Genomic DNA, 72,089 nt, shown 5'->3' with positions numbered 1-72,089 from the left:
AAAAACTAAATGATACAAATGCCTGTATACATTTTTACATATCAGTACACAATCATACAGGATATTTCAAAATTACATTTTTCTAACATTTTATCACGAAAAATTTTAAACATAGAACCAAGGCCACATACATACTACCTATTTAATATTTTATGATGCTTCCTTTGTCATATACGTACCTATTCATCAACCTACCAAGACTTCATTTTAGTAAAAATACAGAATTTTAGAGCTGAAAGAACCTAAAATAGCTCTTAATTCAGCCCCTTCCTTTTGTGGAAGCTGAAACAGAACATAGGAGAGAAGTAACCTGCAAAGTATAAGCTGCTCATGGTTGAAAACTATTTTTTGGAAGTTATTTTGTTATTTTTATTAGATGTTCAAGGTTCAGCCACATGACCAAAAATCATTTTAAGTAAAAACAAGCAGGAAGGGGTTTTGTTCATATTTGTCTATACTGTGTATTGGATTTTCTATGTAGAGAGCTGTATTGGAAAGATCAAAACTCATTTCCACGTCTCACCAAGGAATTTCTAGAAGTGCTTCTACCTTCCCGTGACAATCTAGTTCTCCTCAGCCTTCCCATCACTCAGTTAAGCATTAGCATGTGAAAAATTGCATCTGTCAGAAATGTAAAAATAATTATGCCCACCTTGGTCTTTTCTATTTAATAATTTGGGCCATGGATTGGTAACCTTTGTTTTGCCTACTGTGCAGTCATAAATTACTTTTATAGATCAAGAGAATTTGAACTTTCAAAAGTGCTGTTTTAGCTTAAAATGTTATGATTTAGATATTCTATTTATATAAGAGGAAACTACTGACAACTATGGTAAGCAATTTTTTTTTATTATTATTCCTTGTTCAAATTGTTGCCTTAGCTGGGTTTCTTAGCTCAAAATAATCATATATCTACAGGAGAGCATTTGACTACATATGTAAGCACCAGGCATTTAAATAGTCACAAAAGAAAGAATCCAGGACTTTGAAGGTAAAGTAAATGACCTACAATCTGATTAAATTACCACTTTGATCACTTAATGTACGTGCATTTCAGGAGACCCATTTGGAATCTTTAAATCACATTCAACTCATATTATGATATTTGGGAAGTTAAATGCTTAAATTGCTTTCCATTAAGTTAGAAAAGGCTAATGCATTTTTAAGTATCAATTTTAAGGTGACACAGGGATAAACATTCTAGATTACTGTTGTTTTTTCCAGGTTATTGGCCCACAAAGAAATTGAAAGTCCATATAAATGTGTATAGTTTATTTACTATTCAATAACTTTAAATATGACAGGGTTTAGATATAGTTTTTTAGCCATTGTGGGCTGTAGTATTTAATAACTGGTTCAGTACTATACAGTACAGTTTCTTTATAAACTGACTTTGTATGATAGACAGTCATTCTTACCCATGTGCTTTGGTGTTCCACATAAAATGTCTAAAGAATAAAGGGTTTATTTGAAAATGTGTTGCTTTTATTTTCTTATATGATAAGTGTAATACAGTAATTTGTCAGGACATTTTTTTTATTCTTCCAAATTACAAAAATAATCATTCTCATAAGTTCCCAAATATTCCCACAAAGTAGGTAATTGCTGTGCATTACTGGGTTCATTTTGCTATTGGGGAAATCAAGGCATTAGCATAGATCACATATTACTGGACCATAGGCCAAACATTACCCATGAAATGCATGGAAAATCATTTGAGCAAGCCAGTCTTCCAACATCTCGAGTATTGTTCTATTATGTTTCAACACATCCATCATTCATCTTTTAGAAGCACCATTCAAGAAAAGCAGCATGATCTTTGATGACAAGAGCAAATCTGGTTTTCTTCTTAGCCTATAGCATTGTGCTTATATTTAAAAAAATAAATTAATAAAGGAAGTGATAAATGATTGCTGAATCACCAAATGTGAGACAATAAATGAATAACAAAAAAGAAAAAAAAAACACATAAGCACAAAAAGGCAATCTAAGTGTGTCAATATTCAAAGCACTCAGCTATGGATTGGGCATGAATGCATTGTTTTTAATTTATAACAGTTTATTTTTTCTACTCTTTCCTATTGTATTTGCAGGAATGGTGACCATACTTGAAAGAGAAAAGATAATGCTTTCTCTCTTTTATCTCATACCCTCTGGTCCTATTTATAAGACATCCTCCACTGTGACCATAGCAAGGACTGAAAGGAAATGGGAGTTGGAAAAAGAAATCATGACATTCTGTCAGAGTAAGAACAGAACCCCATTTTTAGTACTGCTCCCTAAAAGCTAGAAAACCTGTGTTACCTGAGACACCACATCCTTCAACAGGGTGAATGATGAAAAATGACGTGGAGAAAGAAGTTTCTGAGAACAGTGCCTTGAGTTGATTATCTATCAGACCCCCCCATCACCCCAAAATAATGCAAGGAGATTTCTGAGACTGCAGCAGCACTTGAAGAAAGAAAACTCACTAGCTTCCATTGCACATCAATTTCCCTGTTTGTTGGTACAGATTGGTTTTCTTCTAACTTTGACATGGAAGATGTCTGGGCATTGGCCAATAGCCACATCCTTGACTAAGATCTTGCAACACAATTTCCTTGGGAAATAATATTTGTTCATGTAGAACTGGCTTACTCTGCTTGGTTCAGTGCAATGGAAACAAAAACATTATTGTTAATTAATCTGTTTGCAATTCTGTTCTGATCCACAGCTCCAAGAAATACATCTCAGAAACCTTTGAATCTAGTAGCTATTAATCAGTTTTAGGCTTTCATGTTTATCCTAATTCAAAGCACTCATTTCACAGAATATTTTATGCCTTCCTTCTACACACCACTGATCATCAAGCTTTCAGTTGTCATGCAAGTTTGTTTGCCTTTTCAATGTGTTGTGGAACATCACCTTTGGAAGTTTGACAGAATGCTGTTTATTTGTCTACTGGTGGGGTGCCTTGGTCTCCTGCAGGGTTCGGTGGTATATGTGACGTCATCGACAGAGAGCATGCAGGGGTGTCCTATCAGATGGAAGAGGGGAGATCTAGGCCTGGACTGAGAAAATCTGAAAGCAAAATAGATGAGTTAACCTTCCCTCACACAGCCTTTATCTGGGGCAGTCAGCATGAAATTAAGTTATGACCTATATAGCTTGACTGTACTGTATCTCGGGATGCAAACTTTGATCAAATATTTTTCTTCTGTGTAATGAAGACTAGCTTTTGCAATGAATTTTACCTACCTTTAAGAAGGTAGGGCAGTTTTTCCTAGCTTTGAAAAAATACTTCTACTAGCAATGTGACATTTATTTATGTACAACATGCAATTAGGATGTTTGAAAGGGATAAGAGAATTCTCATTTATGCCTTCTCTTCTCCCTCTTCCCTCACTAAATTCAGCTGCTAACAAACGGTTGCTTTTTATGTGATTGGTTTTAGTCTTCATGAGGAGAAAAGAGAAGACCCTTCTTTCATTAAGTGGCCATAATAATTTAGAACATTGAAAATGCTGTTTCAGTGAGATTTGCGTTGCAGGAGTAGATAGTCACGATGAAGTTAGAACTCTCCCATGAGAAAAAAAGAGGGTATCTCTTGGAGGGGTTGACTTGCTCAGTGCAGGGATGTACCCCCCCCCCAGAACCTTGCTCTCCATAAAACTGTATTTTTTTTTCTTGTTTGCTTGCTTGCTTGTTTTATAGTTTGGGAGGGATCCCAGAGTCCAACTATTCTGTTTCTCATATGGTACAGGTGGCTAAATTGAATTCTGGAAAGCAAGATTGTTTGAGATCTCACAGGTCCTGCGTGCCCCTTATTCCACGACCTCTTGATTCTTATAAAACTCTAAGTTGTACTGTGAGTGTAGGACAGATGATTTATCTGAATATTTGACCAATATAACCCTTTTCCTAATGTATACAAGTCATCTAGTAACTAAGCACAGCCAGAGAAGGGGCAACTTCCAACCAATGGAACAAAGGCTCTTTGCCTAGGAACTCCATAGTAATGGCCTCCACTGTCTCTAATATTCTTGTGGCTAATGTGCTATATCGAATAATTCTAGTGAGACTAGTTCTAAATGTCCAAGAGACACCCCGGGCCCTGAAACAGAAAAGCAACAGGAATATACAAGATACTGGTGGATTGGATGTTTATCTCATCAAGATCTCAGAAATTGGTGCACTTCCCAGAAGAGTTCTCTTATGATAGGAATGACTCTCCAAACTTTAGGCCCTGACTGCTCTCTTTTAAAATACCTAGAATTTTTTTTTTTTTACCCTTTCCTGCCTTTCTAAGCATGTATCCAACAGGACAAATAGTCTTTATATTCTCACTGCTTGGGGAAACCCCAATACATACTCCAGTGTCTATCTTCTACAGGTGGCCACTTCTGCTCAGGAAGACTTTTATAAGGATTTATTTTTATGATTGATATTCAAAACTTTACATTTTGTTTTGTATTTGTCTTAAATATAGTGATTAACATGATATTTCGAAGTGCTCTTGATTCCAATTCCTGAGGCTTGCCTTGATGGTTCAGAATCTAGGAGTGTGAATTTGCATCACCTTCTACAACCCCTATTTCTTCTTGTTAACTTGTGATTTGATGGGAAAGAAGAGACAAGTTTGCAGCTTCTAAGTGATTTTTAAAAGTCTTAAAAATAGGCTGCACTCAACTCATGCTACTGAGCTTTTCAGAGGCTGTATAAGGTGAAAACAGAAACTTTTGTTTGGGTTAAGTCAGGTGAAAGAAGCTTGCCATAGATGCTAAGTTCCCTCCTTTTGCCTCCTTCCTGCACATTTCTCTGTCAGTCCCCAAACTGTCAATCCCACACAGTAATTTTGCTAGAATAATCCAGCCCTTTCCAAAGTGTCTTGCACCAAATACATTAATACCATCCCGAAGAAAGAGGCTTCCTGGTCAACTAAGGAATAAGGAGGTCAGTGAAGGAATGAACAAGAACAAAGAGATAGCCTGAAAAACTACTGAATGTCAACAAAAATCAGCAGGCTTATTTACTTCTGGTTTCCTCTCTGGCTTTGGCCAATTTTCCTTTACTGTGACTCTTCTTAGGGTAAGTATGGGGAGACAGATAATCCATACAAATTTTTTTCAAATTTAATTGGACACAGAACTTTTTTTTTTCAAGATACATTGTACAGATGCAGTGCTGTGCTGGATATTTTTGAGAAAACTTTAACCAACCCCTGTGTCACCCAGAATCTTATTTTGATTCCTCTACTAACACCTTACAGGTGTGTATTTGATTTCCCTTTTTTTTCTTAAAGATTTCATTTATTTATTCATGAGAAACACAGAAAGAGAAGCGGAGACATCAGCAGAGGGAGAAGCAGGCACCCTGCAGGGAGCCTGATGTGGGACTTGATCCTAAGACCCCGGGATCACGCCCTGAGCCAAAAACAGATGCTCAACCACTGAGCCACCCAGGTGGTGCCCATATTTGATTTTCTTCTCTTTTTGTTCAGTAGCTTCTCTTAAGGGTAAGTGATGACTTGGCTCTCATTTTTACATACCTCTGGAAATATATATAGTGATTGCTGTCTGAGAATTCTAAATGGTATCAAAGAACAAGGTATGTCCACAGTTGACAATCTCTTAAGCCTGATTTACACAAGCACAGTATAGTGGATTACCAATATGGAGCTAAATCATTCATCCCATCCCTTTCCCTAAACCAAGATATGCAATTGATAGTGTTTCATTCTATTAAGAGACCATTACAATGTATTCACATGCATGCGCATAATTCACTTTTGTAGATCACTGGACTGCTACTCATAATACCCCACTGGATAATCGTGTTAAAATCCATGATTGAAAAGCCTGGCTTATTTGTTAAGTGTTGATAAATTCAAAAAAATGCTATGCTCCTTTTAAACGAACTAGAGAAAAATTAGAGTTGACTTTCTTTTGCTTAATACTTAAGAAAATCGATCTTACTATCAAATTTTATACTATCTTATCAAATGCAAGGTCCTTTTGATCCGGTATTTCTCACTATATGGAAATCCACTGGCCAGTGCTTACCCTGGGGGAGTAGCTGTCTCTACCATTTCTTTGCTTACATAAGCATGTATGTATAAGTACCTTATTTAAATGTATTTAAAGGAAACAAACTAACATGTTGCATTAATGGGAGGAGTTGGAGTTCTATCGCTAAGGAAGAGTGATAGGACCCAAGATGATAATGCTTATAAATCTTCACTTTATTGCAGGTTTAGGATACACTGGAGCTGCCGGGTTACACAAGGATGTGCATTAGAGCCAAAGACTGCCTCACAGCCAGGGGCAGGAAGAGTCACCCAAACCTCCCATTGTCTTCCCCCTGTGAGAGCGTTAGCAGAGGAGTGCGTTCCCTCTGGGAGCACCAACTGCTGACCTGTGCATGGGATGTCTTGGAACCAAAAGGAAATTTTGGCCAGAGATTCTAATATCCTGCTCATCACACATACATCTTTTTTTTTTTTTTTTTTTGCATAATCAGGCCCAACAGCTGAACTCTCTGGGGATCTCACCGAGCCCAGCTGCAAATCATCAATCTTACTGTTATCAATAAACACTGCTGACAAGCTCACACAAACCACCCCTTGGACCCAGGCTTCCAAAGTGACACTATGAGTTAGTACTTTTCTTTCCTGAAGGGGAAGTGCCATACCGGGACATGGGCAAAATAAGCCAAGTCTAGACCTGTTAGGATTAACCCTTGCAGAGAACACTTTTTGAAAACTTCTCATTTACAGAGATATTCTGGTGTGGTGACATATGATTTGATATTCCTGTTGTTGTTGTTTTTTCATTTGCTTAATGAATTGGTTTTTAAAAACCACCTTATTTAGCACTGGCAGTATACCAATCACTGTTCTTAGGACTTTCCAAATATTGTCTCATTTCACATTCTCAGATCACAAACCTAAATGATATGGCAGTGAAATGAAAGAATGAAGATTTTTTTTCAACATTATATTATCAATATTTCAAACATACAACCAAGTTGAAAGCTAATACACTTATATGTGCCACATGGTTTCTAACCAGTAACGGTTTACTGGAGCCATTCATCATGTACGTAACAGTCTATCTCCCCACTGAACCATCACATTTTGATGCATTTCAAACTAAATTGTGGAAAGCATCCTCTTCAATATTCAACATATATTAAGTAAGGTTCAATATTTGTATACCATTTTAATGTTTTGATATAAATCTCCCACAGTAAAATAAGGAAATCTTATAATCACTGACTTCTCACAATGTCCTGAATAAGGCTCTGTAGGCCAAATCCTATCAATAAATACATTGAATCAGCCCCTGTCCCTTCATTTCAGTTCTGTCCTCATGCCCTCAGTGGCAAGTGCCCTTCTGACTTTTGACAGCCACAGATCATTTTTGTCTACTTCATAAATTTATAGGAAAGGTATATACAACATGTGCTATTTATGTAAAGCTTCTTTTGTTCAGCATGTTTTTTGAGACTAATAAATGTTTTACAGATTAATAAATTGCTTCTTTTTGTTGATAAGTGATATTTCATTGTATGAATATACAGAGGTCTATATTCGTTATTCTGCTGATGGACACCTATCTCTGTTCTAGTTTTGTCTACAAGAAGTAAAGCTGCAATGAACATTTTTTTACAAGTTGCTTTGCAAAGAAGAATAGAATTTCTCTTGAGTCAATTAAATGGCTATGTCACACAATGGTAGATTTGTGTTTAACTTTCTAACTTCCAAACAGTTTAGCAACATAATTGTACCATTTTACATTCTCACCACCCCGTGTGTTAGAATCCTTTTTCCTTCAAATCCTCACCAACTTTGGATATTACCAATAATTTTAGTTTTAGCTCTGCTAGTGGCTTTGGAGAGGTGTCTCATTGTGCTTTTCACTCTGATTTTCCTGATAAATAAGGAGTTCTCTCTTTTTCATACACTTAATGTTCATGTATTTGTTCAAGTATCTTGGGATTTTTTTTATTGGGTCATTTGCTTTAAAAAAAAAGCTTTTATTATTTATTTTACAGAAAGAGCATAAGTAGAGGGAGCAGCAGGCAGAGGGAGAGAGAAGCAGACTGCCCAGTGAGCAGGGAGCCCAGTGATTTGGGGATCCCAGGATCAAGACCTGAGCTGAAAGCAAACGCTTAACCGACTGAGCCACCTAGGTGCCTGGGTCATTTGCTTTTATTATTGAGTTGTTCAAGTTCTTCATATATCTTAGATGCCAGGCCTTTGTTAAATATGTAATATGAAAATATTTCCTTCTGGTTGCTGATTTATCTATTTTTCAACAATATCTTTGATGAGCAGAAGTTTTAATTTTAATATAGTCTAATTTGTTAAATATTTAATCTTATGTTTTGCTTTCTGTAATTTGTCAAAGAAACATTTGGTTATCCCTAGGTCATGAAGATATTCTTCAGTGTTTTTCTTTTAAACTTTATGATTTCAGCTTTTATGTTTAAGCTGATGATCCACCTCGTTTGAATATTTATGTATTGTGTGAAGTCGGAGTTGCTAATTTTAAAATATGGATTTTAGTAATCCAGCATGGCTTTTGGAAAAGATTCTGTTTATCCATTAAATTGTTGTGATATCTTCATTGAAAATCAAATGACTGCACATATTTTGATCTATTTCTGGGCTTCTCATTCTCATTTGTCAATTTAGTTTTTGCTACATAGGCCTTTTCCACACCATCTTGTGTAGCAGTTTTATAGAAAATCTTGAAATCAGATATTATAATTCCTCTAACTTTGTTCTTCATTTTCAAGATTCTCTGGCTACTCCAGGTCTTCTGCATTTCCATATTAACTTTAAAATTAATTTATCAATTTCTAGAAAAATCTTTCTAAAAATTAAAAAAGTACATATGTATGATAAGGATTTCATTCAATCTATATAGATCAGGTAGTGTAAAATTGATATTTCAGTAATATTGATAATTTTAGTTCATGAACATAGAATGTGTCTTCATTTATTTTGGCTTTTATAATTTGATCTCTGCAATAGTTTATAGTTTTCATTAAGAATCCTTGCATGTGCCTTGTTTCAGTTATTCCTAAATATTTTATGAATTTGACTTCATTGTGAATATACTTTTTATATTTTCATTTTCTAAATATTGGCTGCTGGTATATATCAATATAGTATATTTTTACTTACTGACCTTATGGTCTATGATATATTAATTCCTTGATTAACTTTTAAAGCTAATTTATAGATTCTTTAGAATTTTTCTACATAAACAATCATGTCATCAACAAATCGACTTTTATTTCTTCTGCTATCATCTTTATGCCTTTAGCTTATTTATTTAGTTATTACAATGCCTAGGATATTTAATCAAATGTTGGATGAAAATTATGAAAGTATCTATATTTTCCTTATTCCCAAGTTTACAGGAAATTTATTTAATAATTCACTAGTAGGTTAAATATCACCAGAGGTTTTTTAATATGTTTTTTGTCAAATTAAAGAAATTACCTTTTATTTCTATTTTATGGAGAATTTCAAACACGGATGGTCATAAGTTGACATTTGTTAATTTTTTTAATTTTTTTATTTAATTATGATAGTCACACACAGAGAGAGAGAGAGAGAGGCAGAGACATAGGCAGAGGGAGAAGCAGGCTCCATGCATCGGGAGCCCGACGTGGGACTCCATCCCGGGTCTCCAGGATCACGCCCTGGGCCAAAGGCAGGCGCTAAACCCCTGCGCCACCCAGGGATCCCCAATTGTTATTTTTTGTTGTTGTTGTTAAATTTTTATACTGATAATATGATGAACCGTGTTTATTACTTTCATTTATTTATTTATTTATTTTTGGGATTACTTTTGAAGGTTAATTCTACCTAACATTTCTGAAATAAACTCCATTTTGGATCATGATGTATTATCATAGATGGATTCTTTTTTTTTTTTTCATAGATGGATTCTATTTGATGAAATTTCATTAGGGGACAAGTTTCTGAGGGTCATTGGCTACAATTTTGTTTTCTTGTAATGTCTTTTTCAAGTTTTGGTATTAGGCTTACTCTTTTTTCACAAAAGCGTTTGGGAAATAATTGATCATTTTCAGTTGTTTGAAAGGGTTTGTTTAAGACTCATACTTTTTTAATGTTTAATAGAATTCACCAGTGAGAGAATCACGGTGTGATGCATGTGGGAGTGTGTGTGTGCCTGTGTCTGTGTAGATTTCATAAAGTTTTTCAAAATATTGCTTTATAATTATTTAATATCATTTATGTCATAAATACTACTTTATTTACAATTGCTCATTTATAATTTTTTATAAAATATAATATCTTAGGATATATAATGAGAAACTCCTCTTTTAAATCTAATGTTGATCAGCTATGCCTTCTCCTTTTTATTTCTCAAACAGTTTGCTAGGGACTTATAACTTTTGCTGATTTTTTTTTTTAAAGCACCACTTTTGTCTTTCTTAGTTTCATCCTTGTTTGATTTTCTATTTTATTGACTTCTACTCTTATCTATATAACTTAGAATTTACTTTGCTCTTCTTTTTCCAGCTACTTAAAATGAAATTTAGGTCATGAATTTGTAGCTTTTTTTTTCTTATCTATTATATGAATTTCAACCTATAAATCTTCTAAACATTTCTTTAACCACATCCCATAGATGTTGATATGCCATATTTTCAGTGCTATTTAATTAAAAATGGTTCTGATTTATTTTTTTTGAACCGTGGATTATTGAGAATTTTGCCATTTAATATCCAAATATTTAGAGTTTTATAGGTGTCTTGTTATTGGCTTTTGGTATTTCACTGTTAGAAAATAAACTTTTTGTGATTTCAATTGTTTTAATTATGTCCAGGTTTGTTTTATGGTCTACCCTGTGACCTATCTCCATGAATATACTATGGGCATTTGAAAAGTCAAAGTTGTTGCTCTAGATCAGATTACTTATGTTTTATCTTTTTAGATTCTATTTTATTATATAGAAAAATACTAAAGATATTGTCCTTGTTGATTTTTCTTTGACCTGACTATTCTATCAATTGCTGAGAAAGAAGTGTTAAAAATCTTCAGCTCTGATTGTAAAATTGTTTACATCTCTTTTTAATTGAGTCTGTTTTTGCTTCATGTATTTTGAACTCAGTGTTAGGCATTTATGATTGTTATATATTCCTGAAGATTTGACAATTTTATTATTATATCTCATTTTATCTTTTATAGCACTTTTACTTCAAGTTGCTATTAACTGATAATAATACTAATAATGACAGTAACAGTTTTCTTTTTTTACCATTTGCTTGGTCTAACATTTCCATCCATACACTTTTAACGTGTCTGTTTTTATATATCAGTGCAATTTTTGTAGATGATATGTTGTTGGAACATACTTTCTACCTATTATAATAATTTCCACCTTTTAATTAAAGAATTTTTACATTAATACTTAATATATTTTGAATTTAAGGTTAGATTTTTCTGTATGTCCCCTGTTTTTGTTCTTCTGTTTCTCTTTTCTTCTGACTTCTTTTAGATTATTTGAATACTCTCTCTCTCTCTCTCTCTCTCTCTCTCTTTTTTTTTTTTTTTTTTTTTTTGAGATAGAGAGTGAGCATATGCTTGAGGGGAGGAGCAGAGGGAGAGACTGAATCACAAGAAGGCTCCATATTCAGTGCAGAGCCTATCATGGGGCTCTATCTCACGATCCTGAGATCATGACCTGAGCTGAAATCAAAAGTTGAAAGCTTAATCAACTGAGTCGCCAGATGCTCCTATTTGAATACTTTCAGAAATCCATTTTATATTATCTAATAGATATTGGGATATGACTCAGTATTATTTTTATCAAGGCTAACACAGGCATTGCAATATACAACTTAACTTCTCATGCTTTTTTTTAGAGTTAGCAGTGTGCTACTTCACACAGGCTGTAGTAAACCTGCAGCTGTACAGGTGCATCCAGCCACTCCTTGCCCCTTTATTTATGCTATAGTTGTCTTAAGTACTATACTTACAATCATTATGGACTCTGAGATACAATTATATCCACTATTTACGTAAATTGAGAAGAAAATGTGTTTTAAATTGAACCAGATACGTCATCTGACATTGGCTTTTCCTTCATGTAGATTTGAGTTTCAGGCTGGTATGATTTCTCTTCAGCATAAAGAGCTTACTTTAGCATTTCTTAGGGTGCAAGTTTCTTAGCATCTAATTATTTTAGTTTTATTTATGTGCAAATGTCTTTAACTCATTGTCACTTTTGAAGGATAATTTCACTTGGTATAAAATTCTGGTTTTATTTCTCTTTTATTCCTCATGCTTTAAGATGTTGTACTACTGTCTTTTGGCCTCTATATTTTAAATTAGTAGTTGATAATATTTTGAACTACTGTTTATTTGTACCTAATACCTTGCTATTTTCTATTTCCAAGATTTTAGTTTTAGTTTCTCAATATTTAATTTGTGATGTGCTTAGTGGTGGTTTTCAATATTTATCTTGAAATTTGCTGAGATTCTTGAATCTGTAAATCTAGGTTTTTCTTCACGTTGGGCAAATTCTCTTTCTAATTGCATTATCTGAGCATATTAGGATTTATATTCACTGATGAATCTTTCTCTTAAGAATTGGTTTTCCTTGGGGTGCCTGGGTGGCTCAGATGGTTAAGCATCTGCCTTCAGCTCAGGTCATGACCCCTGGGTCCTGGATCAAGCCCCACATCATTGGGCTTCCTGCTCAACGGAGAGTCTGCTTCTCCCTCTTTCTCCATGTATGTGTTCTCTCTCTCTCTCAACTAAATAAAATCTCTAAAAAGAGAAAGAGAGAGAGAAAAAAGGATTTCCTCTTCTTAGATAATTTTAAACTGTATCCTATCGTACCCTAGGCATTGTAATATACTGTATACATTTTAAGTTTTTTATATTTCTCCAAAGGCTGCTTGTTTGTTTTTTTTTGTTTGTTTGTTTGTTTTAAACAAGCATTTTACTTATTTGGATTCAAACTGCAAAATCTCTTTTTTTTCCCCTTTCTTTTTTGGTATGCCCTACGTTGGACTGACTGTGCCTGATAGTTCAAAGCTGTCAAAATGGAAAACTCAGCCTGTGTTTCTTCCTTCTTCCATATGTTGACTCTCATCCAGAATCTGTACCCTACCCCCCCCCACCTTTTTTCACTATCCCATGCTTTTAAGTAGTTGGTTTTTCCTTTCTTCATATTTTTTCTTGGGTTTATTATTATAATCTGCATTGAGGCTTTTCCATTAGGTGCATATTTGGATATACTGTAAAAAAAAATTCTGATCATAGATTTTGACTTCAGAAGTATCTGAATTCAAATCTCATCCCTGCATTATAGTTGAGTGCCCTGAGTAAGGAAGCTACTGAATGTTCCAGTTTTCTTATCTGCAAAATGAGAATATTCTTGTTTATTCCAACATTTGTGGTGAACATAAAATAATGTGCCTAAAGAAAGGCATGTAAACTTATGTCTGCTACATAATGGGTCCTCAACAATCAGTAGTTTTATCATTGTTACTATAGCTGATGGCTCTTTTGAAATAACTCTCCATTCTAAGTGTTGTCCTCAAAGCATTATCTCTTTTAATCAGTCCCGATCCTATTTCAGAGATGTATACTGTAAATACTGCAGACCTTACACTTTCATTGCATTGGTATCTGTCTTCAACTAGAACTTTTCTCTTAGAATTTGACAAACGATAGTTTTCCACCTGGTTGGTTTTAATGAATATTCCAATGAACATAGATATATGTCTCTCCCATCCTCCATTCTCCTTTATTTTATTACTTTTGGGAGAAGAACATTAGGAGACAAAAGGAATATCTTTGAAGTGTGGAGGATAGACACAACAGAGGTTCTGGTGTCAGGACAATTGACTATCATATCTTTAAAATGTACTCTTTTGCGATAATATTCATTTCTTCTGAAAAAACTTCAGTCCTATGTATGTAATTTATTCCCTATTTTTCCCAATAAGAGAGTCATTATATTTAGACACATAGTGGGGCACACATTTAATTCATTTTCTAAGAGCAAAAAGAATCCATTTTTGTGTTTAAAAATAGAAGTAGTTTGTCTTTCTGCACTGTATAAAATAGTATTACAGTTGAAAAGATGTTAAGAATAATGATTAACTTATTCATTTGCTCATTTAAGAAGAATATATATCAAAATATATTTTGTAAAATTCTTTATCGAGAGATACTTTGTAATATTTATTGAACACTTAGATAGACTGTTTTAGTCACTGGGGATACAATTATTTATAATCTAGTAATAAAAAGAAAAAAAAACAAAAGCTATAATTACAACCTTTCAATATGCATCTTGCATCATGTTTGGCTTGCTCTATCTACATATTTATATATCTATGCATCTATCTGCCCACGATTTTCTATGTCTATATACCCCATGTTTCTCATACTCAAAACCCTTGAGGTAAGTAATTTTTTATCCAAATTTTAATAATGAGAAAACTGACATAAAGAAGCTCATAAACTAGATGAAGCTCACACAACTAGAAGTGGCAGTATTGAGATTTAAACCTCAAAAATCTATAATTCTGATAAATTTGATAAATTGAAGTTTAGGATTTTATGTCATAAAACTGAGATATATATTTTAAATCTTTGATGTTAATTCCTCTAGAAGCCTTTTCATGTGAGTTTTTCATAGGGGTTTTCTATGTTATGCTGCTGAGAAATGAAAATTGCTTCCTAATGTAAAAAAAAAAAGAAGAAATAGTTAGACAAAGCATCCTGGAATGTTCTTAAACAAAATGGTTAGAGGCTCTCATATTCTCTTTTTATGCTTACCATACTATATGGTATTTATGTGACTATATTTCAGGAAAATGAACATCATAACACATAATAGGGTTCATAATAATGAAATCTCTTATAATAGTGTTCTGTGTGTTTGTGCGTGTGTGTGTGTGTGAGAGAGAGAGAGAGAGAGAGAGAGAGAGAGAGAGAAGTGAGGCAAGAAAGAAAGAATAAGCCTTGAAAATTCCTCTAAACATAAATAAAATTTCTAAATTTGCTTTCTGATATTCCTATGATAATATGTTATAGTAATGCATATAGGTTCTTTTGTATTTTGACCATAAGTCATATGCTGAGTATACATTAGTACCTAGCATGGATCTAGATTCCATTTTTCTAAAACTAAGAAAGTTTCTATTAAAAACAGGCACTGGGAATAAGATCTATATATTTTAAGTAGTTGATTCTTAATCTTACTTAACTATAACCAAGAAAAAGAATTGGTGTAGTGATAGATATAGGGAATGCCAGATACTTATGAAATCTCTTCTCCTACACAATATATCTGATTTTACTTTAACTAAAGGAAGATATCTAAATCTTTAAAAAATTTTCCCCACTTGACATTTCCTTTTCAATCTGAAACAGGAACATGATTGAAGCAATATTATAATTTGGAACGGATTTCTGTAACACTTTGTTCCTATGGCAAAGAACATAAAACTGGCTCAATGTTTTCCAGGGTAAATACGTTTTAAATCTAGCAAAGCTCATGGGAACACAAATTATAATTGAAATTTGTCTAGGTCTAGTTGATTTTTCCAACTATATTAAATAAAGTGATTTTAAAAACCAGTTTCCTCTCTGCTCTTTAAAATAATAATTCAAAAACAAAATGAGAACTGGTTTTAGAAACTTTAAGGGAAAGTGAGTTTCCAGTTTTCCGCAAATAATGAAAGTTAATGAAGAGTAGTCATTTAGAGCTTCTAGAGTCTGTTCCTGATCATATAAGCCTAAAAATAGGGTAGGACTTGAGTAATATGAACCAAAATCACCTTCAGTTCTAAAAGGCAATTATAATAGAAAATCAAAAACTTTTCTGACATTTTAAATTCCCTTCTCCATGAATTTATGTATCCTGTATGAAACATGTCCATGGGTGGAGGAGGTTATACTAAGTATTTCAAAGAATTGCCACAGGTATTGATGACAAGATATTGGTAGATATTGAGAGGTAGCTAAGACCTTTGACTCTGAAAGAATTCCTGAGATGGATCTAGGAAAGTGGAATATTTAATAATATGATGAATATATCTATAAGCATTATATTTTCCCTAACCATCATTACACTTTTCCACAGAGAAACCTGTGCTTTGGAAGATAGTTGGGAGCACTCAATGGGTATCTGAGCTTTGGGGTACACATTCTTTGCAATTTAGGCAATGAAGTTTGCATGTTCTTAGAGGAGCTATCAAGTTAGGTGTCTCACTTTTCCAAAAAGGCAATTTTAACTACTGGTGAAGATTTTCTCTATTGATTTTTAAATAGCTATATAACAACTCCATAAAAATAATAATTTTTTGTGGTTTGCTCCAGTTATTATATTACTTTACTGTGTGTCTCATCTGTAAGTTCACCCTTCAGTACCGGCTCTATGTTAGTATATTAGACTGTAGCATCCTACGTAAAACTTGGTCAGAAGAGGGCACAGTAGGGACATTGTACGAGGAAGAAGATTTTTTTCCCCCCTGGGAAAAGTGAGCTTTTTTCTAGTGAGCTTTGTTCTGCTGCTACAGGACATGTGGGTGTGACATCAAGTAGTGCACTGCCCCGGCTATACACCCAGAGGGGCAGTCACTCAGTGATTTCATAACCTTGGCCTGGGCTTGGAAATGGCCTTTCCTTTAATCCCTCACCCCCCAGTACAGACACCTGGTGCTCCTGGTGCTCTGCTTGCGCAGTAGGCTGACTCCCATGAGAAACCTCCCACAAACCTTGACTTGCCACACCCCTGAGAGTTGTAGCAACTTGTGCTCAGCTGCAATCCACAAATTGGTGTTTTATATCTCCTAGAATGGATGTCAAGTACTCTGGGTATCACATTCTCAACAGCACCCCAACTATGTTGGCATGCCTTCCCACAAGCTCAGCTTGCTTACATCCTGACTATTTTCTTCCAGCTTTTAAATGACTGTGGACCAGCTCTGGCCTGGGAATACCAGTAAACTTCTCTACCAGCCATCGGACAGAAATCACACTTTTCCCCAGTAAGATCTAAACCTCAGCCTAGGGAGGCAGCTCCACTTTCAACTTTGCCATCCTTGGGTACTCTTTCTCATCCCTAGAAGCCCTTTAGAGTTCTCTTCATATCTTTGTCGTAACTCTTCTTAATTCAATAATTCTTCATTTAACTTCCTCATTTCAAATTACTGAGTGATCTCTCTCTCTTGATTGGGCCCTGACTAATAATGTTCTAAAAAAGATCTCTAGCTCCTATTCCTTAGAGGGGCACCATATTGTAGTGGAAATATCTCCTACATTGCCATTCACAACTCATACATTGGATCTATCACTTACCAGGAGAACCACCACTCATGGCCTCTCATGAACCTCTAGTACCCTCATTCTTACAATCTACAAAGGAGAGAAGACCGAACAATTTCATGCATGTACATGTCAGTGCAGTAATTATTACATGGTATGTGCTAAATAAATGATAGATAATATATTAGCTAAAGTTGAAAGAAATAAAATTCTAATGAGGTCTTTATACCATAAAGTTTGCTGTTGAGTCATATCTATAAGCATTATATTTTCCCTAACCATCATAGCTACTATGGATATGGGATTTCTTTTAAATCACAAAGTCACTACAATTTTTTAAGACATTTTACAGATGCCAACAGAGACTAAATTGAAAAGCAAATGAGGGCAGCCCCAGGGGCGCAGCGGTTTAGTGTCACCTGCAGCCCAGGACATGATCCTGGAGACCCTGGATTGAGTCCCACATCAGGCTCCCTGCATGGAGCCTGCTTCTCTCCCTCTGCCTCTGTCTCTGCCTCTCTCTCTCTCTCTCTCTGCATCTCTATGAATAAATAAATAAAATCTTAAAAAAAAAAGCAAATGATTCTTAAATTTTCTTTTAACCTTGGTAAAGATACTTACAGTAAAAACAGAATAATATCAACAGATAGTATCATTTAAAAAATAGATGATTCTGGGAATTTTATGCTTTCCTTTGAATGAAGCCTGAAAATAATTTTTGGGCAATATTGAATGAAAATGACTATTACAGGGATCCCTGGGTGGCTCAGCAGTTGAGTGTCTGCCTTTGGCCCAGGGTGTGATCCTGGAGTCCTGGGATCAAGTCCCACATCGGGCTCCCTGCGTGGAGCCTGCTTCTCCCTCTGCCTATGTCTCTACCTCTCTCTTGCTCTGTCATGAATAAATAAATAAAATCTTTAAAAAAAGAAGAAAATGATGATTACAAACAAAAATATCCTACAAACATAATTGACCAAACCTTGAAGAAGTCTCACAACTATTTATTAAAATATCTGAAATAAGTTTGCTGCTTTTCTGAATCCAATTCAATTTTTTTTTAGACAGACTTGACATAAGAGTGGTTATGAAATAGTGTTCCCTATTAAGGATAATTATAATGGGGCAACCTGGATGGCTCAGCGGTTTAGCGCTGCCTTCAGCCCAGGGTGTGATCCTGGAGTCCCGGGATTGAATCCCACGTCGGGCTCCCTGCATGGAGCCTGTTTCTCCCTCTGCCTGTGTCTCTGTCTCTCTGTGTCTCTCATGAATAAATAAATAAAATCCTTTTAAAAAATGATTATAATGTAAACTTCCACTTGGATCCTCCCATTTTTAAGAAGATTTTATGTATTTATTTGAGTGAGAGAAAGAAAGCATGAGCGAGGTTAGGGACAGAGGGACAAGCCAACTCCAGATTGAGCTTGGAGCCCAATGTGGGGCTTGATTACAGGACCCTGAGATCATTACCTGAGCCAAAGTCAAACACTTAACCAACTGAGCGACCCAGTATCCCTTTAGATCCTCTTTTTGAATAAATGACATTATTGTTTTAAACAATAAGTTATAGCTGAATTCATATCTAGATAAAGATACTAAAATATCAAGGTCCAAGAAAATGAAGATTCTACTTTAAAAAAAAATGTTTTATTGGGTATAACTAAAAGTGACTTCATATAATCCAGAAAGGTGGATTATACAACATATGACCAAATTAAATTTGGATAATTAGCCAGCTAGCTAGTTGAAATATACTTGTTTATTCTGCCAACATTTCTGGCTCTAGGATCTATTGATTCTGAATATAGTGGTGGTTTTATTCAATATTATTCTATATTTTCTGATTTTCTTACCCTGTTTCCCAACCATGCTGCCCTGAATGACTATACTAAATATAAAAAGAGGTATTATAGAACTTAAACTTTTAGTGTGATAATTTTTCTATGCAAAGAAGCAGAGAAATGACATGGTAAAAATAAAAACTACTGACTAGTTAAAAAACTTCCAATTCATTAATACATGTTTAATGTGAGAACATTTTATCCAATGAAAGGTTTTAAATAAGACTGAGAAAAATACCAGGAAAAAAATTAAAGAAGTAAACCTGCATGGACAAGAAGACAGACTGGGTGATTCTCCTTTGATTGATATCCCTGAAAGTAAAATTATGTAAATAAAGGAAAACAACTTTGGGATGAAGTCCAACTACTCTTCATAGTCATTAATTCAACATAGTGAGTACTATGTGAGTGGCAGTTTGAAATAGTAAAAAGAACAGAGACTTTACAATAAGAAATGTCTGGGTTCATCCTCTTACTTGCTGAATCTTGTTGTTTTCCATCTGTGCAGTGGGGGTAATACAAGCAATGTAAGTTTTCTGAAGGTTAAATGAAATAACGTGTTCAAATTCTCTACTACTTCTTCTGCCTACAGCTCATATGCAAGACATTGTAACTACTAAATAAAAAAGAATAGTCAATAAATAGAGAGTAGAATACCAAATCTAAAACATTTTACGGGTTTCCAGATCAGAAGAAAAAAATAAAAGGCAGAATTACTATGATTAGAAACATTTGTCTCTACAACAAACATATCTGAATTTACTTTTTAAGTTGTCAAGTGCTAGAAAATGTTAGCTCTCATTATGAAGATATTTTATTGTCTTGTAGAATGTCACCGTCAGAAGTCACCTGAAAATCCAAGTAAAATGGTGAAATAACCATTACTTTCATCTATCTGTGGCTTTAAAAAATAATGGAATTGCATGAGTATGACATGAGTCACAGTTCTCTCACAGAGAGGACTAGATTTGTTTAGAAATAAGTAAATAAATATGTCATGACTATCATTTCTTTTCTTTGAGTAGTTTTGGAATCATTTGAATTTTGACAGGTACATATACGGTAGAGACAGAAGAAATCAAATGATGTTAATGACTCCTCTTCCCCAAATCCTAAAGCTCTTTCCAGCATTTGCTTGATAAGACTCCAAAATTATGCTTCAAATAGGGAATCTATGGCTTTACAAAAAAACTAGATTCATTCATTCATTCATTTCAATAAACATTTATTAACTCTCCACCTTGTACCATAGATTAGATATACATCGCTGCCAAAAGTCAAGCCCTTACCAAATAGAGCTTGCATTCCAGAGGTGGGGGTAAGGGGAGAAGATGGAGAGTGGGACAGAAAGTCCAGGATAAAACTCTCTCAAGCTTATGAACACTAATAGGAGAAGATACTGAGCAGCATTTTTCACTTGATCAGAAGCAACTGAATGAAATAAAATCTCTTTATACATCTAAGAACAGAGAAAACACGGGTGCATCTTGATTCCATCGCTTACCCTTATAAGTCCAAGGCATGTATTTAGAGTTGAAAAGCTCTTTACCCTACAGTCTTTCTAACCTTTCAGCCCAGCTCAGTCAGGCTTTTTCTTTTTCTTTCTAAGATTTTATTTATTTATTCATGAGACATAGGCAGAAGGAGAAAAAGGCTCCCAGCTGTGAGCCTGATGTAGGACTCAATCCTAGGACCCTGGGATCATGACCTGAGCCAAAGTCAGATGCTCAACCACTGAGCCACCCGGGTGCCACAGATGGACTTCTTTTTAATAAATACGTTACAGGATTGCTAGCACATGTATTCTCTTATTGTCTTCCAATAATGTGGTAAAATAGGAAAGAATTGCCTTATAATAATATGTATTGTTCAACAGGGGTGATATGGGATAGGCCCCAAGGAGTTCTTTTGTTAATAATTAAATGCCTCTTTCTACACTACAACATCTGGAAAAGGGTAGAAACTCTGAAGCAGCTTCATGGAAAGGTACATCTCAATGAATGTGCTCCAGGAATACTTGCATATTTCTCAGTTAAGAAGATAAGATCCCTGCTAGCAGAAAATTTCAATTGTGTTAATACTACAAAATTCATATAGGTGTGTCTTTCATATACCAAGAATTTGAAATATTTAAAAATATTAGTCAGTAAAAATATATTGTTATATGAAATATTGGGAAGAGTGGTATTCTCAAAAGATTCGGTTGATCACAAAACCAGGGTATTTACTACCTTTTCGTGATTTTTCTATCCTGAAATAAAATCTATACTGGGATATTTATCTGAAACTGAAGTCATTTGATGTAAAATTTCCTTTTATGGTCAAAATAGCACAAAAGATGATTATGCAGAGTAGTATGGATGTAAGAGAGAGAATCTGAGGGCGACAGCTATATGTAAGCTAAAGATTTTCTTTTCTAAGAATGTTAATTAACAAGGCTCATCATTTTTGAGAGTGATGGGAGTTTAGTTTGGAGAGACAAAAAATGTAAAAAATTCAGGATGTAAAGTGTACCATAATGTGAATATCTACATAATATCATATGCACATGAGTGTAAAATGGATCTTTAAACAAAATAATAGATTTTTCATATTTTTGTAGATACTATAGAGACTTGACTATTAAAAAACAAAATTTTCATTTTTATGACAAAATTATTGTAGCTGTCCCAACTAGACTGCCCTCTAGATAATAAAGACTCAAAAAAAAAACCACAGAAAAGTAATTTTGTAAATAAAACACTAACATTTTTAGCCTTTATACCTTGAAATATTAATTATTGAATGATGTGTTATTTTGAGAGCAACTTTGTCTATCTTTGGGTTAAAGCTAACACTATTCCTAGATCATCAAAGTTTACATGAAGCCATTGTCACAGTGGATGGGATCTTTTTTACCGTATTCACTAGTCAAACAATGACATATCATTCACAAGATTAGATAACCCTAGCCACATTGTATTCTGTTTCATGATTAAGTAGAATATTATAATTTGGCATCACTAGCAAATTACATATTTAGATTCATTCAAAATAATGAAGCATATAATTAAAGCTGCATGTTCTTTTTTATAAGATTTTCCTCACTTATACGATGCAAACTTCGCTTGAGATGTGTTAGTACCAGTTAGATGGATTGTGCAATGACAAATGGACATTGTCTCTACCTGAGGTATTTTAGTCACAAGCCACATTCTTCTATATTCATAATCTCTAGGACATTTTTTGAAATAAGATATTCTTCTTCTGCCTTACATTATACATATATCTCAAGATTATACTAGTGTTCCTGGTAACTAGATTGGTGTTTCAAATATTTTTGATTTGGAAAAAAAAACAGACCAGTGTGTGTTGAAATCATAAAATAAATGTAATTCTAGCAAATCTTATGTTTTTCCTGACTCACAAAAAACTGAAAATATGTCCTTTTAGGAAAATAAAATACTAAGGTGCAGCCTAACAAGATAAAAGTTAAGACAATTCTGTATTAAGATTTGTTTTGTAGTTTTTGGTGAAAGTTAGTGATAAATGTATATATTTATTATTTTTCTTATGTAAGAAAGTCTAAGACTGCAGTCACAAATGAACCCTGTGGTCTCAGTAGGACAAAACAGCGAGCATTGATATCTTGTTCTTATTGTAATAGATGTAGGTCCAACAATCAGCAACCATCTCCCCCTTAATCAGTGAGTCAGGTTTGTCACCCCTTCCACCATGTGACTCAGCCATCACTAGTTCTTTTTCTTCTGACTTTCAGAATCGCAGACAAGACTATAGGGAGATCATATCCCATACATGACAGTTATCTTCAGAAGTGGTTTATATCATTTATAACCACGTTCCATTGGCCTGAACTAGCGCCGTGGTCCCATTCTCAATACAAGGTCAGCTGAGAAACAAGTTTCCTATGGCCTCAGGAAGAAGAAATGGGATTGGTGAGCATCTGGTTTGTCCCTGCCAAAGTGCATATCTATTTTAAAATTCAAAAAGTTGTAATCTATTGCACCCATTTAGTCTATAACAGAGTTGAGTTCGGGTTATTGATGCTTCAAGAAAAATTCAATACAAATAGGAAAATCTGCATACAAATGTGTGTGTTTCTTTTTCTTTTTCTTTTCTTTTCTTTTTTCTTTTTTTCTTTTTTTTTTGTTTGTTTGTGTGTGTGTGTTTCTAATGGCATTGGACTACAGGTAGACCTAGTCTATTCTTTTAAAATAACCACAAATGATTACCTGTATCAGTCTATCATTTCTTCTATCTTTTCAAATTACAAACACTAATTAGAAACATTCTTGAACATATTTTTTCATGCAGATTTTCAAAACTATTTTTGGGTTTATCATCTTGGTCTAACAATATGCACATATTAAAATTTTGAAGATATTGCTTATTTTCTTTACAAGTAAGTTTCATCAATTAACATCCTCCCAACAAGTTACATTGATTAACACCCACCAACATCCTCAAAATAGTCTAGATAACACTTTGTTTTATCAAATGGCTTCCTTAATAGATACAATTATGTATTTATATTTTACATTTGGATGGGCATTATAAAATTATGGCCAATTTTAGCATTTCTCATGTGTACATTAACTATTGATCTCTTCTTAAAAATTATTCCTACATGGTTTGCTTATTTTTGAATATTTCTTTATTATTTTGTCTACTGAGTACATGTGTATTCTCTTTCATCCTACACACATGCACATATGCATGTATTTATAAATGAATAATTTTATTCAATTGCTGATTTATTAATTTGTAAATAACCTTTATTAAAGATTATTGTTAGCCGTCTTTTTGTCATATGTGTAATAATTTCTCTTATTTTATTATTTTAAGTATGATTTTGTTTATGGCTTCTTGACCTACAATAATGTTTAATTTTCTGAGAATTTATCAGTGTTTTCACTATATATAATTAGAATATTGTTACCTGATTAAAAAAAACAAACAACTTCCTTGCCCCAAGGTTTTTCTTTCAGTAATATGTAGCCTTGAAGTATTTTTATGATTTAATGTATTTTTTTAATTGACTATGGAGACATCAAAACTGTATTATAGGATAAGGGAATTCTGGAGGCATCTTCTCACAATTTTAAGGTAACTTTTATTTTATTAAAAATATACCCATCTGCGTCTGTCTTGACTTTCTCTTCTCCCTGCTGAGCTGTTCATTTACCATCACTAAACTGTTTTGGTTTTTATAAGTCTGCCATACATTTAATACCTGGTAAATGAGTCTCTGCTCACTAATATTACTGTTTGGGGTCTTGTTCACTGTTCTTTAAAATTTGTTATGAAAGAAAAACACTAAGGACAATTTTGCTTATAATATCAATGTGTATATTAAACTGGGAATATCATATTTGGAATCAAAAACTATTAAATTACATATTTTGTGTTGAAATGTTAGATGTAATTTTAAAAAAGACCATATTTTATGCAATCTGAATGTAAACTTTATAAAAGTATGTATGCAAATGTTATTGTATATTCTGCTTCAATATCTTACAAATATTTCCATCCAAAAATAAATTTATTTTTAAAGTCCAACTTCTAGGAGTGCCTTGGGTTGCTCAGTCAGTTAAGTGTCCAACTCTTGGTTTCAGCTTGTATAGTGATTACAGGGTTGTGGGATGCAGCCCTGTGGCAGGCTCTGTACTCAGTACAGAATCTTCTTGAGATTCTTTCATCATCCTCCCTACTCCTCTGCTACTCCCCCTGCTTGTGGGCACTGTCTTTCTCGCTCCTCTAAAATAAATTAATAAATAATAAATTGATTAATTAAATTTAAAAAAATAAAAAAAATAAAGTCCAACTTCTATTTCTTCAAAGTGATTACATCTTTTATGATCTTTCTAATAACTACTTGGGTTTTTATTATTTTTCATAGCAAATGTATTACAAGTGATTTCGCCCATTTTCTTTCTTTTGGGATAACATATAAAATCCTTTTTCCTTAAGAAAGATCATCGTTTTCCTTTTCAAGATATGTTTGTACTGTTCTATGTTATGGCTTTAGCTTAGTATTTCATTAACAAACTCATCGTTTATTGGCTTTTATTAAAGATTTGTCAGCAAGCCATGTTTCTTCTGGCTAGCTCTCTTTGATAAAGGTACTATTGAATACAAAGACAACTTATTCCTATTCATCAGGAAGCTTCCTTATTTCCTTTAGATTTCCAGGTCCTCTTTATAGAAAGTCTCCTTCCTATTTCCATCTGCTTTCCCTTCTCTACCTCTTTTATTCGTTTTCATTCTAGCAAGGGAATTATGGGCTCAGTATTTAATGCTACAAAGTTATTTCTTCACTTTCGTTAGGATATTTTTCTCCAAAAATAAGGAAAAGTAAGAATGTCATAGATTATTTTTCTCCTTCCTTTCCATAGTGAAGAGGTGGAGAGAAAAAAAAAACCATAATAATTGTTATAATAAATATGAAAATACTCTCAAATATAAATGTAAGGATACAAAAATAGGAAGTCTTTATGACAATAAGATTTAGCTTCATGAGAATTCTTTACTGTGGTTAGGGTTATAATCCTTGGTATCTCAGGTTCTGAACATTAAGACAAAGAGTACATGACAATTTTTCAATGAAAAGCTGAGTGGAATTGAAATTGCTGAGATTAATATTGCTAGGAACATAAAAACCAAGTTTTTGTAAGGGCGTTCTACTGAAGATGCTGTATATATGTCTTGCTCCAGCTACAATGAAGGTTGACAGATAATAACTCACAGCTATTCCATTCTCTAGAGAATCTCCCTGGACTGTTACACTGGGAGTCTGTGTTACCCTACAATTCTTTTGAAGGTGGTGAGCTGATCCTGGCTGGGAACTGACAAGCTTGGTTATTATGAGTCCCATAACACTCTTGCCTGAAATTTGAACTAATACGTGATATTTAGCTTCAGAGCTTCCCATGGGATAAACCTCAAACTGGTCTCCAGCTAGGGCTATATTCTTGCTAGACTGCTTTCCCTGCCTAGTCTTGATACCTTGAATCTACTTTTCCTGAGATCCATCCCTGATTAAACACAAGGGAATCTATGAAAGACAGTTACTTTTAAGGCCTTCAATGGACCCATACCTTCTTTAGTTATGTCTTCTTATGTTTACTTTAAGTTTGGCCTATTTTCTAGCTTTGGCTGATATAAACCATAATGCAAAGAGAGGTTTGAAAAGCCTTCATGCAATGGAATGTGTCTTCTTTGAATGCTTCTTCTTAGAACCCAGTTGCCCTCTCTGCAAGAAGCCCAAACCACATGGAGAAGTCAAGTGGAAGAGAAATGAGTCATCTTCAAAAGCTTCCCAGAGCTTGTGGTAGCCACCTAGTACCAACTGCCACCAGGTGCAGGAGCCATCTTGGATTTCAAGTTATCAGGTGACATCACAGGAACAAAAAATCCACCCATCTAATCACAGAAAACCCAGAGGATGATGAAAAATATTAAAATAGTCACTGTTCTGTGTATGGTATAAGAAAGTGGTCCAGTTTCATTCCTCTGCATGTGACTATCCAATTTTCCCAACACCATTTGTTGAAAACATTGTCTTTTTCCAGTGGATATTATTTATTTCTTTCCCTAATATTAGTTGACCATAGAGTTGAGGGTCCATTTCTGGGTTCTCTGTTCTGTTCCATTGATCTATGTGTCTGTTTTTATGCCAGTCCCATATTGTCTTTGATGATGACCATTTTGTAATACAGTTTAAAGTCCAACATTGTGATGTTTACAGCTTTGGCTTTCCTTTTCAACATTATTTTTACTATTTCAAGTCTTTTCTGGTCTCATACACATTTTAGGATTGTTTGTTCCAGCTCTATGAAAAATGCTAATGGTATTTTGATAGGGATTGCATTAAATGTATAGATTGATTTGGGTAGCATAGAGATTTTGACAATATTTGTTCTTCCAACCCATGAGCATGGAATGTGTTTTTTGGTGCCATCCTCAACTTCTTTCATAAGTGTTCTATATTTTTCAGAGTACAGATCAATAAAAATCCGTCAATAAATGGGCAGAAGACATGAACAGACATTTTTCCAAAGAAGACATACAAATGGCCAACAGACACAGGAAAAAATGCTCATCATCACTTGGTACCAGGAAAATACAAGTCAAAACCACAATGAGATAAGGTACCACCTCACACCAGTGGAGTCATGGTAAAAATGGTGAAAATTAACAACTCAGGAAGCAACAGATGTTGATGAGGATGCAGAGGAACAGGAAACCTCTTATATTGTAGGTGGGAATGCATACTGGTGCAGCCACTCTGGAAAACAGTATGGAGGTTCCTCATAAAGTTAAAAATAGAGCTACCCTATGACCCAGCAATTGCACCAGTAGGCATTTATCCAAAGGATATAAACACAGTGATTCAAAGCGGCCTATGCACCCCCATGTTTATAGTAGCTGTTGTCCACAATAGCCAAAATATATGGAGAGTGCCCAGATGTCCACTGACATGAAGACATGCTATATATTATGAATACATGCTATTATGAATGAAGACATGCTATATATTATTTATATATATACATATATATATATATATATAATATATATTATATATGTGGGATATTACTCAACCATCAAAAAGAATGAAATCTTGCCATTTGTAATGACGTGGATGGAACTAGAGGATATTATGCTAAGCAAAATAAATCAGTCAGAGAAAGACAAATACCTTATGATTTTACTCATGTGGAATTTGAGAAACAAAACAGATGAACATGGGGAAGGGAAAGAAAAATAAAATAGGAAAACAGAGAGGGCTACAAATCATAAGAGACTCCCAACTAAAGAAACAAACTGAAGGTTGCTGGAGAGGAGTGGGTGGGGGATGGGGTAACTGGTTGATGGCCATTAAGGAAGGCACTTGAAATAATGAGCACTCTGTGTTGTATGTAACCAATGAATCACTAAATTCTACCTCTGAGACTAATAATGCAGTATATGTTAATAAACTTGAATTCAAATAACAATCTAAAAAACAAAGAAATAAAATAAAATATCCACTGTTATGAGCCACTAAGCTTAAGAGTGACATAGTAATAAGCAACTGAAAAAGGAACCAACTTAAAAAAAATCACAAAATTTGAACAAATGGGTTCATAGTGTAATATTTTCATTATGCTGTAGTAGAACCTGCTCAATTGCTTCCACTTTATCCTGTAATAAATCCTCCTACTCACCAAAATCCATGTATATTCATTTCTCTTCTACACAGGGCTGGCTAGATGTCCTGATTTCTTTTTATCACTATCGCTTGCCAGTCATTTCAGGGAGTCATCGCAGGTTATGACACTTTTCACATTTAATTTCTAAAACTTGACATTACTTTATTTATACTACAAAGCATCTTGGCCTGACTCTTAAAAGTGAGCACTAAGGTATACACTCATTTCAATGTAAACTGGTTACCAAATGCCAATGTCTCACAGAGGGTGAGTAGTAATGATTGTAGTTAGGGCGTGGTCAGCTTCACTTCTAAAATGACACTTACTGGTCACATCTTTGTGTTTGGTTAAACAACAAAAACTTGGCACTTGGAACAATCTATATTTTTATTAGACTCTTACATTTCTTTTCTGGATTATAGAGTCATTATTATTCCTAAACATTTTAAGATAGTAAGTCAGTCATACGTATATGTTATTTTTCTTAATGAACAATACTAAAAAAAAAAATCATCCCGGTTACATTAAGAATTCTAATAAATTTATGAACATTTTAATATACAAATACATGCATCACTCTATAGTTATTTATATTTCATAAACACACATGTGTGCATGTACGTGCATATAGAATGGTATACAATTAAATACATAAATATTAAGAGATGGATAAACATTTTTTGCTACTTCATACAACTATTTCTTTCCCACTATATCCAGATATATCTAACATGTTATCTGGTATTTGGGGAGTGAATATAGCTTGAAGAGCTCCAATAACATTAATAATCTACACATCTAAACACTGAACAACAAAGTGCTTAGGAACAGAGACTCACTATGAAATCCTTTCTTAACCAGAAGTTGACTAGTAAACAAGTCTTTAGACATGTTTTTTTTTTTTTTTCCCTCTGACAAAGCTTCTGTTACATTATCTTGTCAACTTGTATGAAGTTCAGATGGATCAATACTCCATAGGTCACTTCTAAGGAACACCTGGCCCTCCAGGAGGTGACATGTTAATTAACATAGATAGCATTCTTTTTCTTAATGTACAAATGCTTACATTTTAGTGTGTCTTTTGGATTCTTTAGTCTCTGTTTTAATACTTTTGTGAACCTGAGGTTCAAGCCAGCCAAGAAACCTAGGAAAATGTAATAATTTTGGAAATGTTAATATGACATTTTGGCTAAAGAAAAAAATGCAAATTTTCCCTTTGATCTCACTTGACCTTTTTCCATTCCTAGCTCACCATACAAGTATGGTGTGTGTTTCTGAGTGTTAAAGTAGATATTCTGTAACTTGGTTCAGTTTTAGAAAATACAGCAAAAGGCCTTATCCAGTAGTAGACTTTGCACCTTGATGATTTCTTAAACCAGAATGTCAGGATTTGGCCAGTTTACAGATCTTCAGGGCAGAAGCAGTCCAGAATCAGTAAGCACAACTCATCCTGATAAAAAGTGCCTTTAGTGTAACCAGAAAGCGTTTGCCTCCCCTGTTAGCAGCACCAGACAGAAAAAGGTCCTGACCTTCAATAAATCATTGCTTAAAATATTTTATTGCAAGTAAGATTGATAGAGATTTTGTAAATAATGCACACATGGGGGGGGGTCCTCGTCCACTTACTTTCACATGCATTTGCAATCATTTTTTTTTTTTTGTAAGTCAGAGCTCATTTTATTCCAAAAAAAATTGTGAACACTATTTCCAAGAGGGAAACACTTAATGCTAAGCATTTAAGTGAACACTTATTTACTTTTACAGACATAATTTACTTTTGATTTGGAAGTTTTCACATTCCTCTCCCAACATAAGCAACAAATGTTAGAAATATAGAAATTAGAAAAAAAAATGTTAGCCATCCATTTTTTCTTCAGCATAAAGGATATTGGTCCTTTGTGTTAATTTGTTCCTGTACTTATACTTTGTTATTTTGGGAAAGTTATCTAGATGTTATGATTACATGTTGGGTCCTTGTCCTATTTTTTTAAGATTCTTTTTAGAAGCCCAAAGCTAATCTTATTCCAAATTAAAATGTGCAATTTATTGTCTTTAAAGAGGAAAGTAACTTTCATACACATACATAGTTACATTTAATATGTCCATTGCTTACACAGCAAAGAGAAAACTTGAGAATAAGTATATATATAATAAGGAATATAAGCCTTTTATCTATATATGTGTAAGTGTATTTTTGACCATTTTCCATTTTTATGCATAGTTATATACATGTAGAAATATATCTCAATCTGTAATCTAAACACACTGATATATACACAGATATACATCTTTACAGTTTCAAAAGATGCAATGGTAGATGTTAAACAAATGTAATTTTTATTCTCTTCACAAATATGTAATCACAAGGATTTTTGATATATTATATTTTAATTAAAAAGCTATTTTTCTTCTTAAGATAGGAATGCTTGACTCCATATTAAAGTTCAACATCATTTTTGCCACTTTGAAACTTTACAAAAGCTCTTCTCTACACTTAAAAATGGCAATTTCATTCACTTTTATTATGGCTTATGAAGATCAAAATTTATGTGATATAAGTAGGAATTCTGTGATGTGACATCTTATATTTTAGGAAGTCAACCTAGAAACAAAATACTTGTTTTTTTTGGATTGAGATAAAACAGTGTTTAAGTTCCTTGACTTTCTCAATTAATTTAGAGCCATTGTGGCTCAACCAAATTTAAACCTATTTGGTTTTGCCCCATCACTTTTTTGTAACATTTATATTTTTAGCAAACATCTCTCTCTATTTTTTTAACTCATTAAATTAATTCATTACAACATTCCACACTTAATTTCAGCACATAAGTTCTAAGAAGGTAGTCCTTTAAGAAAGCAATGCCCTCACTTAACCCCACACTCCTTCTTTTTTCCCTTGAAAATAAAAGTAATTAAATAAACCATTACTTATTTAAAAATCATATAATCCAAAGAAAATAGAATGTGAAGTTAAAACTGATGTTTAATGATGTTGATGCTACTTAGCAAATTAAAAATCCTGAAAACCTTACTTAAACTTTCTGAGATTCAGTTTCCTCAGTTACAGTAATAACAGAATCCCCAAATGGCGATAAGAATGTACAGTATTGTTTTAAAAATGTTACATTTCTTTATCCTTCAAAATTGCCATCACTCTTCTGTTTCATAGGATTATAAAAGACTTTCTTTTGCCTTTTTTAAATTGGCAAATTTTTATTCTAATCCCTGAAACTCAAAGAAGTAATGGCATAGAGTATGCCGCTTTTCCTTTCTATCTATGCTGCTGAAGCAGGAAGTTGTAAGTTTTATTCATGATTAATATCACTAATAATTGATGATATGTGAACTAAAGGAATGCAGCTATATTAACAATGCATTAAAGCAATAGTGCTCCAGGTTAGAATGAGATATATACTCATGAAATACTGGCAAAAGCTTTTGTTTGAACAACACTTCTAAAAAATATTTTATCAATAAGTGTCATGGACCTTCAAAAAGTCTGTATCCTTTATCTTCCCCACTGTATCCATCATGATTCTACTTCAAGGAACATATCCTAATAAAATAATGATTAAAGATACAAAAGATTCTGTAAAATGATATTTATGAGAATATTGCTCAGTATGCCCAAAACTTGGAAACAGAAGCTATCTAGCATAACTGGATTATTAAAATAAATGATGGTCCATCTATATGCCAGACATTTACTTAGTCATTTAAAATTTTTCCCTCCCAAAAAAGTAGAAGGGATAAATGCTCATGGTATTAGTGTTAAGTTTTTTTTATTTTTATTTTTTTAAAGATTGTATTTATTCACTTGAAAGGGATATATTTATTTCACCTTACAAAGAAGGAAGATGACCAAACCACTATAGGCATTGACATTTTTTCTCTATTTATGCGTGCTAATTCTAATGGCATTTGACATAAAAATAAATTTCTCCTAAGCTCAATATGCTACCAAGAATACATAATCCTCTATGTTTTGTTTTGTTCTGTTTAGTTTTTCACTGTGAATCATTTCCAGCCAATTCTAGACATAACTCCATGAAGGTCTTCTAACTTCGTCAGAGAAGCACAAATGAGCTTAATACTTTTCCAAAAGTCAATTAATAGCTACTTATCCTCGCTTTCCTCATATAAGGTAATAGAGGAATTTGAGATTTCAAGAGTGGCACAGTTTAGGGGATTTTTTTTGAAAGATTTTTTTTTTTTAATTTGAGAGAGAGAAAGCAACAGACAGAGCAGGAGTGGGGGGGAGAGGCAGAGGGAGAGGTAGATCTCCCACTGACCAGGAAGTCAGATGTGGGGCTCCATCCCAGGACCCCAGGATCATGACCTGAGCTGAAGGCAGATGCTTAACCAACTGAGCCTCCAGGCGCCCCTTGCACAGTTTCGATGAGCAGAGTTCTGGTCTAAGCGAAGCTGGGAGACATGGATCTCACCTCTTGAAATCTTGGTCAGCCTTTTTTTGTAAAGCATAGGAGCTGAGACTTCCTTCTCAGATGTAGACTTTCCTTTATTCATACTTTCCTTAGAATAGTGTTTGCCAGAATGTTGGATATTGGAATCACCTGAGGGTCTTGTTACACCTTCAGTGCCTGGCTTCCACTCCCACATATTCTGATATCATTGCCCTGGGGTGCCAACTGGGCATCAGGAGTTTTTTAAAGTTCCCCAAATGATGCTAATGCACAGCAGAGTTTGAAGTTAGAAAGAGGAGCAATTAGGTGTGGACTCCCAACCATCCCAGTGTGATGTGGAAGACAGAAGAAAGACATTATTTCAACAAAAAAGTAAATATTTAAAGCAACGGAATTCCTTTAAAATGTTCTATTCAACTCTGCAAAGTAAAACTGACTATTCCTTTTACAGATAATAAATGTCTATCTGAGAGGATACATGGGAAGCTGTACTTAAATTAAAATAGAAAAAGGTGATATTTTCCCATTTGCTACTTTAAAATGATCATTAGTGGAGTGCCTGGGTGGTTCAGTCAGTTAAGCATCTGCCTTCAGCTTAGGTCATAATCCTGAGGTCCTGGGATGGAGCCCCACATCGGGCTCCCTGCTCAGTGGGGAGCCTGCTTCTCCCTCTCCTCTCTGCTTATGCTCTTTCTCGCTGCCTTTGCTTTTGTCTCTCAAATAAATAAATGTTAAAAATATTTTTAAAAATTAAAAAAAATAAACTAGAATACATTAACCAGGATATATGGGCAGGCACGGTTACTGACATAGAAGATCTAAAAAAAATGATGGATACAGATGGAAAATGTTGATGCTTTAATGAATGCAAAACTAAAAAAAAAATTTTCAAACTTCAATTCTTTCTGGGATGACATGTAAAGATGATTAAGGCATGACTCTCTCCTTGGGAAAGAAAGAAGAAGAAATAGATGAACATACAGATAAAAATAGTAATAAAATTAACAATAGGAAGAACAAACAGGCCTGTGCTAAGTACTCTACGTGCATTATCTCCTTTCATCTTGATGATAATCCTGCGAGTTAGGAATGATGAAATTAAGGTTCAGAGAGTTTGAATTGATCTGCTAAAGGTTACAAGGCTAAGTGTCAAAGAGGGGGTTTAAATACAGGTCTTTCTTAGTATAGAAACTGCAATGTAATGACCTAAGCTATAGGTAAGTCCATGTATGTCTTTACTGAGCACATATCATATGAAAAGCTCTCTGCCATGCTTGGCAGACACAGCAAGTGACAAGCCTATAGCATATAATCTAAGACAAGATTGTTAGTAATGAAGTGGAAGAAAGATTTTCCTAAATATCCTTCACAGATTATACAAAGTTCATTTTCGAGTGGTAGAGAAAAGGTACTTTTTCTGAGAGACAGAAAGAAAGAGAGACTGAGATTATTTATTCATATTCTGGACCCAGTTTATTTCCGGAAATATTTCAGTATGTGGCTGAACAGAGTTCACCTTTCTTTCTTTCTTTCTTTTTATTTTTTTTCAAATTTGTTCTGATGAGCCAACAATAGTAGCAGAGGTCAAATCCTATTCCTAATTGGCACTTCCTGACAAAATGCTTCTCTTAAAAAAAATATAAATTCAGAACACTGATTAGGAAGTTAGGGATTGTGGTTTCCCTTCTCCTGGCTGTCGCAAAGCTGCTGTGTGGCTTGTGGCTTGGAAAGAGTTACCAACTTAGAGGGTCTTTATTCCACTATCTTTAAAAATAGAAAAGCACCCGTGGCTGATCTATTCCATTGCATGATGACTCAGCTCATTTGTAAAGATGGCTTTCACAGAAAATGATCCAAGATTATAATAATATTGTAAAATATGATGTGGGTGCCAAAAATATATATATAATTTACTTTTTGATACAAGGTTAATCTCAAAACTGGCCTTAGCAATCAAACCCACTCCATCTCCTCATTTTCACAATGAGAAATCAAGTCCACAGAAATGAAGGGACCAGCCCAGACTCACAAGCTAGTTGATGTCACAGCACACGGGCCTTCTGATATTCTAATAGTTTTTTTTTTTTTTCAGCATACTCCTCTCCTGCTATGAAAATCTTAAACTTCTCCATAGAAGCTCAAGGAATGAACACTGGGAGATGAAAATAGCAGACAGGATTCTGAGATCCACGTTGGACCATGCTAGAAAAAAAAAATGCTTTGTCTTTAACTAGAACTCAGAATGAGTCTCTGAAGACAAGTGAGGTGCAACAAAGAAAGAAATCTGTCCAAAAGGGCACTTTTACAACCCCAAACTCCCACTCAGATCACTATCTGGCCCTTTAGGGTGCTTTTGCTTGCATATAACAGAAACCACGTTTAGCTTACTCAAAAAAAGTAATATTAGAGAAAGTCAGGGCAGGTATAGAAAATGTAGTCTTATTTGAGAAGTAAGAGTAGAAATTGCATTTTTTGAAAAAGTAGAATTATGATACTAAATGTCTTCTTAGACACTATATATTTTTATTTCCATTTTCCACCCAAAAGAAAATCTGAATCAATTTGGGCTGTGAAGTATTTTGAGACTTTATTTATTCTTTATGCAATAAGCTTTCATTCCTGTTGTTTTCTTTTCCACATCTGCTCCACGTTTTTAAAAGAAAAAATTCTTTCCAGTAGCTGCACACAGTTAGGTAGTGGTCAACTAGCACGAGGTTCTAGCTAGGCACGTTATATCTGTTTTCCTTCCTCTTCATTGATTTCAACAACTCAGGTTTTATTTTAAGAATGCAAAAAGAAATCAATCCTTAAGTCGTTTTAATTTCTGCGGTTGAATTCACAAAATTTGATGTTTAAAAAACTGAGGATGCATTTTGATGATTCCTCATGTAAATGCATATATCATGTAAACACATTTGAATACAGTATATGGACTGTTGTTTCCTTTTTAATTATTAAACGTCTAATAATAGTTATATTTTGGGCTTACATGTGCCAAAGTGCTTTCATGTGCAATATCCTGTAATTTCGAATCTTCTTCTTCTTCTTTTTTTTTTTTTCTTAATTTCGAATCTTCTGTCAGCATTTCTGAGTCATTTTTCTCAGTCTCCAATCTGTCTTTCAACTACTCTGGTCTTTGTCTAACATCTGACTCATCTGCTTTCTGAATTCTTTCATGAACTTTCACTGTAAGTTAGGAAATAGTGTGGTATATGTGTTATGCCCTATTTACCAACATTTTTATGCAAGTGGATTGATTTAAATGCTGGGCTATTGTGAAAAGGATGACATGAATTTTTCCTTTTCTTAAGGTTTTCAATATTTTTAAAAAATGGGAATTGTTGTAAGATAAAAAAAGAAGAAACTTAATCCTTGATGTTGCTTTTTGTAGGACTGGATAAAGTTTCTCTGGCAAAAATCTGGTAATATTTTATTTGAAATACAATTCAGCCCTTATGCAAATATGGGTCCCTAAATGTATATTTCCTCATTAACACCAAGTCATGGAACTCCTCATGAAAATATGCTTTTTTAAAAAATTTTGAAATTTTATTAATCATTGCTCCCTGTCTTTCCCACTGCTCCCATAATCACCTTCCTTTGAAAAGTGAGGATGGGCAGTTGACACACATTTTAGAAAACTCTGTGTTTTCTTAGGTCTGCTCCGGGCCTGTGGTCTTTGAAGTGATTTTCAGTGGTCTCTTACTAGTGTAAAAGTTTGGTCTCCTGTTAAATTGCCACCTGTGCTAAGGAGACTAATCCATTAGGGTCGACAGCTCTAAGAAGGTGCCATGGTGCCTGGGGCAATCTCTTGAGTTTCAGTTATAGCAGCTGCTGGGAGATGAGTTTGGGATGGTCCTTGTTACAGAAATTAGACGGATCAGGAAGTAAACAGAGGCGCCTTTCATCTGACCCAGCTCTGGGACCAGAGGGCGGGGTGTGGGGGGAATTCCTCTTCTAATTACTTTACGGGTCAGTTCCCTGAGTCTGATGTCAATGTCTGATACTCCTAATCTTAGGGGAAATTCTTGAAAAAGAGAAAGGAAAAAAAATTATAAGCCATTGAATCTGCAAATTTTCTCCTGAAAATGTCTCACCTTCTTGGGTTTGCAGCAATGCTACCCTTCCTGTGGCTTCTTTCTTGTCCTTCCAACGAGGGGCAGTTGTAAAAGAAACAGTGCAAATACAGGCCTCCTGACCTACAAACTCTCCCCTGAATTTCAAGAGTGCCCCCCTTCTATATCAGTTTACTTATTTTAGAAATTTATACTGAATTTCCTTGCACTCAATGACTTGGGACAGGGGCAAGGTCTAGCTGCTATGTTCCAACTTGGTAACATCTTCTTGATTTGATCTCTTGAAATTTCAGCCATGTTGAGCGGCTGCCTGAACCCTCAGTGAGCAAAATGGGAACTGTATACGCAATCACATGTCTATCACCAGTCTGTGACTACCAGGTTCAAGAAAACTAGAGGAAAGGCAAAAAGTCTGGACCTTCTTTGAGATAAAAGCATAATTCAAGGATCAGGTCAGGCAGAGAATCCTCAACTTCCAATTTCCTACTTGGTCTAATATCAATTATATGTTCACTGTTACACAATAGATTATTATTTTTTTAGTTATTTTTAGGACAGAGATTTACCAACCTTTTTAACCACACCAACAGTAAACTTTTTGTTCCATTTGAAAATCAAAACATTCTGTTCCTACATAGGATATAGTTTCCTTAAAGAAAATGTAAAAAGTTCAGAGAGCAGTGAAAAAGGACACATTCTAATGTACTCAAATACAGTTTTATAATCATTTTTTTAAACAGATGAACATACATGTTTCCAAAATGGAATCATAAGTACATGCTATATTAAAACCACATTTTTCTTAGCAATAACAAGAGCATTTAAATGGTCAATGATATTCCATTGTGTGGATGCCGGTGCCATAATATTGCACACACTGTTTACTGCGCAAGTTCCTCAAAGGGCAGGACAAGCTAGTTGCTATGCTTTTTGCTTTGACATAACTCAAAAAGTAGAGAAAAGATGATGGTGATGATTAAAAGTTCTTTCTTTTGGTAGCCCACTTTCTAAAATGTATGTTTAATTCAATATCTTCTTTTTTTTCCTTTGCCTTCTTCAGAAATGAAATTTTTTTGATATTTGATATTAATGACATTGATTAGGAAGGGAAATAAACTCTGAACTAAGATAAATATCTACTTCCAAAAGCAAAATGACCTCAAAGATGATTTTTCTGAATGAATATAATAGGGCTCTTGTAAGAAGCAATAGGATTGGTTACAGATTTTGTGTGTCTGTGAAAAAGTATGAACTTTAAAAGTTAAATCTTACTTCATGAGCTGTTTAGCTTTTACACATTAAAATAATTTTTTTTTATTTTTTAAGGGATTTATTTATTTATTTATGACAGACAGAGAGAGAGAGAGAGAGAGAGAGAGAGAGGCAGAGACATAGGCAGAGGAAAAAGCAGGCTCCTTGCAGGGAATCTGATATGGGACTCGATCCCAGGACCCCAGGATCACAATCTGAGCCAAACATGGATGTTCAACCACTGAGCCACCCAGGTGTCCCAAAATAGAAATTTTTAAATGCTGCAAGATAGTTTTTTTCAAAAGACAAGTGGGGGATCCCTGGGTGGCGCAGCGGTTTGGCACCTGCCTTTGGCCCAGGGCGCGATCCTGGAGACCCGGGATCGAATCCCATATCGGGCTCCCGGTGCATGGAGCCTGCTTCTCCCTCTGCCTGTGTCTCTGCGCCTCTCTCTCTCTCCCTCTGTGACTATCATAAATAATTAAAAATTTAAAAAAAAATTCAAAAGACAAGTGGACAATTTCAGAAATTGTAGAATATTTTAGTCCAAAATCCCTTGAAAAGTTAAAGCCCCTTTAAGAAATTGACCCTACATAGTCTTTAAAGATCTATTTCTTACCAAATTCCACGTAAGTGACTTGCCAAATGAACGAAACTATTTTGTCCAGTTTGAAGTCAATATTCAGTCAACTCAAGGACTTACACACTGCCTTCCAGCCTCCATCTCAGATGCCAGTTGCAAGCCCCAAACTACTTGTGCTCCTGACTTACCAGCTAAGGACTGGAGATTCCAATGACTTTTTCCTCAGGTTCTTTTAATTTGCTAGAGAGGCTCAAAGGACTTAGGGAAATACTTAACACTTACCAATTTATTAAAGGATATGATAAAGGATCTGAACCAAAAGCCTGATGAAGAGAAGCACAGGGCAAAGTATGGGAAAAAGGTGTGTGGCTTCTATGCTCTTAGAACCCATCACCTTCTCATCTCCATATTTACCAACCCGGAAGCTCTTTGAATCTAGTTTTTTTTTTTTTTTTTTTTTAATTGTTGTGGGTTTGTTTATGAAGACTTCATTGCATGGTCATAATTGCTGATCAATCTCCAGCCCCTCCCTAGAAGTCAGGATATGAGGCTGAAAGTTCCAAACCTCTAAGCACATGGTCAGTCTTTCTGATAACTAGCCCCTTGGCCTTGGGTGGAGTCCAAAAGTCACCTTCATTAACATAACAAAAGACATATTTATCACTCTCAACACTTAGGAAATTCCAAGGGTTTTGGGGAGCTGTGAGCCAGGAACTGTGGACAAAGACCAAATATATATATGAGAAATATATATATGAAATTCACCAAATAGGTTTCTTATAAATCACAATATTGCACCGAGTTACATAAATGCCCAGCTATAGGACACACACACACACACACACACACACACAGAAATATACACAGATATATGCATAGATTCATACAGACACAATACCCAGACACATGCAAAAATACACATATGCATAGTCACAGAGAAAAGGACTGAAGAACAAAACCGAGATTTTTGCCGTGGTTATCTGTTGATAATGGGAAATGTTAAAATTCTTCTGTTTGTTCTTTTCTTTTGCTCACTCATATTTGATATTTCTTTGAAAGTTTGATTTTGGGGTGTGGTAAAAAGTACTTCACCTTACGTACATTACTAATGCACATTTTTAAGCAGCTAATGGGGTAATATCACCTTTTTCTATTTTAATTTCCATAAGTGTAATAGAAATAATCGATAGGATCAGCTAGAGAATATAGGCAATTACTTAATGGAGTAAATTGTTTTTCTTTATATTTGCATAAGGCGGGGCTAAGATGGTATAGGGGATAATAAAGCAAACATGGCAATATTCATGAAAACTGATCATTCAGGAAAAGTTCACTTGTTTTAAGATGCTGTTAGCTTCTTCCACATGTAAGTCGTGGCGTGTCTCTGGTGTTTTCTCCATCTGTTTTTAGAAGGTACCCAATCTACCTCTATAAAAATGAGCCTTCACTGTATCATAAATAAATTCCAAAAATACTCCCCAGTGGTGACAGGCAGAGTAGTAGATCTTAAGGGAAAAATATCTAGATATGGGTATACAGTTTAACAACACCCAATCCAAACAGGATTCTTCTATATTGCTAATTTCCTTCACTGGTTGAAATGAGATTTGGTGTCAGCATTCTCAGAATTTAATAATGAATGAATATTGTTATTTTATTCCTGGAAAGATTATGCATTCACTTTAACAGAGAAACATTTATTCTCTTTGATTATGACGGTCCTCATCAATTTTTCATTTCTCTCATAAGTGCTCATGATAAGGATAATGAAGTTGAGATGGGCAATTCATCAGTTTCTGATAAAGATTTGTTGAGGACTTCTATTATTCTAGAGACTCACCCTCATTTATCCAGTGCAACACTAATATTAATCCCTTTCCTTGCCTTAAGTTTTTCTTCTTCTTTTAGAGGTTGATAAATGCGATAATGTACATAAAAGTGTTTCGTACACTCTGAAGTGCTACACAAATGTAAGGTATTATTACTTAAAATTATGATGTATGCTTGGCATATAGAATGGTGCTTTTTGTTTAATAATGATATCTACTTCTCAATTGCTTGGATCAGCTGAAATGGCTCATTGATTGGTAAATTAATGCCACAGTCTCCCTTTTGTATAGGTTTCTGAAACAATCATTATTCCTGTCTTGAGGATTTCATGTGATACGGAAAGGATAGACACATGGCTTTTTAACATTTCATGAAACTGCTTTGCCAGATGAAAGGGCACTACTTTTAGATGTGCCTCTGTACCCCTGTATACTACTCCTCTTTTAATCTTTTTGACATTGATGGGCCTTGAAATCCCCTACACATTCCTGTCACTGAAGGAAACATTATCTTATGGAGCCCTGATCCCTAAGAGTATCTTGCTGTTCTCTTTCTTTCTCTCTCTCTTTTAAAATCAAAGTATATTTTAGTATGAAAAGTAAATAAAGTCTCCTGGACTTGACTTTTTTTTTCCCCCATGCTCTAAAACGTCTTTCTCTTTGCGGCCCTTAGATATTATACGTTCATTTGCATCCTAAAAATCTTCAGTAGTATTCCATGGAATAACTTCTAAAACAGATCATTTCTACTGTGATTTTTGAAGTTTGGGTTATCCATTCTAGTTTCTCTGCAAAAGTCATCCTCAGAAATAAATAAAAAAATAAAAAAATATAAAATAAATAAAATAAAATAAAATAAAATAAAAATAATGAAAATAAAAATAAAAATAAAAAGTCATCCTCAGCCAGGCTTTTATAATATACAAGTGAGTTTCTGAGCCCTTTACAGTTGTGTCAGTAACTTGAAAACAAGACTGGGGAAGGAAACTTACTGTGTTAGGACAATGTTTGTCAGACACAACACCTTCTAGAACAAATCCTATGAAGTGATTAACAGCAGCATTCAGCTTAGTTTTAGTCTAAAGAAAAGCCAGTTGCAAAATAAGAGCCTGGGGTCTAATGGCAAATGTTGAAATGTTCCTTGTGAGTTTAACAGGGCAAGTTCAAGGCAGAAATTCTATGTAAGACCATCACAGTTCTGAAAAAGCACATAATGAAATAACTATAGACCTTTTATTTATTTTTTTTAATTTTTTTAATTTATGATAGTCACACACACACACACACAGAGAGAGAGAGAGAGAGAGAGAGAGGGAGAGAGAGAGAGAGAGAGGCAGAGATACAGGCAAAGGGAGAAGAAGGCTCCATGTACCAGGAGCCCGACGTGGGATTCGATCCCGGGTCTCCAGGATCGCGCCCTGGGCCAAAGGCAGGCGCCAAACCGCTGCGCCACCCAGGGATCCCCAACTATAGACCTTTTAAAGACACTCCATAACAGAGGACGATGGTACTCTAGTGTTTGCTTATTCAGTGTTTTGAGATTTTACAGTACTTTGAACTAACTTGTATTTCAGCATTTGAATGTATGCCACAAATTCTAAAATGTTAGGAGCAATGACTCCACAGGACTAGCAAACTTTCATCCCAGCCCGCAAGAAGAGAGTTCAGTAAAGGCAGTCTTATTTCATAGACTGAGTAAGACCTTCTAATAAAGTGTCACTTGTAACCGGCTTTAGTTGCTGTCCTATGACATATATATATATATATTTTTTTTTACCAGTAATTTATTTCAAAAGTTTAAAGTCAAAGCCTACACTACCCACCAGCTCTTAAGGAGTTTATTTTCCTGATGCGCTTAAACAATTGTCAAAGAACATTTGATTCACTCTGAGCCTCTATAAAATTGGGCACGTTTTATATTTTCTTGGCACGTGTATTTCTGAGAGGAGGAGGGAGAATTTTATTTTTGTGAAAAAGCAAGTTTATCTTCGAGTGATGGAGTTGTGGGCACATGTATAATTTGCAATGTGAAGAGGGAAGAAATGGTGTGGGACCATGGTTGAAAGGTCCCACTGAAGCTAAAGAAAACTGTGGGCAACCTGGCTCAGAATCACAGAACCATATTGTGAATGTCAGTGGACTTGCAGACCACAGATCTCAATGCACGCGTATATGCATGGATTATATGAGACATGTGCTATATGTTGCTGAAGGAATCTACCTCAATATCTCAGTGGCCTAACACAATAAACGTATGTCCTGCTCATGTTGATTGCAGTGTGGTTGTTCAGTGACCTTTTTCATATTCCTTTAGCCACTCGAGCTCTTTCCATTTTGTGGCTTTGTCATCCTTGGGGCCTCAGAGTTCTTTGCTGGATACTCTGTGGCCAGCTGGCAAGTGGAGAAAGAGGATTAGCTCAGAGAAACACAGAAGGTATTCTTTGTGGTCCTTTCTAGAAGTGAGACCCTGAATTCATTCCATTGGACAACATCAGTGACATGGCTCCATATAGAAGGTACTGGAAAAATGTACCACTTGGCCAGGAAGCTGTTTCACAGCAGCAAATTAACACTGAAAAGGCAGCGTTTCTCTTTTGAGGATGGCCATCCACCTCTGCCCCAGCAAAGCTCTATGGGTTTTCTCCAGCATCACTAAATGTCCCAAGTATAAAAGTAGAAAAGATGTCTAGTTGACTTCATTTGTATGTAGGTTTTTTTCCAAGAGAGTACGTAAGAAGAGCAATGACAACAACAAACGGGCTCAACTAATAATAGCCAAGTCCCAAGGCATTGAGGAAAGAAATGAATCCATGAAAAGCCAACATAATCCTTGGAGAGAAACACAATCACATTGAGGTTGGAAAAGTGTAGTCATGGAAGGATAAAGCTGGAACAGATGAAATGATTTATTCACTAAGTGGGTTCTTGGAGTTTAGATTGAGAGTTGGAATTAAACAAACAAACAAACAAAAAAAACCTGAGGATGAGGCTACAGGAGTTAGTAGTAAAAGGGGAATGGAAAGATATGGTAGTTGAGGGAAAAAAGGGACTGTGAGTCTAGGGTGCTAGGTAATGCGTGTGAATTTTATTCCAAAGATAGGAAGATGTGATAGATTAATAATTAAAGTGTTCTTGAGTCTTCATACCTCCAATCCTGTACTTTGCTCTTCCCTTTTGAGTGTGGCATTCTACCCATGACTCAATTCTGAGCTGGGCCACATTATTAATTTTGTAAGAAAACATGACACAAAGCAAAAGCTGAAAAAGAACTTGAGGTCTACACTTTCTCCTTCCTCTTCCTCTGCCTTTGTCCTGAAAATACACTTAGGCCAGCTTGCTGGTCCGATGAGACATTCTGAGCTGGGCTGAGTTGTCCCACTGAGGTCATTAGACACCAGTCAATAGCATTAAGAACTCGGTCAAGATCAACAGGGCAGTGTAGCCTACCCTGCTGTCTCCAGATGAGTGAAGAAGAAAAGCTTGTTTTTATATAGCATTGAAGTGTTGCAGCTGTGCAGCATTATGGTGACAGTAAATAACTTATACCAGGCAACTGCTAAAAAGGAGCTCCACAGGGAACGTGAGATCGTGATTTGGAAACCCAAGTAGATGGTGATGCCTTTTCAAATGCTCACTACAAACAGGATCCACTTCATGTATTGACCAGATTAATTGAAACTCCTCTCTTTTGCTGCCACCTGCTCAGTTCTAGGCTTACTTCACATTCTGGTATCTATACTTGTTAATTTCAGTGATTTTTATTATTGCAGTTGTGTACTTTAAACATCTTGTAAAAATAAGTAAATAAATAAATAAATAAATAAATAAATAAATAAAAAATAAATAAATATCTTGGAAATACAAGACACAGGAAACGCATAACAGCTAGTCACCCACTCTGAATGCTCAGAATGCCCTTGTATTTTTCTCTTAGAAGAATGGGGCTTTGTAATTTTGGATATCTTAGTCAAAGACTTTGTTTTCAATTCAAAGATCTATGGCGGTTATTTCTGAGAGATAAATACACATCCCCAAGTTATTCCACAGAGTGTTTTCCAGATTTTGACCATATTTTAAACATATTTTTCAATATATTTTTTTTATTTAACAGCTGTATTGAGGTATAATTTACCCACCAAAAAATGGGCCCATTGCAAGTGCTCAACTGAATTATTCCTAACAAAGTATTCCTAACAAATTTAGAAAGTCATACAAGCATTGGCATATCTAACTTTATAATATTTCTGTCACCCTACAAAGTTCCCTTACGCCTTTTCAATCTCTGCACCACCTCCCCACCCCACCCCAAGCACCTGGCTGCTCCTGATCTGCTTTGTGTCACTATAACTTTGAATTTTCTGAAATTTCGTACAAATGGAACCATGCACCAGGTATTCTTTTGTGTCTGGCTTCTTTAATTTAGCATAATATCTTTGAGGTTCATTCTTGTTTGTTCTTTGTTTTAAGATTTATTTATGTATTTATTTATTTATGATAGACAGAGAGAGAGAGAGAGAGACAGACAGAGAGAGAGAGAGGCAGGGGGAGGAGGGAGAAGCAGGCTCCATGCCAGGACCCCGACGTGGGACTGGATCCCGGGACTCTAGGATCGTGCCCTGGGGCAAAGGCAGGCGCTAAACTACTGGGCCACCCAAGGATCCCCTCATTCTTGTTTTAACATGTAATATAACTGTGATACATTGAGTTTTCATTTCCATTCAGTTTAAATACATTCTAATTTTTCTGGTTGTTTCTTCTTGGATGTAGCGATTATTTAGAAGCATAGTGTCTAATTTTTAAAATATGTAAGGATTTCCCAAACATCCTTCTGTTGTTCATTTCTAATTTTGTTTTATTGTGATTAGAGAACATACTTTGAATAATTTTAATTCATTTTAAATTTGTTGAGAGTTGCTTTATAACCTAGCATTTGGTCTCATGTAGAGATTATTCTGTGTCTTTTTTTTTTTAAAGTATATTCTGCTGTTACTGGGTATAATGTTCTATAAATATGAGTTAGTTCACAGTGGTTTGACAGTGATGTTTAATTGTGCCATTTTATGCTTAGATCTAGCAGATAGTAAGGTAGGATATTGAACTGATTCCAATGGTTAAATTATTGATTTCACCTTTCTTTCCTGTCAGTTTTGGATGCTCTTCTTTTAGATGAATATGCATTTATGTATATTTGCACTATATCTTCCTAACATGATACAATAATAATACATAAGACAATATCTTTTGTTTTAGAGTCTATTGTTTTTCTGGTATTAATATAGTTACTCCAGTGCTCTTGTGGCTACCTTTTGGATGCTATACATTTTTTTCTGTATTTTTATAGTTAACCTATTTGTCCCTGATTCTAATGTGTTTCTCTTGTAGAGTGTTGGATCTGGATTTTTTTGATCCAGTCTTACAATGTGCACTTTTTGCTTAGAGTGTTTTGTTGACAGGTAGTGTGATAATTGATATAGTTAGTATTGTTGGCTAATTTGCATCACTTTTCTACATGTCCAAATTTTGTTCCTCTTGTATTGCCTTCTTTTATGTTAAAAATGGATTTTTTTGTGTACAATTTTAGTTCCCTATTGATTTTTTGAGTTATTTTTATAGTAGTTGCTATAGAGATTACAATAAGCCTGTTACTTTTTTTAATACTCTACTTTAGGTTAATAGTGACCTAATTCCAGTAAAATAAAGTAACTTTGCTCCAGTATAACTCTTTCCCTTCCCATTTCTTACAGCTCTGATGGCCATATATAATACATGTGTTTATGCTATAAAGCCATAAATGTTGTGCCATAATTATTGTTTATGATTTTAAAAGAAATTTTTAAGTAAAAAATGATAGTAATAGGTTTTCTTATATCTACTGGTATATTTTCCATCACCAATACTTTTTACATCTTTCCCTTGATTTGGGTTACCATTTGGTGTGATTCTCTTTCAGTTTGTAGAACTTGCTTCAGTTTTTCTTCTAGAACAGTTCTGCTATGAATCAATTTTCTCAGCCACGGTTTATTTAGGAACGCCTTTATTTTTCCTTCACTTTTGAAAGACAGTCTTATTGGACAAAGATTTTTTGGTTGACAAACTGGTTTGGTTTGGTTTTGTCTTACGTTGAAGACTTCAAATTTGCCATTCTGCTACCTTCAGGCCTCCACTGTTTATGATAAAAGGTCAACTTTTACTTATAGTGTTGTTCTGCAAACAAGTCAGTTTTCTCTTGATACTTTTAAGATTTTTTCCTTTCTCTTGGTCTTTCAACAGTTTAACCACGATGAGGTAGATGTAGGTCTCTGAATTTATCCTGTTTGGTTTATTTTGAATTTGGTTTATTTGAATTTGTATAGTAATTTTTTCATCCAATGTTGGAAATTATAAGCATTTATTCTTTCAGTACTTTTTCCTTCTCCTTTCTCTCTTTCCTTGGTAGACTGATAGTCGTCCTAAAAGTCTCTGATTCTCTGTTCATTTTTCTGCAGTCCTTTTCCTCTCTGGTTTTCTTGTGGATAATATCTGCTATTCTCTCTTTTGGCTTATTTGTTTTTGCTTCTGTTATGTCAAACCTGCCATTGACCTCATGTAAATTTTTCCTTTCAATTATTGTACTTTCAACTCCAGAATTTCCCCATGGTTCTTTTCAGAGTTTCCATTTGTTATTGTAATCCCTACTTCTTGATTCATTATCATCATGTTTTTCCTTAATTTTTTGAACATGTTTACATGTCACAGCTCTTTTGAAGACTTCTCTACTAAAACTAGCATCTTTATCCACTCTTAGAGAGTTTTGTTACTTGTTTTTCCTGTGTGTGGCTCACACTTTCTTGTTGGTTGGCTGCTCTTTTGGCTGAAAACACTGAAATATTAGGTTATTTATTTATTTATTTTTAAAATATTTTATTTATTTACTCATGAGAGATACAGAAAGAGAGGCAGAGACATAGGCAGAGGGAGAAGCAGGCTCCCTGTGGGAAGCCTGATATGGTACTTGATTCCAGGATCCCTGGATCATGACCTGAGCCAAAGGCAGAAACTCAACCACTGAGCCACCCACATGCCCCAATATTAGGTAATTTATTATAGTGACTTTGGATTCTGATTATTTTCCCAGGTTGGCTGTTATTATCTCTGTTATTTATTTATTTATTTATTTATTTATTTATTTATTTATTTATTTATTTAAATTTTTTTTTTAATTTTTATTTATTTACGATAGTCACAGAGAGAGAGAGAGAGAGAGAGAGAGAGAGAGAGGCAGGCTCCATGCACCGGGAGCCCGACGTGGGATTCGATCCCAGGTCTCCAGGATCAGGCCCTGGGCCAAAGGCTGGCGCTAAACCGCTGCACCACCCAGGGATCCCTTTATTTATTTTTAATAACTTGCCTGGACTATATCTGTGTGCTCGGTCTACTCTTACAGTGTGTGGCCACTGTGTCTCTGTTCAGTGTCTTGTTTTTTTTATTATTATCATTTTTATGTTTTAGTCTTATATCCTAAGGATCACACCTGTGCCTGCATAGTTTGGTGGTTTGGAAATCATTTAGGCAGATCTTGTCCTCAAACACAACACACCAATAAAGGCTTGCATCCTTTCCTGAAAGATTTGTGTATGATACAGGGAGTGCATTTAAATGTCATGCAGCCTCCTAGTCAGGCATACACGTGCGCAGAGCTTACTTAGTCTCTCTATGGCTCTCTGACGTGTAAGATGTCCTTGTTAAAGGCCGCTCATTCTGCCGCTCATCCCAGAATAACTCCACCTTCTCATTTACCCTTCTCCTTTCCTACTGAGTTTGCTGCTTTTATTGACAATGTCCCGGGGTGTTGGATTTCTGCCCTGTGCCAAATCAGATTAGCCTCCTCTAGCAACAGAGCTGCTCATTTTTACAACCAGTCCCGCCTTCATAGTACTACAAACTTAACTGAACTGGGGAAAGAGGAAAATGGAACACCCCCCAGCAAGAATCCCCTGGTAACAATAGACTTTACTCTTTGTATCTGGAGCTCAAGGGCCTCTATTTTTGTTTGCTACTGGCCATTTTCTAGAGCTGTGAAGAAGTTGTTTTCGATAGCGTTGTCCAATTTCATATTTGTTTAAGGTAGAGGGGAATTGTCAACATTTCTTCACACTAGCAGTCCTTGGGTTTGTCCACATTTTAAGACATACTAACCTGGAAACTTCTACATATAGAACATTACATACTTGCTGTGATAACATTCAGTGTGAAACCAGTCTGACATCTGACTTTATACCCTCCCTCTGCTTGCTATCAAATAATAGGATAATTATTTTATATATTTGAAATGATCAATGGCCAAGTGATAATCTGAGTGAGAGCCTTCTAGTGCTACAAAGGCTATAAAACAGATTCCCTAGCCACCTTGACAGGGCCACACAAAATCCAGGACAAAACCTCTTAGCCCTGTGGGCATTAAAATAGGTTCACTTTTGTTTTTTGTTTTGTTTTTGTTTTTAAATGCTATGAATGGAGAAGAAAGATCGATTGAGTGTTGTGAAAAAATTGATTTGTGGAGTCTCATGAGAGAAGAGGTTGCTGCACAGAGGTGAGGAGACATTATCTTTTGACCTTATGGTATTGAAAGGTGGAGCTTGTGAGAACCAGGAGCCTCTTGTTAAATGGACTGACTAGAAGTTTCCTGAATTCCTTTAAGACAGAGGAGGAGGACTTTTTTTTTTTTTTATAAATTAATTTTTATTGGTGTTCAATTTACCAACATATAGAATAACACCCAGTGCTCATCCCGTCAAGTGAGGAGGAGGACTTTTATATGAAGAACAGAAGGATAGAGGTGCTTGCTGACAGATGGTGGCTCTAGAGGACATTGTCAGACATGATAGAGCAAGGGAGTTTGGCAGAAAAACCAGAGGAGAAGTGAGAATTCTCCAAACAATAATATAACCTGAGGGCCTGACATTTGGGAATGAGGGTAAAACAACAAAAAATTTCTCCTATCCAAAACCAGGGACACATAATTAAAGAAAAAAAAAAAGCCAGTGTTTACTTAAAATCTAAGCGTCACTTTAAGAGAATCAGAAGATAACTATAAATTAGTAACTAACCTTGTCATCATTATCATCATATTCTTACTATATTAAATGAATCAAAAAAATGAATCATTGTTTGAGAGTATTAAAAAAAACACAGCATGACTAACAAAGTTTGCTCTCACGTTTCAATGTATATTGTTAATGTGGAAACACAAATGTATACCTGGAGAGGCTTCCTTCTAAGGTGATACCTCTCTACCACCTGTCTGACAATTCATTGTAGCCCTGGGGCATTTTTTGGAGTTAGCTATTTGTAGTAAAAGGGCACTAATGAATAGTGCAAATGCCACTAAAAAAAAAATTAGAGTGCCTTTATCAGAAGGCACAGATGTTAACTTATCAGATGCAAGGAAAAGAAACTCTTGCTAATTGGATCCTATTCTCCCTCTGTCAGTTTCATTTAAGGAGACATTTAAATGGACACAGCTGGAATTTGGAAGTTCTCCTTAAACAAGACTACATAAAGCCAAGCTGGTTTAGAGTACTTCTGTGTCTACTTCCTGTTTCTTTTTTTTCCCCCTAGTTTGGCTCGAAGATGTTAGTAAAACTGGAGTAAGGTATTAAGCAAACAGAAAAAGGTTTCCCAAAGTTAGGAAGGCAGAGGGAATTGACAGCAAGAATGTTAAGTTGTTGAATTTCCAATCTTGAACTGATTCAAATGAGGCAAGACATATTTCCAACCCAATCTCAATTTGCAACTGATTTTGAAAGATCCATAAGACTTCAGAGTGAAAAGTGACTTTAGATACTAGTTAGTCTGGGGGCACCTGGGTGGCGGAGCGGTTGAGGGTCTTAGCTTTGGCTCAGGTCATGATCCCAGGGTCCTGGAATCAAGTTCTGCATCGGGCTTCTTGCAGGGAGTCTGCTTCTCCCTCTGCCTATGTCTCTGCCTCTCTCTCTGGGTCTCTCATGAATAAATAATAAAATCTTAAAAAAAATAGATACTATTTAGTCTAAGTATTCATTTCAAAAACTAGAAAGTCGAAGCTCAGAGAGTCAAAATGGCCAGATGAAAACTACAAAGTCCTATCCACCATGGATCCTCACTAGGATCAAGCTTCCCTGAATCTCAAGTTAGTGTTACTTTCAACATATCATCTTTTCTCACTCCCAAATCACATGAGATTAAGACATTATTGATTCTGATACAAATTCTAGAGTGTGTGTGTGTGGGAGGGGGAGTGTCTCACACCGGCAAGCAACTCTTCAACACCAGTGAGTGTCCTAGAACTCAATTCAGATGCCGTCTACCTGGAACTAGCATCAGATCCCACAGGTTAAGGACTCCATATGGCAAAGCTTAAACAAAACACAAAGCTTAATATTGGCTGGCCTTTAAACAAAAACATTTTAAAATTCTACATGCAGTGCATATGTCCGCTGTATACTTCTCTATCTCTATACTGATATGAGAGATGAGAAAAAGCAAATTGAATGAGACATGTTTTCCAGGTGAAAACAAAGAAATTGTAAGAATACTCCATTCAGTCACAGAGAGATGACCCTAAGTGACTTTGCTGTTCTGTTTCCCTAAATCAAATAACTTATGGTTACTCCAGCCTGTTCATCTTATTGCATACTCAATATGCTGTATATCATACCGGAGTCTTCAGGGACACAGGTAAGTATGGCAGGAGGTTTTCAAAATGTTTGTGGCCCATCTGCAATTTATTTCATGTTTTCCTTGGCAAACTCTGATTTCCCCGTTCTGGGCACACACATAGAATATAAACTTCATGAGAAGAGTTCAACCTAGCAGACTGCCTAGCAAGGTATCTGACTCATGGAAGTTGCTGCCTCCTTCCTTGGATTCATGTTCTCCGGTTTTTGTGTTCATTTCGTGATTTAAAAATACTGTATTCACCATATGTGATATGCACCTGTTCATTTTTTTTTTGGACAATAATCCTCATCCCTTTATTCTTGTTTAATTATTTTTTATTTTATTTTTTCAAATTATTTTGGTGTCAAACCAGGATCTCGTCGAAAAAAAAATATACTAGGAAGAATTTTGAAATTAAAAGCTAACACTCCTGATGTAAAAAGAAAAAAAAAGTTTACTCCAACAATAAAAAACTTTTGAGCATTCTACTCCCATCACTTTTAAGAGCTTGTGATTCAATAAATACTAAGTAGCTAGAACTTGGACAGAATCCTCAGAAGTAAAGGTCTTCTTTAATAACCTCGGTGATGATGCACAGATGACTAATGGAAACAGCTACTTCCACATCTCCAGAGATCTAAATGTGAACCTGGCTGAGTGGTTGGACAAATAAATCTGGAATAGCAAAAACAAAACAAAACAAAAAAAAAAAAAAACAGACTCTGGGGTTTTGTTATGGTTCTGAGAACAGTGGCCACTGAGGGTGATGGCTTCTGTGTCAAATGTGGAGAAATGTGCTTTCTAGGCCAACTTAAAGTAGTTTTGTGTAGCAGTCCGTAAATTTCCACGATGGCACAAAAGCTGGAAAGTGTGCATCAACTAGTATTCTCCTGGACTGCATTGTTTATGGCTTTTAGCAGTTTTAAATGAGGGTTTGGATATGGAATTCACTGCTTCCCTGGATGGACTGTACAACCCAAAGAATGCACCTCAGCTTCCCTCCACCAGCTTTAATGAGGTATTATTGACACATATGAAAATATAAATTGTACAATATGATGATTAGACATGTATATATTATAAAATGAAAATCACCAAAAGACTAATATCTCCATCTCTTTACATAATTATGATTTCCATGTGTGCGTGCATGTGTGTGTGTGTGTATGAGAAGACGTTTAAGATTACTCTCTTAACAACTCCTAAGTACAGGCATGTTTTGTTGATACTGCATGCTTGGTTCTAGACCTCTGCAATAAAGCGATTGTTATAATAAAGCAAGTCAAATAATTTTTTGGTTTTCTGGTGCATACAGAAGGTGTGTTCACACTGCACTGTAATTGAGTAAGTGTGCAATAGCATTATGTCTAAAAAATACATAGACTTTAATTAATAAATACATTATTGCTACAAAACGCTAACCATCATCTAAGCCTTCATCGAATCCTATCATGGATCACAGATCACTATGGCAAATATAATAATAATGAAAAAGGAGGTGGGGAGGGGTGACTTTGTGTTCACCTGCAGAGGTAGTGTCCAGTCTACAGTTCAACCCAGGTCTTCTGACACTTTGCCTGCCAGGAAAGCTACAGTGAATGTGGAAATGTGAGTCAGAGTTCTCACCAAATTTTCTGGTAGCAGAAAGCCACACATTGAAAAATATCTATGCGATAAATAAAATACTTAGAATTGAAATAGTATTATTTGATCATATAATTTAGAAAATATCATTGGAGGTCTTTGGGAAAATGTCCACTAGACACTCCATCCATATTGCAATAAGGTTGTTCAGGTGTTGTTCTCTTGAGTTGCTGGAGTCCTATATGTGTGTTTGAATATTAAGCCTCTATCAGAGAGATGATCTGCAAATATCATCTCCCATTCTACTGTTGCCCTTTTATTTTGCTTCATGTTTCTTTTGCTGTGCAGAAGCTTTTTTACTTTGATGTGGTCACACTTGTTTGTTTTCGCTTGTGTTCCTTGCACTTTTGGTGAACTAGTTTCTTGATTCATTGGAGCCTATTAGGGGACTGGTGTCACAGGATCCACCTGGGTCATTGGAGCTGGCAGGTGCCAGGATGAGGGAGGGGCCTGGGTTATGGGGAGTCCCGAGGGTTCTGAGAGTTGGTTTGGTGCTGGTTCTGGGGTCACAGGGAAGTCTGACACTCACTGTCTCCTCTTTCTCTCACGGAGCAGGTGTCTCTCCTGGCTAGGTTGCCCAGGTGTGGGGAAGGGCTATGGGAATTGTGTGACTCTAACTTTCCTACCTTCCTCAATGAGTCCTTCTGTGCTTCATTCAAGTGCTGTAACCCAGCACCTGCAATCCGTGGCTTTTGTGAAGACATTTTTATGCATAGACACTTGTTCAAATTGATGTTTCCAAAGAGAACAAGCAGTAGAAATTCCTAAGCTACTATTTTGCTGACATCAGTCAGGATTTTTTAATACTATTAGACTGAGTTACTAATATTTCTGGAGTGCTACTTCTAAATAATAACATTTCTGATAATAACATGTTCTAAATAATATCTAAATTATATCATTTCAATAAAAATATTTTCTAAATGATATTATCTAAATTATAAGATCAAATAATACTATTTCAATTCTAAGTGTTTCATTTATCCCATAGATATTTTTCAATGTGTGGCTCTCTGCTACCAGAAAATTTGGTGAGAACTCTGACTCACATTTCCACATCTACTGTAGCTTTCCTGGCAGGCAAAGTGTCAGAAGACAGGTTGAACTGTAGACCGCATAATATCTCTGTAGATGAACACAAAGTCACCCCTCCACCCCTCCTTCAGTGTTCGGAACAATAAAATCAACACTCCAGAGCTGGTTTCCTTTAAGACACATTTAAAACTAGTAAGCATACATCTTGAGTAAATATTATGGTTTTACATACAATGGAAAAATAAATAAATGAAGCTGAGCACCAAGCAAAGCATTTCTATTGAACAATAGTCATTAGAACTCCCAAGCTATCCATTCAGGGGTGTCATGTTGGGGAAGGACAGGGAGACTGGAAGAGGTGGATTTGGGACAGCTTTGTATTTCTCAGATGAAGTCTCTGCATGGGAGAGTTGAGGGAGACCAGAGATGGGGTCACTGAAGCGAATGATCTATCTTATAAATTAGACTTCAACTAGTGTAAAAGCTGCTGAAATGAGGGACCAATTGTTTTGGTAGCCTGTCGGAAATCATTTCCACCCTGACAAGATGCCAGCAGTGTGGTGTGATCTCCCAGCCTTCAGCTCTCATGCTGGGAGAGAAGCAGAGCGGCACAGGAGAAAATCCTCATCATGGAGAAGCACTGCAGCCAGATCCTAAGGCCCAGCATTGCCATTCGCTCCACTCACCACCTCCCTCCCTCCCCTCCCCCTCCCTTCCACCCTCCCTTCTCCACCCTCCCTCGGTGGGTATAGAATTCAGTCTTTATGGAATCAGAATGAGTTGATATAAGCAATAGGAACAAAAAACAACATCAAAAGAAATTACACCGCCATCAAACTATCTCATAATATCATTAGTGACCTAAATTAAAGCAAGATAATTGCCCCAGCAGACAACAAGCAGCCATGAAGAATACTAATAACAAGGAAAGCACATTCCCACACTCTGCCAGGAGCCAAGCTCGACAGCAGTCCTGCAATTTTTGTGCCGATTGACTGACAAATATCTTTTCTCTAGCTTAGAAAAATAAAACCCATGAAACTCACCTGTCTGCTTTTGTTGTTGTTGTTCTTTTGTTTTCTGTTTCTTGTTTTTAGCATCCTTCTTGTTAAAGTGGCAGATGCAGAAATGGGACCCTTGAAAGCTCTGCTGGATTTTGTGCAAGTCAGTGTCTTATAAAGTCTGAGAAATGCTAAATAAGCCATGGCTTTGGTAAGAGAACAAAAACAACGTGATTCCTGACATATAGGTCAATGGCGTATTGGCTGTGTTTCACTTCATTTTCTGTAATAAATTGGGTAAGTCGTTCCGCCTCAATTTTGTTAACCCTCTAATAATACAATTTTCACAATTATGTTTCACTTCAGCAACTTGTAGACATCCTAAGGTTAAATAGATAACAATTGGGGTGTCTGGGTGCCTCCATTGGTTAAACATCTGACTTGGCTCAGGTCATGATCTTAGGGTACTGGGATGGAGCCCCTAGTGGGGCTCCCTGTTCATCGGGGAATCTGCTTCTCCTTTGCCCTCTGACCCTCCCTCCTGCTCATGCTCCTTCTCAAATAAATAAATAAAATATTCTTTAAAAAATAGGCAAACACTTAAATGACCCTACTCTTCTTCCCTCATACCTTTCCAGAATCAAAAATGACATGAATAAGTTTGAATAAAATGTTTAGCTGCAACTGTACAGATTGGGATAAACTCGTTCCCTCAGTAGGACATGAGAAGTCCTCATGAGTTACACTTGGTGGGGTTCCCTCTTAACAAACCCAGCAAGATCCTTGAGCCACTATTTGAGTGATATGCAGATAAATAGCATCCACTTCAGTTCTGCCTGTGAAAGAAATGAAGATAGGGTGCAAATTAAGGTCTATTAACAACTTGAAAACTTTAATTTCTTATGCTTTTCATTTAAAAGAGGATGAAGAATGCAAATGTTTTCCATTTGCTTCCTTAGGAGTGCAAAGGAAAGAGGTCCTGTCCAGCAGGCCACTGCCTACCTTGTTCTCACTGACACTTAAAAGATAACCAGATGAGATCCTCTTCCTCCAGGGGTTGTGTGTGGGCAGACCACTGCACTTCTTCAGGACAGTCAAGATCTAGAAACGTCTACATCCTCGAGTACTCACATAGTGTTTGACAAATCAAAATGTTCTATAAATGCTTTGTGGAGTGAAAACTAGCAACATGCCCTGTACCCACACCTGTGTTATGTTGTCTTCATATTGGTGAATTCTGTTGAAAGCAAGACTTCATATTATTTCCAGATTCCTGGTGCTGACTTTTCTTCTCCTCTTGTACCTTTTTATGGTCATTATTCCACATCCTCCCAGGAAACAGCTTTGGTGCAACTGAAGACAGATGTGATAGAGCACAAAGGGCTCTGCTTATGGTCAGGAAGCCTGGACACTACTATGTGGCTTTGGGGAACTACACAGCAGGACTGGGTCTCCCTATCTGTATTTTGAAAGAGTAAATACCATCTTCCACATGGAGTTGACAGGAAGTTTGAAGAGCTAATGCATATGCTTAGAATGGTTCTTAGTAACTATTCACTAAGTATCAATTATACTTGGATATGACTGATATATGTTATTAATGCCAATATAAAAAGTAGAGTTCATGGGGTGTGCCTGGGTGGCTCTGTTGGTTAAGGGTCTGACTCTTGATTTTAACTCAGGTCATGATCTCAGGGTCCCAGAATCCAGCCCCATGTCAGGCTTCACACTCAGAGGGCAATCTGTTTTGCCCTCTACCCCTCCCCCTGCAGGTTCTCATGCTCTCCTTCCCCCTCTTTATCTATCTCAAATACATAAATAAAATAAATAAAATCGTTTTTGAAAACTGGAGTTCATTATAGAGATCATACAGCTCACCAGCCTCACTTAAGTTTTAGAAAATAGCCCTAAACGATCCAATAAATTTCCTGTCTGTACAACAAATTAATAAGAGAGATAAGACAACCCTTGTCCCTTAAGCTCTAATCACTACCTTTTTTCCATATACTTTGGTCTCATTATCCAGTTTCTGTCAGATTCATTTTGTTGTAGCAAAATGTCTGTACCAATGTGAGGTAGATATCTTTAATGCACTACATAGTGCCTTGACTCTAGGAGGTGACCAATATTTCTTGTTTTTTAAAGTCAATGAATAAGTAAAACCTTTTGAAATGATCAACAAGATCAGTGGTTCCAACCTGGGGACAATTTTCCACACCCTGCACCCCATCTCCAGCCAAGACACTTGCTAGTTCAAGTTCAAGTCTTTCAGAGCTTAAAAGAGAGAGGGTACTAAGAGCATGTGATGGATAAAGGCTAGAGATGCTGTCCACATCCCCTACTGCAAGGATACCTTCCACAGTAAGGAATTATCCTATCCATGTTATCAACATTGCTATGGGGAAGAAAACTTGAATTGGATCCATATTCAAGATTCCCAAGTTATTCCTCTCTTAGTTATAAAAATAATTTATTCCTAATTTTTCCTTCATAATCATCTTGAATTCATTTTCTCTAAGTGATATATAAAGTCAGTTGTTACAAGTGGCAAATAAATAAAAACTGGAAAAATAGTTTGGTTGTATTTGCTTCTTTTTGATTACTCAAAATTACTTGGTTCAAGCTTGGGAAAATTAGGTCCATTTATTTCTTGATACAGTAGTTCCCAAAAGTTAGTGAGCACCAGAAACATTTGGAGGTCTTGTTAAAATACTATTGTGAGTCCTACTTGCAGAGTTTCTGATTCAGGGAGTCTGACATGGGGATGGAGAATTTGTATTTCTAGTTAATTCCCAGAAGATGATTGTGCTGGTTGGGGATGTCACCATGAGACTCACTGTGTTAATGTCCTAATTTTACCATTAGGTTGGGTGTGTTCTGTTTTGTTTTAAATTCTCCCTGCTTTGTTTTGAATGCAATGAGCAAACCAATAGCCATTTTATTTTGATGAAAACATTTGATCAAATTGGAGTCAAAAATGAACCAAAAACATTCTATTCCTTAGACTGTTTGTTTAGCATACCAGCCCATATTAATAAAGTCTTCTGAGAATACCATAGATATCTGGAAATGACATTCTTTTGTAACTCTTCTCCTGCACTCCCTAGTCTTTCTTATGTCTAAAATGTGTTACCATTGATTCAATGACAGGTCAGACATTTAGACAACTGCCAGTCTGATGTTAACAGAGTTAACTACAAAAGAAATATCCATGTAGGTTCTGTTTATTACTTTTGCAATTAGATTTGCATACCATTGACACCTGCTCCCAAGCCTACAATTGTGATATAGAGAAAGTAAGGAAAAAAAAAATGAGGCCAGATCTACAGCAAGTTTCCTACTCAGCCTACTTTTTCCTCTCTTGCTTACATGTGTTTTCCTACCCTGTGAATCAGATGAAAACCAGGAAAAACAAGAGTAGGCAATAATAGTGCTTACTCTAGTTGGAAATTCCTAGTCCACAAAAGCAGGCCTGGTTTTGATTACATCTAGTAATCAAGCTGTATACAGTATGACTTGACTTAATGTCTCAGGAAATGTTAATCCACACATTGGAAATCTTAATTCCAAAGATTGTACCATCCATTGACTTGAACAAGATATCACAGTTCATCATATTTTTTTAATTACGTTACTATTTTTGAGATATGAAAGACTCCTTAGGATAATCGAATAGTTGGTTAATAATTGGGTAATATTTGTTTTTTAGACATGGCTGAAGAGGACAGTATTATAAAAGTGAAAACAACATTTTAATGCTGCTGGATTGAGTGACATAGCAGTGAGTTCTGTTATACATCAGTTATAAAGTCCAGCTGAAATTAACTTGGAATTTCAAAAGATAGTAAATTAAATGTCCCTGGACTTTATCCTTTTGAACTCTATGCATGAGTCTTGAATTCTGCAAGAGAGGAGGACATAGAGTTCATTACTTTGCTATGATTTTGGGGTGGAGAGAAATGACTGTTTTGTGCTTAGCACCTTCAAGCTTGTATTAGTACAATTCCCAATTGTTGAAATCTGTTTTAGAATTCAGGGAATACTTCACTGATATTAAGCCACTATTTTTACATGTAAGCATGCATACACACACAGACATACCCCATTATCTGTTAAAATGTATGACCGGGAATATAAATAGTCATTTATTCCAAATACTTAATTCTGATGTTTTAATTCAGTGTTAAGTAAGGTCATAATCCAGAGCATGTGTTAGATTCATTCACTTGTTTATTTCTTCTTTTACTCATGATATGTAATATAGGTCAGATGATAGCTACTGTTGTACGTGTGGCTACCCAGATTCCTACTGGCAAATTTATCAACTGGAATTAAATGTTTCAAATGATAGCTTTTTATATAAAGTGAGTGAAATAACACAAAATTTAAAGTAATAAGCCTGACTTCAAAAGTTGTATCTGACCCCATGAGTTGATTGAAAATTCATACCAATGGAAAATTATGCAAACATTTTGCAGGACTACCATTCCGAAGTTAGTAGTAAGTAAGTAAGCATTCTTGCTTTACATATCATAATCTGCTAGAAAATATGACCTGTGGAAAGTTTATTGATTTTAAAAACTGAATTAACAATAACCAGACAAAAATCCTGAATAGTCCAGCAAAAATCCCAGACTACTTAAAACATTTCAGCAGTATTTTCTCATTTGCAAAGGACCATGTAAAATCATAGACTTTAATGCTAAAAATGAATTAAAAACTCACTGTCAAGAGAAAAATTTGAGGTTATGAAATCCTTTGCGGTAACCGGAAACTTTCTGGAGTTTGCAAAACTCAGGTTGGAAACACTTCACTAGGATAATACTTTAACATATATTCGAAAACAGAAATAAAACTAAACCTTTCATTTAATAATAGCTCCGTGCCAAACCCTCTAATAGGCTCTGTAGGAAATCGAAAAAAGAGTAAGAAACCCTGCTCTCAATCACTTAAAGGCGGGTGGGTATTCTCTCTTAAATGGCCTTTATAACATCTATTTAGATGTCTGTGTCCTAAAAGGAGAATGCCATATTAACATTAATGTCTCACTGAGGGACAAAAAAAGAAAAGTTTAGAAAGAACATATCTTCTTAGAAAATGCGTTTTTTCGATCCAATGAAAGACAGATAACTTGACTTTGACCATAACTTTGCCTAAGTATGAAAACTCCTGGACCTTGAAGTGAAATAAGTCAGTCAAAGAAAGCAAATACCATATGATTTCACTCACATGTGGAATATAAGGGGGGAAAATGAACAAAGAAAAAAAAAGACAAAGAAACAGACTCAAATATGGAGAGCAAACTGCTGTTTACTAGAGGGAGGTGGATGAAGGATGGCTGAAATAGGTGGAGGGGATTAAGGAGTGCACCTGTTGTGATGAGCACTGAATAATATACAGAACTGTTGGATCATTATATTGTACACATGAAATTTATATATATATATATATATATATATATATATATATATATATATGGTGTGTTTATTATACTGGAATTTAAAAAATAATTTTTGACCTCTAGTACTAAACTTTATCTCACCAGGCAAAAAAAAAAAAAAAAAGAAGTATTTGAATATGTTTTAAGAATTAATAGTAAAATGAAAATAAACTCATACTGTATATGACAAATTTCTCAAATATGAATAAATAGGGCAGCCTAAGATTGATGGTAAGATGCCTCTTTCTAACTGAACAAATTTGAGTGAGATCAGAAATGGGGGAGAGGTGTTGCATAGGAAGGCTGCTCTAAAAGCATTACCCCTGGTGTTGCTCACCTGTTCAGGTGATTTGGGGGAATGTGATTTGACAATTTTAATACCTCTTGTTGAACAATTGATGTTTTTAAGAGTCACTAAGATCTCATTTTTTTAAAAAAAATATTTTATTTATTTGAGAGACAGAGAGATTGAGAGAAAGGAAAGAGAGAATGACCTTGGGGGGGAGACGCAGAGGGGGAGACAGAACCTCAAGCAGACTTGCCACTGAGCACGGAGCCCAACAGGGTGTGTGATTTCACGACCCTGAGATCATGACCTGAGCTGAAACCATGAGTTGCTTGTTTAACCAACAACCACCCAGGTGCCCCCTGACATCCCATTTTCATGAATCTTATTTAGAAATGATATTTAAGGGCAGCCCCAGTGGCCCAGTGGTTTAGCACCATCTTCGGCCTGGGGTGTGATCCTGGAGACCCAGGATGGAGTCCAACGTCAGGCTCCCTGCATGGAGCCTGCTTCTCCCTCTGCCTGTGTCTCTGCCTCTCTCCATCTCTCTGTGTCTGTCATGAATAAATAAATAAAATCTTAAAAAAGGAAAAGAAATGATATTTAAGTTTCCAGAATGGAGGAAGCATTGGTGGATATTTCATTTCCTCCTGAGTGGAGTCATTACTCAGAGACAGTCTTAGCAGATACAGGTAAGACACAAGCAGCTTTGATGTTTGCTCTCTTCCCCAGGAGACCGGTGGGCAAGACAGAGTGGGAAACCAGACAGAAAAGATAAGCACTACACATTCTCTCCTCCAGGCAGCCCATACTCTTGCAGAAAATGGGACAATGACTGGGTACCCATGTTTAAGAAGTGACATCAAGCAGTGGATCATGGAGAGTGAATAGTGAATGCTCTATTGATTGGGGACACCATTGTAGCCTTTCCTCTTAGAGGGTAGCTGGATGTAGTCCTGTCACTTATGCAAGGTGACTAGGTATTTAGGTATGGGGCTGTTCACTCATGATTAACCTACCATCTATTTTAAAATGATGAATTATAAGTCATACCCACTCTTCCTCGAAAGTAGCCCTGGTGCATCAATGTCAACTGTTATACTGTGACCAAGTTTCAACATCAAGCTTATAGCTACCCCTATATATTACAAAGCCCATTGAAATCAGAAAGCCTCTTTGTAGTCTCTAGACATGTTGATCCAAGTGTATCAGGCTACATTGGATGTGTTATGCATCACAAGTAATAAAACTCTCTAGAAGCCTGAGAAGAAAAATTATCTCAGATAGGATACTTTCCAAAAGAGTGTGAAGACACCACTGGGTTTTACCTTGTCTCCGTAGAAGCTATTCTTCTTTAGAATTCTTTAGGTAAGTATTTCAGAAATGTGTAACCTAAGATAGATAATGAGTCTCTAGATTTTTGGAGTCAAAACTGTTGTCCTCTCAACTCTGTTTTCTTTGATACCCCTCACTCTCTTACTTATTGAAATACTGAAGATGCCCCCAGATTGATACAGAGGACTGATTCCCACTATGTGTTTAAAGGGAACTATCTCTTGGGGCACCCAGGTGATTCAGTCCATTGAGTGATGGACTCTTGGTTTTGGCTCAGGTCATGATCTCAGGGTCGTAAGACTGAGCTTTGCATTAGGCTCTGCACTCAGTGAGGTGTCTGCTGGGGATGCTGTCTCCCTCTGCCTCGGCCACTCCTCCTGTTCTCTCTCTCTCTCTCTCTCTCTCTCTCTCTCTCTTTCTCTCTCAAAATAAATAAAATCAAAAAAAAAAAAAAAAGACACTGTCTTCCAGTGAAGAGCCACAACTAACCACTCTGGTTCCGGCATCATGTTATTGCTTATATATGCATATTTATGTATACATATATTCTCTTTTCCTCCCAACTCTCCTTGCACCAAACAAAAGACACAAGAGTGTTTATTTTAGTCTTTATTTTAAATGTGATCTCTATCTATAAAGGAATTAAGGAATATTTCTATACACAGTACACCAGCCAATTTGAGGAATGGATTCCCATTGAAATGGGAAATAACCAGTTATTTTCATAGCAAGCATAACAAGTCAGGTTAAGTTGTATTTACCTACAAGCTTTTGTAAAGCTATAAGCTGAACTCCTGATACTCTCTTTGGTACAAATTATTATTTTCTTCTACACACACATTCTGCCTTTTCTGCTCTTAGAAATTCCTTTGAGATGAACAAACGATCCATATGCTGAAAAGGTAAATGGATTGTGCACATGAACGGTGCCATGGTTGTTAATTTGCCATAGGATAGCAACATTAAAAATGAGGATTGCCATTTGCATGGGAGATATTGTGATTTTTTTTAAAGTGAGGGGAGTTTTCAATTTTTGGAAAATGATTCTTTACTTAGAATGTAATGGCTAAGAGTATAAAACCCAATGTTTCCAGCCTGTCCTCTAACGTCAAATCACGAAGTCATGTGAATTTTGCCTTTGGTTTCAAGCAGGTCATTTAATTGTCTGCCCCTTCTTCCTGCCTGGCTGAATTTAAACAAACCTATCTCTAAAATGTATACAAACCAAACTCAGTGGAGACCTGAAACATCTCAGTTGCCTTTTATTTAAGTCAACATTTCTACTCAAAAAAATTAGTGAATCACAAATTACTGCGCTTGGAAAATTATGCACATTTTGTTTAATTGTGTTTAAATGAACCTAGAGGGAGCATAATTCTGTAATTTTCAAGTCAGGAACGGAGGTGAACAGGTTTCTAGGCATTTGACTAATATACTACTTATGCTAGTGGCAAGCATTATCCCTACCGTGACGGAACCATAATGCAGCTTTTATCCCATTGAACATTTCATTAGTTGCCATATTGGAAACTTTTCTTATCTAAGAAAATTTCTAAATGTGGACTATAGTTAATCTCTTAGTACAAGCCAAACAAGCCATACAAAGAATAAGAAATGAGAAATCACTAGTTATGCTATGTTGAAAGATAGACCCCCTACTGAGAAATTCTGTCTATAGTCCTTGCCAACTATCTTCTAAATGATATAGATAAATGTTCGTGTGAAACTTTCTCCTCAGAAAAAAACTTGACTGAGCTTCATAAAACTGTGTAGAGCACATAGCAAGTCTGTATACATTGTAGGAGTTTAATAAATATTGAAATAGGAAGTTATGTCCTTTAGAACCATCTATTTTTCTAACCAATTTAATACATTTTCATTCTGAGTGACTCAAGCCAATCAGTAAGACATAATTTATAAAATAGCCTCTTATTTTAAATAAAAAGGGCCCTAAATCTGAGTGTGGATTGACTTGTTTTCTAATTGGTGGTTGTGATACTGTGATATAATAGGAGATAGGTGTCTGATCTTTCTTCATGGCTCTTGGCCTAAGAGCCTCTAAAACCCTTGCAATTTCCTGATGGGGAAGAGGACCATCTTTTGTTATTCAAATTAAGCCCCTGTCGACTACCCCTGAGTTTATGCTAATGAGGTGACCTTGGTGGGCCCCTAGATAGCTTCAGGATGGAGGCTGATTGCTATAGGAACTAACCCTGTGATTTAGAGGTTTGAGACTTTTAACCCCATCTCAGAACTCCAGGGGCTGAGGGGCTAGAGACTGACTTATAACCATCAATGGAGAGTGCTGTAATAAAACATAACAAGTAATATAACTTTCATTAAAAAGCCAAAAAGATGAGGTTCAGAGGTTTTCCATATTGATGAACATGTAGAGATGCTGGGAGGGTTGTGTACCCAGGTAAGGCATGGGAGCTCCATTTGTCTGCCAAAATACTGTGCCCTGCACATTTCTTCCATTTGGCTACTCTTGAGATATATCCTTTAAGATAATCCAATGATAGCAAGTAAAGTGCTTTCCTGAGTTCTGTGAGCCATTGCAGCAAATTACTGAACCTGAGGAGGGGATTCTGGGAACCCTCCATCTAGAGCTGATTCGTCAGAAGTACAGGAGGCCTGGGAACTTGGGTAAGGATGTCTTAAATGAGGGTGGGGGCAGTCTTGTGGGACTGAGCTCTTAACTCATGGGGTCTGCTCTTACTCCAGGTAGGTAGTTAGTGAAAATAAATTGAATCCCTGGACACCTAATTGATGACCAGAGAGTTAGAGAACTGGTTGTCAGTGTGGAAAAGTCAACACACTTGGTGTCAGAAGTGTTGTAACAACAGATCATAGAAACTGCCTCTACATAGCTTCAAATTACATAGAAATAACATCTTGAACTCCTTATGTGTTCAAGTTGCCAATGATTCTTAGGAGAGAAATAAGACATTGAAAACAGTACTTTTAGCACTATATACAATCACTACTTTCCCCCCAAGACAGATTAGAATGTAGACTCCAGAATTTGTACCAGCTTTGTAAGGGTCCTATCCATCAATAACCTGGCAACTGTCGAGCAGCAAAACAGAAGTTTTCTAAAGGAGGCTGGGTACACACAGAGCCCTAGCATGGTCTCTCCTGAATACATCCATCAGTATAGATGGAGAGAATATGGATGATTCTTACATTACACCCCAAATGGGAGAAAAAGTAAGCAGTTGTACTATGGAATGTGAAATTTTTGCAAAAGCAAAGACAGATTTACAAAAAAGTGAGTAATTTTCTTATTGTAGTTTATTCTATCACACACGCTTAAATAGCTCCACACGTACAATGTGCCAATAGTAGATATTGTTTTATTCTTCCTTATTAACTATTTCTATTCTTTTGGTTCAACAAATATTGCATGTCTACTACGTGCTGAGCATCTCTTTTAAAATATATGTTGTATTAGATTATTCAGGTACGAGGCCAACTGATCAGGAGAAGGCTGTCATTAGAAAAAATAGTTGGTTACTCCTGGGTCTCAAGAGAAAGAGGGACATACCTGGTTGGGGGGGGGGGAGAGTGCCACAGAGGGAAGCAGCAGGGCCAGTCAGGAGGCAGAGGGTATAAGATACTGTGGCAGAACCTTTGTTGTGACTTCTGTGAGAAAGGATGGGTGACACAGAATAAGCAGATTTAGGATTGGCCAGTTTGACAGTGGACAACATTGTTAACTTTTGAGTGTGATGTTAGCTGTGGACTTATATATGTCCTTAATTACGTTGATATATGTTCTTTCCATACCCAGCTAATAGAAATTTTATCAAGAAGAATGTAGACTTTTGTCAAATGCTCTCCTGCTCTTAGGAATCACTTCTTAATAAAGATCCTGCACACTAGTCTTGATCTCAGGCTCTTTTTGTGTGTGCGTTGTGGAGGAGAGGTAGTTGAAGATGGAACACAGGTTTTATCAGTGGTTCCAATACATTGTTGTGGGGTTTTTTCACCATGATAAACTTGTGAGCTAGATAATAGTATGATCTTTGTAAAAGAGGAATTGAAGTTTACAATGTTGCCCAACATTTTTTGCCTCAGCTGAAGCAGAGCTGTGTTCTAAAAATACAATTTACAGTCATCTTTCTTGGGTATGGTTGCATACCCATTAATTCAATGATCCATTCATTCTATATCCAGAAATATTTAATAAGTGGCCAATAAGTGTCAGACACTGTCCCACATATAGAGGTATAAAAGTGGGGGTGGGGAAATTAAAGCAATCTCTTCTTCCTTGGAGCTTATATTCCATCAGTGGGAGGATACAAACAATAATAATAATTTTAAAAAAAACACTAAAATAATACTGTGGGCTAGTTGGTTCAATATCTATTCCAATGACTTCTAGTGCATTTTCCTAGTGAAAAAGCCCAAAGTTACATTCTAGATTCACTTGAAGACATGTTGCTAATGTGACTTCAGGTTTTATAAGAAACAAGATCTGAAGACAGCAAGTGAGACTAAGTATGGGGCATCCATTTCACTGGTGAAAATCACAGCACAGCTGCAGGGTCCTTGAGCTGGAAGTTTTAATATGTTTTCTATATTCATCAGGTGGCTGGCAGCTTCCCAGTTGTGACAGGGGCAACAGACTTTTTGGTGGCCTAGTAGTAATTGTTGTGGTATGCCCTTATATAACCCTCAAAGCAATAACTATTGTGACTTACTTTGAAATTGATTTAAGTCACTACATATTTTGAGCTCCTACATAATGTGACAGAAATCTTGAGTGAATAACTAACTGAACATCAGAAAAGTAGTCTGACGTCCAAGATGAAGGATACAAAATCCCTGCCTTCGTGAGAGTTTACAGGCCAACTGTAATGATTCAAGATCATACATGTGACAAATAGAAGCTCAAGAACTCAGCCCTGGAGGAGCACCCATGGAGGAATGATTGCTTGCTTCTCTGTGCTCCTGAACATCTCCATCACCCCTCCTGACTGATCCCTTCACAATGGTCTTCCTACTAAAAACAACAGATAGCAAATTCTGACACATGATTGGAGCATTAGAGCATCACCATTTCTCTTGCATGTGCCACACCTAATCATGTATGCCAATCATTAAAATACCATCTCTAGTAAGCCCTGGGGAGAAGCAGACCATTACTTTGACTCAAGTCTTGAGGATACATCATTCTGACATTATATCTTAATATTTGGCATGATGTCCTATTTTCCTTCCTGTCAATCAGTGCTCCCAGGATATCTGATATGGTCAAACTGTGGAAAGTTCATATTAGATTATTCTTCTCGCTTGCCCTGTGCTGCCTGACAGGCCCCTTCCAACTGGGTTCTGGTATGATGAGCTCTCCCTAGCCTTAGGAGCTAACAATCTGGAGATGCTCCTACAGCTATTGTCAAAGATTATAGAGGTTTCCACCTACTCACACTATGGAGTTAATTTGCCTTCATGACCTGTCAGCCCCTAGAGATCACCCCAGCTGTGACATGGATCTAAGAACGACAACAACTCGCAGGCAGCTTAGCTGCATCACTCCATCTTCTCTTAATGGACTTGAGGAAGATGAGTCCTGCTCTCACCATGGCCATTTATGTCCAGAAAGATCAACCACATATTTTTTTAAAGACGAAGAAGCAATTGTTAAAATGATATCTTGTTTACATTATTTTAGTGACAGTTCAGTTGCTGGAAATCTTAGGTAATAAAATGTTCGGTATTTTTTACTGAAGTATAATTGACGTGCAATACATACATTATCTTATTTGTTTCAGGTATATATCATAGTGATTTGATACTTTTATACACTATGAAATGATCCCCATGATAAGTCCAGTTATTGTCATCTTTCACAGTCATTATAATATTATTGACTATATTCCTTATGTCGTATATTATATCCCTGAGACTTGTTTATTTTTTAGGTGGAAGTGTGTGCTTCTTAATTTCCTTCATGTATTTCACGTGCTCCCCATCCCTTCCCTATCCTGGAAACCAACAGTTTGTTTCCTGTATGTAGGAGTCTATTTCTGTTTTGATTTGCTTGTTTATTTGTTTTGTTCTTCCTTATTTTTAGATTCCACCTATAATGAAATCATACAGTTTTTGTCTTTCTCAGCCTTATATCACTTGGCATAACCCTCTAGGTTCATCCATATTACAAATGGTCAGATTTCACTCTTTTTTATGGCTAGGTAACATTTTTTTATGTGTGTATGCGTGTATATCACATTCTTTATTCATTCATCTCTACATGGACACTTAGGTTGCTTCCATATCTTGGCTATGAACAAAGGGGTATATTTATCTATTCTAATTGGTGTTTTTGCTTTCTCTGGATAAATGCCCAGAAGTGGAACTACTGGATCATACGGTATTTATATTTTAATTTTTTTTTTTGAGGAGCCTCTACTATTTTCCACAACAGCCACACCAATTTACATTCTCACTAACACTGCATGAGCTTTTCCTTTTCTCTATATCATCACCAACTTTTGTTATTTTTTTGTCTTTTTGATAAAAGTCAATACGATGGGAGGTGATATCTCACTGTGGTTTTGATTTCCATTTCCCTGATGATGAATGATTGTGAACATCTTTTCATGTGCCTGTTGACCATCTGTATGTCTCTTTGAAAAACTGTCTACCTTTTCCCATTTTTAAATTGGGTTGTTCTGTTTTTGGTGATATTGGTTGTAAAAATTCTTTATATATTTCGGATATTAACACCTTATTGGATGAATGATTTGTAAATATCTTCTTCCATTCAGTTGGTTTCTTTTCCATTTTTTAAAATAATGATGTTCAGTAATTTTTTTCTAATAGGGAAAGGGACACAGCATGAAAGAAATGGGGAAGAAGATGCAAAATTTTCTTCTGGGAAGTTTTCACTGGTGATCTATGGGATAGTTACTGACATTTTTTTTATCTATCAAACCTTTTCCCATACATTATCTCAATGAATTACCCTGATAATCAATGATACAGTTATTACCTCCATTTTTAAAAGAGAGAATAGAAGTACTAAGAAGGTATAACACTGGCCTGGGACTTTAAAGCAAATGATGAAGCTGGGCAGGGTATCATGGAGACTTTCAGGCTCCATTTCCTCCTAAGTTGTCGGTTTTTATCTCAGGCTAAACATCTAAATACAGAAGGAAAAGATTCTATGGCTTACATTTATAGGTTGTCAGGTTCTGTGGGTCGGTCAGGGTCACCAAACTTCACAAATTCAAAATTGAGCTTTAGATTGTTGGCTCCTTTTAAAAATCTGACTTTAAATCTACAGATTTTCATTGAAATCATGCTAATCTAAACATCACTTTTATTTTTTAAAGATTTTATTTATTCATTCATGAGAGACACACAGAGAGAAAGAGGCAGAGACACAAATAGAGGGAGAAGCAGGCTCCATGCAGGAAGCCCAATGTGGGACTCCATCCTGGGACCACGGGATCATGCCCTGAGCCAAAGATAGACGCTCAACCACTGAACTACCCAAGAATCCTAAACATCACTTTTAGAATGCTATTCACAGTAATTCTTTTTGCTCAATAACACTTAGTAAAATGATACATATAATGGGATCTTATATAAAAAGTGTGTTACTTTAATTATGGTTTTTAAAACTCTGGTTTTTTACAGTCTTTTTTACTCAAGGGTAGCAAGAGACATACCCCATGGTTTCATAAAAGACAGGAAAAGAATCCTTTCAGGATTGATATGGTAGGTGAAAATCGATCTTTATTGAATGTGTCAAAATATGGATGGATGAATGGGTTAATAATTAAATCTCTGATTTGCCTCTTGAGCTAGGTTTGAAAACAGTTTAATTTCTTGTCTTTATTTGGCTTTCAGAAAAGAAGTATTAGAATTTGCTAACATATCTATAGAAGTAGTCCAACATATATAGACAACAGCTCTACATTCTTTTAGAATATTTGAGTAAGAGTATACTGATGCTTGAAAGTAATTGAGGCCTTAAAAGTTTATAAGGGAAAAATTAATTTATACATTTTATAAATTTTATATATAGTAAGTTATAAATGTCACTGTGATCTAAACTAAACCCAGATATATATATTTAATATGGTATATATTTAATATAAATATATATTTAATATATAAATAGTATATATTTTAATGTAGCATTAAATATTTAATATTGTATATATTTAATATATAACATATATAATTAAATAATGGTAAATTAGAAAAAGTAAGTGGACTCTATGTTAATAAGACCACAGCTCTATTTCTTTTAAAGGGTTAATATATAATAAAACCAGATCGTCTTGGAGGACAAATTCAGTTTTGTAGTTTTTTTCATTTTGGTTCTTGGTTTAATGGTTTGTACAACAGGAAACAGATGTCCTCAACTAAACAAATAATTAATTTGTTTGTAGAGAATTGTGAAATGTTTCAGCCTTTTGTCTGAATAATCTTTTTATTATATAAGTTCATGAGTAGAGTGCACAATTTTATGTTTTTACATGTTTTCACATTTTACCTATACATTTCTAATTGTTAATGATCCGATATGAGTATCATTCATGTGGTTATATTATTGCAAAAAATAATGATGTTGATATTTTTAAATGCCTATTTATTGAAAGTTCTGAAACATCATGTGAAAGCTTATTAATTACATATATAAAGTATATTATATTTTATATATATTGTTTATGATGCCTCTAAAATCCAGCTATTGAAAGCCAGGCTCAAAGAGATTAATAAGTCAAATGACATACCACTAAGAGATGACAGAGCTAATATTCCAATATTATATCATGCTTTTTATCCCTATACACCAGTTAGCAGAGACCTTATATACTAAATGTATATCCTAACAATGAACATAAAAATAACTAAAATTCATGTTGCATTTTAATATGCAGATGAGCATTTCTAAAGTAAAGATTAATAGAGTTTTATTTTTTAATGCAAACATATATTTCTGGATGAGTAATCTCATTTATGGGAACTCTGGTATCAGTAGCACATGGAATTACAACACATTTATGAAAGATGAGATAGTACAGTTTGAGACATATATTTCACGTTAAAAGCAAAGTTATATGTTAGAATAAAATTGCTCACTAAGTCAAAAAGTACCTGTAACTTTCCTGATGTCATTTTATAATTTTTATTGTGTTACAATGACAAGTATAGTAAGAGAGTTGTTTTATTAGAATTCTGGTTTGTTTGTTTGTTTGTTTGTTTTTAGATTTTATTTATTTATTCATGAGAGACACACACAGAGAGAGGCAGAGACATAGGCAGAGGGAGAAGCAGGCTCCATGCAAGGATCCCGACGTGGGACTCCATCCTGGGTCTCCAGGATCATGCCCTGGGCTGAAACCACCAAGCCACCGGGGCTGTCCCAGAAATTCTGTTTTTATTTGCATTTTCATTGTTTTTTTTTTAATAAATTTCTTTTTATTGGTGTTCAATTTACCAACATACAGTACAGAATAACACCCAGTGCTCATCCCGTCAAGTGCACCCCCACAGTGCCCATCACCCCTTCACCCCCACACCCCACCCTACTCCCCTTCCACCACCTCTAGTTCGTTTCCCAGAGTTAGGAGTCTTCATGTTCTGTCTCCCTTTCTGATATTTCCCACACATTTCTTCTCCCTTCCCTTACATTCCCTTTCACTATTATTTATATTCCCCAAATGAATGAGAACATATAACGTTTGTCCTTCTCAGATTGACTTACTTCACTCAGCATAATACCCTCCAGGTCCATCCACGTTGAAGCAAATGGTGGGTATTTGTCGTTTCTAATGGCTGAGTAATATTCCATTGTATACAGAAACCACATCTTCTTTATCCATTCATCTTTCAATGGACACAGAGGCTCCTTCCACTGTTTGGCTATTGTGGCCATTGCTGCTAGAAACATCTGGGTGCAGGTGTCTGGGCATTTCACTGCATCTGTATCTTTGGGGGTAAATCCCCAACAGTGCAATTGCTGGGTCATAGGGCAGGTCTATTTTTAACTCTTTGAGGAACCTCCACACAGTTTTCCAGAGTGGCTGCCCCAGTTCACATTCCCACCAACAGTGTAAGAGGGTTCCCTTTTCTCTGCATCCTCTCCAACATTTGTGGTTTCCTGCCTTGTTGATTTTCCCCATTCTCACTGGTGTGAGGT

The sequence above is a fragment of the Nyctereutes procyonoides genome, unplaced genomic scaffold (assembly GCF_905146905.1).
Source record: "Nyctereutes procyonoides isolate TBG_1078 unplaced genomic scaffold, NYPRO_anot_genome, whole genome shotgun sequence".
Taxonomy (NCBI): domain Eukaryota; kingdom Metazoa; phylum Chordata; class Mammalia; order Carnivora; family Canidae; genus Nyctereutes; species Nyctereutes procyonoides.
Note: the sequence above shows the minus strand (reverse complement) of the source record.